Source organism: Mercenaria mercenaria, chromosome 12 (genome assembly GCF_021730395.1).
Source record: "Mercenaria mercenaria strain notata chromosome 12, MADL_Memer_1, whole genome shotgun sequence".
Classification (NCBI taxonomy): Eukaryota; Metazoa; Mollusca; class Bivalvia; order Venerida; family Veneridae; genus Mercenaria; species Mercenaria mercenaria.
In genome coordinates, this window is record NC_069372.1 from 37,327,243 (window position 1) to 37,388,190 (window position 60,948).

At 34.6% G+C, this 60,948-nt stretch overlaps 2 protein-coding genes across 2 annotated transcripts; both read right to left on the bottom strand.

Annotated features, from left to right (window-relative positions):
• Positions 1-1,026: 1,026 nt before the first annotated feature.
• On the bottom strand, positions 1,027-40,935 carry LOC123533695 (uncharacterized). The gene is made up of 10 exons (XM_045315476.2): positions 39,435-40,935; positions 34,907-35,068; positions 31,541-31,601; positions 31,158-31,215; positions 27,192-27,269; positions 24,933-25,028; positions 22,528-22,662; positions 22,032-22,067; positions 20,657-20,690; positions 1,027-5,125 (listed from the first exon to the last, which is right to left on the bottom strand). The coding sequence occupies exons 1-10, from the start codon at positions 40,933-40,935 to the stop codon at positions 2,748-2,750; spliced, it is 4,539 nt and encodes a 1,512-aa protein (XP_045171411.2). The 3' UTR covers positions 1,027-2,747.
• A 13-nt stretch (positions 40,936-40,948) lies between these two features.
• LOC123533689 (uncharacterized) lies at positions 40,949-51,937 on the bottom strand. Its single transcript, XM_053519724.1, has 8 exons — positions 51,830-51,937; positions 49,140-49,402; positions 47,742-47,802; positions 46,355-46,415; positions 44,581-44,658; positions 43,173-43,259; positions 42,242-42,358; positions 40,949-41,851 (listed from the first exon to the last, which is right to left on the bottom strand). Exons 2-8 carry the CDS (start codon positions 49,291-49,293, stop codon positions 40,949-40,951), a joined length of 1,461 nt encoding a protein of 486 aa, XP_053375699.1. The 5' UTR covers positions 49,294-49,402; positions 51,830-51,937.
• Positions 51,938-60,948: the final 9,011 nt, after the last annotated feature.

Sequence of the window (60,948 nt, forward strand, 5' to 3'; positions counted from 1 at the left end):
GGCGAAGGTTGAAATCTCAAACTCTCTAGTATCTCCAGTTTTCCTTGTTTCCCCTCACATTTTACAATAACGAAGCAGTTATTTTTAATCTACGTTTTGCTAAATAAATATTTATCTTCACTTCTTAGAAGTCATAGAGCCAGCTCCTTCTTCTCATTTGTGTTTTACTCTCCTTAAGCATACATATTCCAACTATAACAACAATAAAGCTCGACCGAAAACATTTTGTACCCTAGTCAGAGTGTTTAGTGCTCAGAATGACTGATACTGCTGAGGCAAAATTTGTTATAGGGAACGGTAGGATTTCTCTTAAACCTATTCTGGGGATATATCAAGTATACATTATAACACTAAGTGAAGCGGAGCTGTGGTTTAGTGGTTATGGTGTCGTCCGCTCAATCCAGGGGTCGTGGGTTCGAGCCCCACTGGGGTCACAACCATAACTTCTCATATGACACCAGTACTAGGTTTCCCAGGAAGCGGACTCGAGAGTGGTTCAAATAAGCTTAAAGCTTTCATTACAATCGAGCTAAAATAAATTAGTATAAACTTACACTAAGTGATGTCATAATATATACATATCTCTGTGTGTATATGCCGGAGCATTAACACTTATCATAAGTTTAAGTTAGTAGACTTGTTGTGAAACATACCCGCTCGCTCGCTTGTACTGCTTGGCCGTAATTAGTCTGGTATATTTAAGAAATAATAAGTTCCCAAGCGTGGTTTATCGTAGAATAACCCGTGTTTTGAGTTCTTATGCGTAAGAATATATCACGAAGACCGACATACTAGTATCAACAGTGTTTAAAAAATGGTGACTTCTTTTTACGACATGAACTACATTTCGTGCTACGCATCAGGATCATTCTAAACATAGAGGATGACGTCACTACTTTGCACGCGCATGGATTATCGCAAAATAACCGTTGATTGATTTTCTCCTATGTATATAAAGGTTATTTGCTGGTCGTGTTAGACTTTTATACTCAATACGGCGTTAATTATTACAGGGAAATAAATACACAACAAATGCACACGCGAGAATAGGTTCAGCTTAATTCTTATTTTTCGTTTATAATCACAGTCTTTTTAGCAAATTTTAAATGTGTGGCAATTATCTCGTACAGTTCAGGTAAACGTATTAGTTAAAATAAGATGCAAATTCTGCAGTTTCCTTTACTTTAAACAGAGTCAACATTGTCAGAATGTTATGGCTCTTTCCTGGACAATTTAACAAAAGCAACATTTAGTGTAAAAAGCTTAACACAAAGCTCTAGTCCTATTTTCTTGTACAACAAGACTTTCTGAAATTATGACGTATTTAATCAAAAGTATTATCTAATGCAGCAACAAAAAAAAAACGTAGTGGCTTTATCTAATCACAAGCACTAAATCTGCTATCTGATTTGTCAATGACATTTTTCCAAATGTTCAAAAAAATGTATTTCCATTGAAATAATATCATTACAAATAATTGCATGAACAAACATTTTAATGAAAAATGATACATCTAAAAGGTACATTTCAAACTACAAATGACGGTTTTAAAGTATTTTTTTTTATAAATTTTCCAGGTAATTATATAAATTCTATCAACATTATGAATGAATATCACTGGCTTGCTCAAGGGCTAGGGAAACAAAAACAAAGGGGTAGTTTGCATGATAATGAATGTCATGCTCTTACGTTTTCCATAAATGGTAGAGCATTTTACTTACAATATACTTAAAAAGAAACATTTATTACACACTGCCGTATAACTGGTTATTTTTACTGCTGTTAGAGTTTACGGATTTCGAATAAAACACATGATTTTACTTTATACGATTCTAAATATACGAAGTCACAGGATCTACCAGTTTACTCGACTTTATGTGACAAATTTGTACGAGGCCAATATTTACGAAGCTGATTTGGTCGTAAAAAAGTAAAAAATAGCAGCAGGTAAATAATACCCGTTAAAAGATATATTGAATTAAACAGCTTTGTATATGTATTATGGTAACTTGGCTCCAAGTTGAAGGAATAAGACAGTTTGTGTATATGTATTAACAATAAACTGATGTTATTGATATTTTCAAAGGGTTATTGCCAGTAGATAAAGTGTGTGTTATCAGGAAAAGCATTGTTTTATATTTGCATTCTATGGAGAAACGCAAACGACGTTGATCGACATAAATTCGTACACATGTAGCTTCTAACATGTTTTATACCTGTGAACACGCTGGTACACTCGCCCTGAAAGACTTTGGAAGAATTCAGTCCCGTCGTTTCTAGCAGATGTTATAACACGAAACGCATGTGATATCCCTATATTGCCTGTTATTGTTCATTTTAATTATACACTTAACGACCTGCCAATTATTATCAGGTTAAAATTTTCATTCTAGTCCTTGTACTTAGCCATTGTCTCATTAATGTCAATTGAATCATTATTACCAATCAAAGTAATATTGGCCAGAGTTTCTCACAGTGCCTTTAACGAAAACACCACAAAAAGTATTTACACGACTGAAATTTGTACGAGCTGTTTCACAACCAGTTTCACTTTTTACTTAACGTCTCCCATTTTCTTCATACTCTCCATTTCTGTGCTAACTTTAACAATCTCAGATTATCTGTTTAGTTCTACTTTAACTTCTTTGCATTTAAAGTGACTTTGATTTAACGAACTTAATGCAGTATTTTCATATAAGGAAATCGCGTTTACCATGTCTTAACTTGAAATTTATATATTGAATATTCTACTTAATGTCATCCACAATGTTTCTGATCGCATCCCACTCAATACTCACATTTGGGCATTTTTGCATTTTCTGTACTAATACAATCATATTTGCTGAACCAGCCATTTGACAACACCATGATTTCAACATGTAATATATCTTCATTGCTGTACTGTGCGGATGATCCTCAGATATTTGCTCTATCTGTACCTGTCCAACGCCAAGTTCCAACCCAAGAATCTGCCAGTTATGTCCTATACACCGTGATATTTTACTCAAAATCTTTTCATTCAGCTCCGTTTTTGAAATTACTATTTTTTCAGTACGATCTTGAAACCATTCCAGTCTCACTTTCCAAATATCTATTACATGCGAGAATAAATCTGGACATGGAATCTGGGTTATGTCGTTTTGTTTGTCAATGTCTATAGTGTTGATACTTCCGCTCCCATTGTGTCCCTCGTCATTACATCTGTACCTCGTTTTGTAAGGTTTAGTATGATTATGACACTTCCTTTCCAACTTCGAAAATTCACAATTGATAACCGCTTCCGAAAATCGTCTGAAAATATCTGCTTGCCTAGTTTGAACGATCGAAGAAGGACAAAGACTGACAACCGTCAGTTCGATTGTATCAGGCCCCATTTCCGCTATTCCAGCATGATCTATGTTCAGTCGGACAACACACTTATCTTTGGAGATAAGAACAGTTGTGCCAAATTGTGCAACTGGCCATTTGCCGATAAGAGCTGCCATTGTACGATGATATATCGTTGGAACTATGGTTGAATTATCAAATAACATCACGAAACGGACATTGGTTTGCTTCTTATCTTTCAGGAACTGCTGAAATTGAAACTGTGGAAGTCGTGCTTTCAACAAGCTTGGAACAACAAACCAACCAAGTCGTAAGGATTGTTGTGTAGCGTCGTCATATCGTGTTGCCTCAGAAATGATGTGGTGTTTGATGAGAAAGGAAATCAATATTTCTTTGTGTTGCGTGAACATTTTTTCAACATCTTTTCCCCACTGTTTGTCAATCAAATCTTCTTCTAGCCTACCCTCTTTGTGTAATATTTTCCAAAGAGGTCTAATATCTGGATCGTTTGTACAAAAACGCTCAGTTGTGATAATACATTTGAAGGCGTCTATAAGATACTGAGGATCAAGAACAATGTGCTCCGAAAGGGGTTCCTCGTCAAAGTAGATGATCCTTCCTTTACTATGGTGATATCGCAGAAACAACTTTACTTGTTCTGGATCGCCGATAGGAAAAACATTTTCCTCATCAATGGCAAGGGCTATTTCAAATGGAATCAGTTTGAGATGTATCCGTGTTCTAAGTGACATTTCCATCTGAATCCATTTTGCTGGTATTTCTATTGTTCTTGACTGTTCATCTCCTAGACGTATTATTGTTTCACGCAGTGCTACCACTTCTTCATCATTCGCAATAGTGTTGTCAACTGCAAAATCCTCGGTATGTATATGATTTAACAATTTAGTTCCATCAAACAATGCTCTTATTTGATTGAAATATTGTTTAATGTGTTGGTGTTTGACTTTTGCATTTCCTTTTACTTTGTCTTTGTGGGTACCTACGAGAATAACTTTGGGTATAGAACCATCCTCTGTGCCAACAAATGAATGAATGGAATTCATCCAAAAACGAAGGAAATACGCCATATCTTTATCCTCAGACTCCTCTTGAAAATCTTCATTAACAATCACGTTCTTTAAGTCCAACGACAGATCAAATACCAACAAATAAATTGCATTTTTACTGTGAAATAACGTATGGGTGGCGTAGAAAACATGCTGTCCGCCGAAATCCCAAATGTCAAATAATGTTTCGGTCTCCTTGGCTATGGTCTGTGACTTTCTTTGAGATAATTTTTTGGTAAACATTTCCGTCTCTTTTTCGGACAACACTCTCTTTTTTGATTTATTTTCAATACCTGCGGTGTCTTCAAAATCACTTGACAAACGGTAAGAGGGTAATCCTTTAATTTCCTGTCGATTGCTCTCTAGCATCTGCTGTACTTGATCACATTCATGTTCCATAACCTTTTGAGCGTAGTGCTGGTCATGTTTTGATGTCAAAGCAGCAGAAACCAGCCGTTCAACAACGTCAGATTCATCATTTTCTGTGACTTTGTTTAAAGAAAATTTCCCATCCACAGTACGGTGACATTTGTAATGAATGACATCTATACCATCTGTGCTTGAAACATCAGAGACTTTCCGTCCTAACAGTCTTCTCATCAGAGACGTTTTACCTTGTCTGTAATTACCGACGATGTTAATACGAATGGACCTGTCTTTCTCTATGCCATCTCTCAAAGCCCTCTCGTACAGATCTAAAGCGTACGGATCTTGTTGGATTTCTTCCGGAACTGTTGTATATGATAGCATTTCAGTTTATGTTACAACAATTAAGCTAAAGAACAGTATTGATAAGGTGGGATAACAAATATACAGTTGACAGTCAGGCACTGTAATCTTATGGCAAAATCAGACATTTCAAAATGATATTTAAGAAATCGAAGGTTCAACGCAAATAGGGTGTAACTACATTTTTGAAAATTTTACAAGAGAAGAAAAAAAAACTATATTGTTCTTTTCTGTGTTCAGTCACATACAAATTTACCTTATTTTTTTTATTTAAAATTAGACATTTTATATGAAACATTAAACAACATGAATGAAATTTGACAAAGTAAAAGTATATTTTAAGATGCAAGCCCCTATTCATCATTTTTCATGGAAATCTGGAGTAATTTTATATGCAAGATTGGCGTAAGTGGACTTGTGCCTCTATTGCAGGAAATTTTCTATTGAAGTTTGTAAAATTGTGTCATGCAACATGGTAGTTTGTACAACAAGAGCTCCGCCAAGCGGGTCAATATGCGCCAGAAGGGTTACATCAGAGGATGGGAGCAGATTTAAAGATTTTGACTGTTGAAGCCCAAAGGAGAGGAACAACAAAGGGAAGAAATTCCCAAAAATATCAAAGTCCATAAAAATCCTTACCAGGTACAGTTATATCAACATACACCTAAAAATTGAAGGTACCGTCCATTTTGTACGGTATCCACAGGAAAGTGGTCTTGTTTCAAAATAAGCTATTTATAGTAACATAAAAGGGAAATAATTCATTTTTTATTGTAAGTGAACAAAAAGGGATCTGCCCAATAAAACAAGAGCACTGCAATATACAAAGCAAAGTCATACATGACCTTTGACCCCTAAGTGTGACCTTGACCTTGAAGTGAGTCGTCCAGAACATATGCTCTGCACATCGTCTCAGTGTGGTGAACATTTGTACCAGGTTTCTTTGAAATCCTTCAAGCAGTTAAAAAGTAACAGGGCGTGCACGAAACATACTGATATGACCTTTGATCCCTAAGTGAGACCTTGACCTTGAAGCGAGATATCCAAAACATGCCCTCTGCACGTCGTCTTGGTGTGGTAAACATTTGTGTCAAGTTTCTTTGAAATCCTTCAAGGGGTTCAAGAGTAAAGAGCGGACACGAAATTGCTAACAGACGGACGGACGGACCGACCGACACTGGGGGTATAACATAAAACGTATAAAAAGTAAATACAATTTAAGCAATCTTGCACTTTTGTACTCATTTTAAATGAAACATGTAAGAATGTAATTGAAATTGAAGAATATAACAGTCTATTTTAAAGTATCAGACTTACAGTAATGTTTTTTTCATGTAAATCTAGACAGATTTTATATTTTAAAAAAATGGGCAAAAGCATTCTTTTGCAGTACAGTTTCAATTCAAGTTTCTGATGAATTTACCATTTTTCCCGTAAAATGGTATTATTAAACGGCAGAATACAATTATAAATAACTGATTTTAAACTGAATATTACAAAAGTAGGGAGTCTATCAAATATTAAATTGGACATATGAAATCTGTCAGTCGCTGTATTTCTGAAATTCCAGTCTTGCAACCTTTATCAAAGAGAAATAAAATTAATTGTTTATCTGTACAAATTGAAAACATCGTAAAATACAAGACATGACACAAAGGAGATGGCAGCAGTTACCACAGCACAGTAACAGCATCTTTGCTGTATGTTATACCATGCCAATGGTTCTTGCCTATCTAATTAATAAACTGAAACAAGGAGAGGTGGTCTAGTATATAAGGTGTCGACCGCTCAGTCTTGGGGTCGTGAGTTCGAGCCCCATTAGGGTCACGACCATGACCTCTCATATGACATCAGTATTGGTTTTTCCAGAAAGGGGATTCGAGACTAGTTCCAATAAGCTTGAAGCTTTCATCACAATCGAGCTAAAACAAATTAGTATAAACTAAACTAGTAAACTGAAAACTTGATATGTGTACAGATGACACTGGTGCCCCTACTTCCTGTCTCTGTACATCATGTTTTCATGACTCTGGGTGAAATATCTTAAGATACATGCAACACAATTAAATGTTTCATCACTTTAATGTATATTTTTCTCTAAGTCAAGGACCATAACTCTGGTCTGGCTGAATGAAATCCCCCAAAAACACACAAATGTACAAGTTCACATGCTATGAACAGTCCCCTGATGTTTTCTGACTCTAATTCAAATGCAACTTGAGATACAAGCAACATAACTTGTATGCCCTTTATGCATATGTTTGACTTAATGCCCATTACACTAGTATGACCAAAAGAAATCCTGAATCAAACTCCAGGTGCACAAGTGTACATGCTATATTATATTCTTATTATGTTTCATCCTCTTTGACCCATGGTCAAATACATTTTAAGATACATGTGACACAAACATTTATACTCTTTTTATGCCCCTTGCACATTTTTATTAAGTGAAGGGCCATAACTCTGGTCTGGATGAATACAATCACTAATAACCCCAGGCACAGAACTTCAAGGCTGAATAATAATCCGTAATGTTTCATAAATTTTAAGGTAATACTTTCTGAGTTACTGTGATGTGACACAGACTTAAAATAAATTGTTGGTCTGGCTGTGAGAGATACAAATTAAAATACCAGCTAGGTGCACAATTTCACTTGATGACAGTTTGTCAAATACCTTTTTTGAGATATGCACGACAAAAATTTGGACGAAAATACAAGGGCAACTCAAAGTGCCCTCCACCCCCACCCCCCACCCTTGCTCACAAACTTTTGAAAGGCTCAAAAATCTGATCACAGTGACTGTAACAATGTTAATACCAAAAGAATCTGTATAGGTGCAGATTTAGCATGCCTATAATTTGACACATTTCACCTGAGCACAATGCAAATACCAAGAATTGGTTCGTTAAGTATATGAGTAAATATTAGAAGATATAACTAAAACGCCCAGGAAATTTACTGAAAATGGCATAGAAAATATGTTGTAAGTACCGGTATACAAAACAAGAGCGGACGCTCATCTGATTATTTTGTCTTTGTATAATAGAAACATTGTCTTTAACCCATGATTTCTAAGTCAAAATGGGGCCACAATTCTTGCAAAATGCAATGTGAAGTTACGGTACTGTCTATGCAGAGTCACCTTTTAATGGCAAATAACTACACCAAGAGTTTTAGTAATAGCTTTCACCTTTAAGAAAAGGTGACCTAAACGCAAAACTTAACTAAGAAATCTGATATTTTCTAATCCAAAAGTGGCCATTATACTTGCAAAAAGCAGGATTGAGTTACGTTTCTTACTGTACAGAGCGATAGCTTTGATAGTTTAGGAGAAAATTTGACCTAAACATAAAACTTAACCAAGAAATTTGATATTTAAGTCCAAAAGGGGAATACTTCCTCCAAAATCAAAATGGAGTTATGTTTCTTGCTGTAGAGAGTCAGTTATTGATGGTGAACAAGTGTTGCACTGAGTTTTAAAGCAATAGCTTTGACAGTTTAGGAGAAAAGCTGACCAAAACGTCAGCTTACCCAGGCAAAGCCGCCACCGACGCCGATCAAGTGATGAAAATAACTCATCTTTTTTTTTCAAAAAGTGAGATGAGCTAAAAAGCTAACAATATTATCAAACTGGCTTTTATACTAATTCTAGTTCAGTAGAATGCTTCATGTATTATCATGCTACTTAACAATACAGTCACTCTTATGTTACTGAATAACACAGCCACTCTCACATTTTCAAAGACTGTATACTGTATGTCTTAGGCTGGGGTTGTTCACTGTAAACTATAGCCTGAAGTACTGGCTTTTGATGTATGATATCTTTTTTATTTTTATTTTATTAAAGTAACTAAATTTGAAATTAAATTGCACGTTTCTACTTTATTTTGAATGTTTTGTTTCTTTTGGTGCTATACAACATTAAATGGTCCAGATTATGGAGGAAATTTTCTTAGGCCAGTTTTATTGCGTTTCATTTCCAACTTTATGTTTCTAATGGAAGGAGAAGCTGGATTTCCCTTTTTTAAGTACATGGAGTTCCATCTAGAGTATTCGTGGACTATAATCCTATTGCAATACTGTCTCTTCCAGTTAGCAGACACGTGTAAAAATCTTCAAGTAAAATGGTAATACAATTTATTTGTTTTCAAGAAAATTATTTTCTTACCTCCCTTACAATTTTTAAGGGCATAAAAATATTTTTAAACCATGATGCATCTTAAAAAGCCTGAACAGATATAGAACATGGACTTATTTAAACCATGGTACACCTTTTAAAAAATCATTGAAAGAGAAATATTTCCTACCATGATACATCTTTAAATGTCTTTAAGAACGAAACACATTTAAAAATCTTTAAGAATACAGAACATGGACTTATTTCAATCATGATACACCTTCAGAAGTCTTCAACAATACCGAGTATAGCCTTTTTATAACCTAGCCCAGTTGATATTTTAAAACTGTTAATTCTGGATAACATGTTATATTCATTTTAATTTTCGATTATAGAAATCTTTCTATTTGACAATAATCATTGTGGGGCAAGTATGGCTTTCACTAAATGGAAATATTGGGCTATTAGTGCATTTTAAGTAGCAGTAATATGAATTGGGAGTCTATCATTTAGCTGTAGCTAAATATCAGGTTAACACATCCATATACATAGGATGAATAGTATCTTTTGTAAGTAATGCCTCTGATCAGCATAAAAAAACTTTTCTTGACTTCAATGTCATAAATGTGACAATACAACATTTACTTTAAGGGTCATGCATCAGGATAATGCCCTAATATTATCACAGAAGTTATCTGTTTACACAAGCCTGTATTGCAGGATAGATATTAAGACTACTGGATACATTTCTGCATGCAATATGGTAGTAAGTCACCTTACGTCCATATTGCAAGAAAAAATTGAGGCCATCTGAGATACGCCCTTATTGAAATATATTGCAAAATAATGATATAAATAACTGAAACATTTTGTTTAAGTTTTCACACTATAGAAAATAATTAAAAATAAAGTGAAAAATCAGAAAAAGTGACTTTTGGTAAAATATGTAGATACGCCCCTACTGCATTGAACCCTCGAAACAGTAACAGGTCTTGTTCTATGTGCTATTTTAATTAGCATCTATTCATTTAAAATGACATTTTTTATTAATATCCCACCGCTACCATTCTTGCATACCAGAGGTCTACCATGGTTCACTGGGCGTGATTTTGACGAACCTGTGATGAATGATGCAAAGTTTCTGTCAGAACAAGTAGTATTAGGTAAAGGTGGCATTTAATGCTTAACTAGTTTTACTATTTGGTTATATATTTTAATATATTGTGTTATCTTACTTAAATATATGTATATGATATAAAGTTGCAGACATTAAATTTAGTTTTCACAAAACAAATAACTTTCCACGGTACATTCTAAATTGCAAACAGGTACTGTTTCTCTTTATTGGCCATTTTTATCTAAAACAGTAACATATAAAAAACGAAATTCATCTTAAAATTCTTCTTATGTTTAAAAATATGGAGAGAAAAACTGAAATAAATCAAATGCTACTTATACGTCTGTGGAAAATACAAAAATAAACTTAGAAAGAGCAAGTTTTATTACGTTAATGAATTGCCCTAAAACTGTGTTTCACATTTCATAACCCCTCATAAACAGAATCCGTCGAATCGTATCTGTAACTATTTTACTTAGATGTGTTTTTGCTTTCAGTGGTGCATCTTAAAAATTTTGTTAACTGTTACAACCGTTTTTAAGTGCAGTATGGGACTAAATGATGTTAATTTTTCTGAGACTGGTCGTTTGTGACCATAGAGTGAATTAAATCTTTATGTATATCAGATTCGTAACTGTCAATTTTTCCCAGAGTAAGAACTATCCTATTGAATTTTACCATCCTAGTAAGTTTCTTTCCTTCATAGTATCTGTACACAAACAAGGCAGCAAAAATTGATTTTTATCCCTTCTTGGTAAGTTCCAATCCTTTTTTTTTGTTGTACACAAACAAGACCAGTTGGTTTCTTTCTCCCCTAGTTAATTCTTCCAACCGCCACCCTCTTAGTGTCTTTGTTTCACGAAAAGGGAGAAAAACTCAACAGTTGTTTTTCTATATCTTGAGTAGTGCTTCCCCTTTAGTTTTTGTACACAGCGGAGGAAAAACTTTTCTCCTTCCCTTGGTTAGTTTTTCTCTTTCACAAAGTATGTATTCCCCCATAGCATGTATATATCTACATAACAGAATGAGACTGTGAAGGGGAAAGAAACTGACTAGATGAACATGTGTGTGTCTACATACCACAAAAATAGACGCTGAGGTGGTGGGGGAGACATTGACAAGTTTCCATTTATATTATGTATCTACATAGTAATTACATAAATAATATATCTTGAAGGGGAGAAAAACTGACTAATTAACTTCCCTCCTCTAATATATATTCCCCTACCTCAACCGCCCCGTATACAGCCAAATGACGAGTTAAAATAAAAGAAATGAAAAGTAAACAATATATAAAGAAGAATTTATACTTTTAGTTTGTGGTGGTTCTTTAAAGCTTCAATATGCACTGTTCAAAACAGGTAATCAAGAAATGTAATACGAGTTAGTACACACAAGTTTGTGCTTCTTTTACATAACAAGAGGGCCATGATTGACCTATATCGCTCACCTAAGTTTAGTTGATTGCGCCCCCTCCGGGCGTGGCCAGTTTTAGCCCCAGGGGCATAATTTGAACAATCTTGGTAAAGGACTACTACACGATGCTACAAACTAACGAGACGCTTTTAGAGAAAAACGCATGTCTCCACTAATGCATATTAGTAATAGGAAAGAAGTCAATAGGGGACAGGAGCGCAAGTCAAAGAGACACTGATGGCTGGCTGCAGTATGGATCACCTACTCGGCATGTCCAATCATCCCACAAACATTTTGGGCCTATTGGTTCTCAGGTAATAGATTGGAAACGATTTTCCATGTTCTGGCCCCTGTGGCCTTGACCTTTGATCGAGTGATCCCAAAATAATAAGGGGTCATCTACTCTGCATCTCAAATCATCCTAAAAGTATGAAATTTCAACATTCTGGGTCAAGTGGTTCTCCAGTTATTTATGGGAAAGAGTTTTCCATTTTCAAGCCCCTGTGACCTTGACCTTAGCTTAAGTGGCTCCAAACACGATAAGGGTCATTTTCCCTCTAAGTCCTATCATCCCATGAAGTTTGAAGGTTCTGGGTCAAATGGTTCTCAAGTTAATGATCGGAAACCGTTTTCCATCTTCTGGCCCCTGTGATCTGGGTCTTTGATCAAGTGACCCAAAATCTCAATAGAGGTCATCTACTCTACATGTCCAATCATCCTATGAAGTTTTAACATTTTGGTTCAAGTGGTTATCAAGTTATTGATCAGAAACTGTTTTCCATGTTCAGTCCCCTGTGACCTCGACCTTTGATCTAGTAACTGTAACTCTAAAATAATCTAGGTCATCTACTCTGAAAGGCCTATCACACTATGAAGTTTGAAGGTTCTTGGTCAAATGGTTCTCCAGTTAATGATCAAAAATGAAGTGTGATGGACAGATGGTCCATGTGGCATTGGCCTTTTATCAGTTGATGGAGCGACTAAAAAATCAGCAAGAGTCATCATCTATGAAGTATGAAGGTACTAGGTCAAACGGTTCTCAAGTTACTGATTGGAAATGGATTTCCATGTTCTGGTCCCTGTGACCTTGACTTTTGATGAAGAGACCTCAAAATCAATAGGGATCATCTACTTTGCATGTTCAATCATCTTATGAAGTTCCAACATACTGAGTCAAGTGGTTCTCAAGTTAATGTTTGGCATGGTTTTCCTTACATAAGTCTAATAAATAAGGTGACCCCGAGGGTGGGGCCATATTTGACCCTAGGGGGAAAATTTGAAAAATCTTGGTTAAGGACCTACAGGTTGTTAGGAGATGTTGTTTAAAGTAAAGCGCGGACGTACGACGGACGGTGAGAGATCACAATAGCTCACTCTGAGCACTTTGTGCTCCGGTGAGCTAAAAAGTTAGATTTAAATAGATCAAACAAACTATATCTAATTGTTTAGTTGTTAAAAACAACTTTAAACATACACTCATAGACATTTATAAGCGGTCACCTATGATTTTTATATATTTCGTTAAGACTACGCTAAAAATAAAACAATAAAGTATACCAAGCATGGTTGATTTAAGCCATTTTTATGGAAAATTACCCTCACAAAATAAATAGCATATGGGAACAAAGGTGATCGAGAAAATTTCAGTCGTGTAGTTTAAATATTATCCAAGTTATCGCAATTACAACAGTGGCCGATTATAGAAGTCTATAAGTGTATACAAACAAAGGGTTGATTCTGTTATAATTATCTTTAAAATGCCATTACGATATGAGTAAAATATAAGACAAATCACTATATAGTAAACTTTTGAAACGGACCTGTATATATATATATATATATATATATATATATATATATATATATATATATATATATATATATATATATTTAAAAATGTCGTTATAAAAAAAGTTAAAAAAACAACAACAACAAAAAAAAAACAACAACAGAAAATACAATTAGTCTGTTCAGCATGAAAACTGAGGGAGGGAGTCTTGGGACGGGAATGTTAATCAGTCAATTGAATTAGTATGACCTAAGTTAATAATAGTGAAACGAAAAGAAACTAAAGGCATTACTCAATGGTTTCTGTAACAAAGTGAAAATATTGTACATTTTCAAAAGGGTCAAAATATCGTGTAAAAGATAAAAAGTAAGGGTAAATTTCCCGGAAGTACAGAGCACCCAAACACAGCCATAGAGTTATGCATCGCAAAGTGGGTCCACAACAAAAAAGAAGCTGTAACAGAAAAATATTGTAGACGGGTTGCTTCAAAAACCAAACAGATTTTAATTATATGCAAAATACAGAAAAACGTGGGGAGGGATAAGGGGTAGGTAAAAGGGTCGGGTGTTGGGGGAAGGGGAGAAAGAATGGATATTCAACAAGGAAAGCCACGTTCTTTAAACGCAGTCTCCCTACACCGTAAACCACAGCAGCGCACACACGCGGACACACACACACACACACACACACACACGCTCGCACGCAGGCACGCACTCACGCACACCAACTCACTCACGCACACTCACACACACGCAAGCAGCACACACGCGCGCACGCACACACACATACACAAGCAGGAAAAAATATCCACCGCCTAAGGACACACACACACACACACACACACACACACACACACACACAAGCAGGAAATACAACAGTTCGGCACCGCCTTATGACGGCCGGCGACCAAAATTATGGTGGGCACGATAACTAACTGATAGTAAAAGGAGAGGGGGCGCAAATTCAAAGGAGTGCAAACGCAAGGGGAAGGGATGGGGATAGGCAATGGTATTAGTGAGGAGAAAGTGGTGAGAAACGCTAACAACAAATAAGACAACATACGCAACACAAAATACGAGACGGACAGATAACAAGTTAAAAATTTAGGGCACCGCCTTGCAACGGCCATTAATCTATATAAAGGAAACTGTTTTTTTACGCATTTAGGGCTTGCCAATCTCGCACTTACCCTATTGTTAACAGGTTAGAAAAGAGAGTGAAAATAAATTAACTCCCGCTGAGCAAGGCTCTGACAAAATACCAGATCATATAAATGAAAACATAAAAATAGGGTCAATCGAAGGTATAATTACACCAACATACTCAACAATTAGTCTGAAAAAGATAATAGGTAAGGGTAGATTTCTCGGAAGCACAGAGCACCAAAAACACAGTCTCAGAGCCACGCAATTGCAAAGTGGGCCCACAACAAAAGAAGCAGTAACAGAAAAATATTACAGACGGGTTGCTTCAAAAATCCAAGAAGTACATTTAAATTGTATGCAAAGTATAGAAAGAGGGAGAGGAAAGGGGTAAGGGGTAGAAAGGCGGGTGGGGGAGGAGTTTGAAGGGGAAAGTAAAATAAGGATGAATATACAAAGGGAATGCTACGTTCCTCAATTACAGTTACACTACAACGTGCACCACAATAACGCAGACATTCATGTACCAAAGATCAACAAACACAACCACACATAACTTACTAACATACTATTAGATAAACAGACAAGTAAGATACAACAACACTGTAGGGCACCGCTTTCCGGCAACCAAAAGAAAGGGGGGGGGGGGGGGGGGGGAAGGGGGAGCGTTGCACGAAAACTAATTAATAGTAAAGGGGGAGGGATGCCGAAACAAGGGAGTGCAATTGCAAGGGGAAAACGGGGAGCGATAGGGGGAGTGAGGAGGAGGAAAATAAACGCTAACAACAAACAAGACAACATACGCAACACAAATTACAAGACAGACAGAAAACCAGTTGAAAATAGGGGCACCGCCTTGATACGGTCAGTAACCTATATAAAGGAAACTGGGGGTTTAAACGCGTTAAGGGCTTGTCAGCCTCGCACTTAACTTTTTTTCAACAAATTAGACAACACAATGTACATAAAATCCCCGCTGAGAAAGGCTCTACCTTTAGCGAAAAAATACCAGAGCATAGTAAGTAAAACATAAAATTAAGGTAAATCTAAAGTATAATTACACCAATGTACCCAACAACTTGTCTGAAGTCAGAGCACCAAGAGCCTAACTTTTAAGGGCACGACTAAGAAAGCTGCAAGATAAATTCCACTCCCTCCGTCCGTTTTACGTAGGATTTAGGCGAAAAGCATCATGGAGTCTTACACTTTCTTAGTTATCGCACCATCAAATAGGAAAGCGTAGCAATTAACTGTAGAGGGGTCAATCACTAAACATGCACTGTGCTTCACTAATCACTAAACATGCACTGATATCATAAAAAACTAACTATGGAAGAGACGAAAGGGGGACTAACTATGAGGGAAAAACTAACCAAGAAATGAAGTTAACCGGTTGTTTTATTTTTAAGAAGGGAAGGGGATAATTTGAGGCGAAAACACTAATACGTGGGGAGAAAATTCCAACTGGTTATTTTTTCTCATTTATTTGTGTACACAATCTATTAGGGGACTAACTAGGGGGAAGAAAAAGCATCTGGTAACTTTTTCTCTCGCTTTTATGTATTCTAAATGAAATAAGGGGGAAACTAACTACAGGTGGAGGAGGACCAACCGGTTGCCTTTTTCCGTTGAAACAATCAAATAGTTGGTTAACCCTCGGCAAAAAACTGATTGCGGGAGGACTGGGCTGTTACACCGCTGCTATGTTGCGTGAGGGGCTTTGCACTTTTCATTAGTTTTCATTGAACCTATTCTGCTATCATATTGCTTGGTTGTGTTACATATTTTCAAGCGATCTTTTTAATGGAATTATTTTGAATTTCATTTAACAGATGCAAAATTATTGTACGAAGAAAGCTTTGAAAAATTGATAAAGCTGAAATCATGGCTTTGCGCTTCCGCTCGTTCTCATCTTTCAATATATCATTCAGCTAATATAGAAATATAGCAGTAATTTTCTAACATCTAAAACAACAATTTTTGATGCCGTACGATCTGGAAGTCATGCCTTTAACGTATATTTTGGACAGGAACTTTGCAAGGACTGCAGGTTAATTTAAGAACATAATGATAGACGGATATATGAGAAAGTCAGAGCACAAAAACCTTAACTCTGTCTTGGATAATGAAGGACATTTACCTTTTTGTACTTATCTTTTCAATAGTTTATAAAAAAAATGAAATGAAATGCAGAGTGCAACCTTATCTTGAATAGTTTTGATTCAGAATTAAATACCCTTTTGTTAATAATACTCCTAATTTGTCTGTAGAAGTCTTTGAAACTTATTTACTTCCTGAACTTATGTTATGATCCCTGGAAACACATAAGAACTGATTAATTTTACCAATTTTACCATTAAAAATTGAAAATCGTTTGTAACCATTTTGTAACGAGTATTCCTCCGTGGTGTATTGGTAAAGAACGAAAAGTTTCATTGCCATATCGGCCTAGAGGCGATATTCCCGGCCCGGGCGTGCTTTTTTTCTTGATTTGGCGTCTTTAAGATAGAAACAAAACCTCATGTGTTCATGTTAATAATGTGATAATTGATCAAAATTCAATTCTAAAGAAAAATCCTTTGAAGTCAATGCCTTTAAGTACAATACGAGAAAGCGTTGAAAAAGTATTCAAGAAAAAGTGCTTTACTATCCCGCTTATTGTCATATTTTATAGTCATATTTTATTATGACAAGTTTTTTTTGACTTCCTTAAAAAATGCAAAATTCTTTTACTTACACAAACTGGAAAAAATAAGTACATGATAAGGCGATAGTTAAAAAAATATTCAAGATACAGTGATGGTGCTCATTTTGACTTGCATGCTGAATGGTTAATTAAATGAATGACAAATGAATATCTGTTTAACTACGCCACTCATTGGATAACTGAAGATAGTATTTTGTAGTTAAAGTGCCAACAGAAAATTATAATTTTACTATTGTCGTCTTGTCATAAAAATACCATTTTGTTGATGCGTTCGACGGAAAATGGACAATATATCAATACACTTTAGTCCAACGCAGCGGGTACAAACTTGATAATATTCTTGTTTTGACCAATTATGTAATCATTCTAAAGGTTCAGCAGAATGCCACGAAGCAACACAAAGAAAGATCTGTGTTTCACATAAAAATTAAACATCAGATACATTATGTCCACTATGCGAATAACGAATTGTCACCTTATTGACATATGCCTTAGAATCCCGCAAACAAACGCAGGAAGGGGATCACACTTCAGGTTAGTTAAAAGTTTTCAGTATGATACTATAGTCTACGAACTGTAAAGTGTGTACATTTTTATGTATCTGCAATAATGCCCGAGCCCCAGAATAGAAAAATGTTAGTTTTTCGTTGATCTAATTAGTTTGTCTATGAGGCCATTATATGCGAATTTTGACATAATGGCCATTTGTAATTAAATCTCATGGAAACAACTCATGTAATGAAATGAACACAACAACTTGTATGAATTTGACATGATTCATTCATAAAAATGTGAATATAAACGTTAATGAACTTCCCAAATTGTTTGTAAACGAACAACATCCTTACCAAAAATATACTTGTCCAATACATGTTCACAGTTGTTCCCCGTACTGTTCCGCAATACTGAACACTTGAAATACTTTTAAAACAAGATATAAAATAAACAATTTCAAAAATTGCTGAAAACGATGTTTAAACCTAGTTATGTAAAATTTCAGCACTTGGACATTACTGCAAATACATTAAAACGTAGATATGTAAATTTTCTTAAAAATAGTGTTTAAAAGGCGTTAAACTGTCCAGAACTGCCCCATCAGCATTTCTTGTTCAAACTGCGGAATTGTAGTCATATATCAGTAAACTAACAATCGTTTTGTAGAAAAACAAAAATGCTTTTCGATGGGTGTTCTATACATGTGTATACTTTGAAAAATGCTCTCAATTCGTCATGAATCTTCAAAAGTAAATAAAAGCGCTATATAATGTAGCTAGGGAATACTGAGTTGATTATGTCAAAATTATATTGTCTTTCGGTAAATAATAGGTAAATACAAGTCTCCATGGCAACGTCATGTGACGTTATCCGGCCTAATTTTGTCTCGTTCTATATTACATGCGCTAAAACATTACTTGCCACTTTTTCTAGCTATCTTTTCTTAAATTGGTTGAGTATTGATGCTAATTGTTAGCGTTACGCCAATAACGATAAATTGTAAACGTGACATCATTAAAATGTTCGGCAGGCAAATTGTGTTGGCAATTGCTTGAAAATCAGTGTTGAACGGAAACATGAGATAACATTTTGTAATTTGACTCAAAAAAACAAGGGAAGAGATGACTGCTAAAGGTTTAATGGAAAATGTCCTGAAGAAATCAAAATTCTGTAAGTGGAACGTGACGTTTAGAAGTGGTCAGGAGATAATGTTGACGACTCGCTGTGCAGACAAGAAAAATAACGTTCAGTCAGGTTTTCGTTTTATAATTACGAGAGCTCCTTGATACGGCATCACAGTTCAGTGTACAATTTTAACAATATATAAGGAATATCAGATGACCAGTATTTAATTATAATGTGAAAAAATGCATCTAATGGCGATAAACATTGAACCAATGGTAATCACGAGTTATGATTAATTGTGTACGATATGACGGCGTCATAATGACGCTGGGCCGCTTTTGATGTACTGACGTTGCCTAGGATGCGATCAAAAATATTCACGCATGTTCTGAAATTTGTAATTTAGTTATTCACATTCAATATGTTCTTATCCGTTATAAATTTTAGCAAAATGAGACCATGGGTACTTTTCCAGGTATTTATTGAACACCCCTCGTCTTTACCTTAAGCATTTTTTCTTTCTTGGTATGATCTGGTAATCACATTTCAAAATTTCAAATATCCTTCTTAATTCCAATATTTCTTAAAATCTTTATGCATATTTATCTGCTGGCTTTGTAAGCATATCAAGAAATTGTTTTTACATGTTGCCAAAAAAGCGATACTGAAAATATATCGGCTGCTTAACTTGGATTTTGATCTCATTTATATCAATATTTGTAAAACTCAAACTTTTATTCTTTTCAAATTTTGTCCGATGTTGGCAGGCCTTTAAAAGAACATGCGCAGATTCTTAGCTGCTTGTTGAACACGTTAAATAGTGTATAGTAGTTCATTTCATACATTGAACGTGTGTCTTCAAATAAGTGCATAGTTGTAAGGTAAACAACAATCATTCTAATATGCTTGTTTCTGTAAAACACGCTAACGTGCGATGACGTCGAAGTTTTAGTTGCGACCAAGAAAGAGCGCTAGTATATTTTATCTACAATTTTAGATTAAAGGTATGTAAGAATTGAAATAATGCATAGCATAATGATCGTATTTTACCTAAATTAATACACTCAAAATCGGCTATACGTCGGCGGAATAATTCACTCGGGCTACGCCCTCGTTAAATTATTCCGCGGACGTATAACCTCTTTCTGTGTATTAATAATGTTAAACACGTTTTTATACATTATTTCTTAAATTACGAAAAGAGATCATCCATCAGTTTTGTATTTAAAAAATAATTAAGGCCTTCGAGTGGTTTGTCGTCTAATTTATCGTGGTTCAGAGTTCAGATGCGTAGGAATTGAACCACGTTAGCGTTAGCCCGAGTGGTTTAATATCCAAGCATCCGAACGATGACCCATGGTAAATTAGGCGACAAACCATAAGAAGGCCTTGATTCTTTTCATTCATACATAGCCATTGTAATATTTTGATAAATTATGCTGGGCGTCAATTATCCGAGTGGTAATGAACCGGACGTTTTGCATCAATATGACGTCATAATTGACATTATAATGTTCTCTTACCGGTTGGGGCGTAAACCGTTGTTTACTTCAGAATACACATTGATTTGCAGAATGTAACACCAATGTCCATTCACTTTTCAGACATAAAACAACTTACCTGTTGTGGCTGTTTGTGCCTTTCCTCCAAGGTTCTGAAAATAAATCACTCCGTTAAAAGATTATTACACTTGCTTAATTGTTTTTTCAGGTGTAGCTATCATTTTGACTAAAGCATGTATGACCCAATGATGGTCTGTAGGATACAATTGGGAATAGAATAAAGTGTTCAGTTTTGAGTATGCTTTGACATTTTCTTTTTTCTATTGCAGACAAACACAATAGATGTCATTATGCTGAGCACGTAATATTATAATGTGAAGTTTAACTGATGTATGTCGAATAATTCCCCAGTAATTGATAGCTTTAAGGCTACTGTGGCCTTTCCTTTAAACTACTTATCCTAAAAGCAATAACAGCCTTCGCCTAACCAATACAATCTGTAAAAAGATCCCCTGAAAGCATAGAATGCAACCAAAAAAGAATAATAGTAACCTCGGTTTGACTGAGTCTGTTCATGAGAGGTAATAAAATGTGCAACACCTCTAACGCTCCCTGGCATCGGCTTAAGCGGAACTCTATAACACATCTATTGAATGGACTCCGTGATTCCAAAGAACCAGAAAACATAACAATATTGAATCAACATACATTACACTACATTACACTATGAAGCATGCCAACATAGGACCAAGTGTTCTAAAGTTATTGACTGGAAACACTTTGCTATCTGATGATCAACGGAACGACCCACAAACATGTCGACTGACATGAGCTAAACAATATACACCTCTTTTTCGAAGAGCAAAAATAAAACAGTTCCGTTGTTTTGCCATGAAATTTTAATTAGATAACAGTTTTGCTAAAATTATGGCAAATGACGTAATGGTAAAATGGCTATTTTGATGTAAAGCATCCCGCTCACTGAGTCGAACTTACAATGTTACCCATGAATGAATATTCCCCAAGAAAGAATTTCACGGGAAATCAATTTTCAAATCGAATTTATGTAGTACATATGTGAATATCTAATCATAAAGAATAACGTGACTGTCTGTTAAACAATCATGTTTGAACCAAAGTTCTGGCATGAAAATATCTACATAATCTTCACATGTAATGAATAAAATGAAGGTGATACAATACTCGCTTAATAGTTCACCCATATAACATAAACATGTTTTTATTCTGTTAATCTGACAGTCTGTCCTAAATGATAAGTAGTGTTAAGGTTATAGATAAATCCTTAAGCAAAGTGCAATTACTGGACTATTTATAGAGTGTTCCAGTGTCCAGGGGTTTGGGATATTTATATTACTAATGATACTAAATTTCAAATCTGTAAAACATCATGTTACGTTGAACAAGTTCGGTTTTATTTCAAATACTGGAAAATACAATACTACAATATTATTTGTATACTTAGAAAAACTTACCGGCTGGAAAATTCTTCTTAAAAAGGTCTTCTTATTCTGAAAAAAAAAAATCACAAACAAAAATGCAGAACAGTGTAATTACTAACAAATCAATTAGTACGGAAAAGAACACAGAAAAAAGGTAGTAAAATAAACAAACAATTAATCGAAGTATGTCATTTTACAATGAATTATAGATGCACGTTTAATTCTGTTGATTACTAATTTATTAAAACAATTAAAATAATATTCCCCTTTTTAGCTTTACTACACTACAAACTTACTGAACATGCTGAAGGCAATTGATGTGATTTGAGGAAATATCACCCAAAATACTTTTCCTATCAAACATCGATCTTATCGAACGTCCGAAAAATAAAGACGCGAAAAAATATTGATTATTTATTTTTCTTGCGGCCTATCCGGCATAATTTTTGTGCTCAAGATGGTTTCATGACTTTCACGCTCAAACCCTAATCAATTTTTCAACAGTATCACGAGCTAATGCCCTACTTACCAACGGATTTTCCATGTTAGCTAACTTTTCCGTGTGAGCTAACATATCCTCTGTTAAGGTAAGAAATGCTTTTCCTACATTGATACTTTCTTTAACACTTACTTCCATGAATTTAATGCCCAATGATGATGCAAGCTGAAAATAGCAGATTAGTCATTTAAATATTATACTGTTAATAGAGAAGTTATTAGCAAACTTCGTTAGATTCTTGGTCATGGAAATATTCCATTTGTATTTGGTTAAATTGTAAAACGATCCGTTCAGAGAGGACATAATCTAACTATTTTGAGACAACCGCATGTTTAGTTATCAGCCTTCAACAGTTAGAAGCTACAAGGTGGATTGTTGGTAAATATGCTGTTCGTTTATCTTTCAAGATATATCTATCGAGCATCATCAGGAATTTTAGGCAGAATGGCTTCTTCCTATCCTATAAGATATTTATATTTATCTGCAACGCATAAGTAATCCCCTTATGCCACTAGAAAATCTTGGCAATTTACAGTGGACACAGTGAAACAAGTGACAAATCCGTATACTGAGGCACGCATACAGATAAATGTCAGTCGTCATAAATGATAAAACGTTTTGTTTTACAATCAATGTTAGATAAAATGAAAACTTATTATATTTAAGTACTGCTTTTGTAACAGAAATTAAGTAAGCAGTGTATTATTGTGACCATCGCTGTTGTCCGTGCAAAAGAAGTCATGAGCACGGGAGTATAACGAAAGAAAATCTTAGCATGTAAAAACTGTCATACAGAGTCTGAAAATTGTAACTTGACTTTATCCTCTGTCATCAGTATATCCTCTTATATCATAAAAAAAACATGCATGATAATAGCCATATATCAATGAGGATGTAAAACAGATTTTTGACGAGTGTTAAAGTTACTGCTCGGATAAGCCTTGCCATACCCCCTCACCGTAGTGTAGTATTGATCTTTCAGATAGGGATCAGGTGTTTGCTCGCAGGGCAATCCATCTCTGTGAGGCAAGCATAAGGTGTGTAACTGATGTTCGCACGCACGCACACACGCACGATCGCATGCGTATTGCCCTCTATCTATATTCCATGAGCAATTCTTATACTTTAAGGTCGTGGGATGGGGAATATGGGGAAGGGCGACGGCGTTAAGAGTGAGCAACATTTTTTGGTAACACTTACAAATACTCCATCAGTATCAAACATTTTTTATCTTATATTTAAGTAATACGTTCATGTCATTCCGTAAGGCGGAAAGACGACGTTTCGTCGGGACGACGTTTCACTTGGCGACGTTTCGGACCAAATCAGATTCGTAAATATTGGCCTCGTATAAATTCGCCGCATAATGTCAAGCAAACCGGCAGACCTTGTGATTTCGTAAATTTTTAAATCATATATGATAAAATCATTTTTTTACCCCAAATCCGTAAACTTTTACAGCAGTAAATGTAACCCGTTATACGGTATTTAAAACATGTGTTGGGACACCCTAGAAAATGTGAACATACGTATGTCTCCTAAGTGCAGACGCAAACGATTAGATAAGGAAAAATGCTTTGTTTTTAATCAAATGTAATAATAAATCTGTCTTACTTATTTACTAAAACAATGTATAGTGTTCCACGAGAATGAATGATTGCTTGCTACGGCCTTGTATCCAGGCTATGAGAAAATCTCCGGTATATTATCGGCATACGACATCCAAGTCAGTATCTGCATAGGCTAAAATGCCTATTAAACATTCAACGGAGTCAGACTTTGATAGCATGATGTAAAATGTGTATATGGATAGGTGTAGAAGGAATATATATTTACACTGTACAACTGAACGAATTTCATATAAATCTATATTACAGAATATTTTGTATGCTCGATAATTTTAACAAAATTGTTGTTTCTATTCGTACCATTATGAAACTTCCTTTTTCAAATAGAGCTATCACAAAATCAAGCACACGGCACTTACGTTTTTTTTTGTCTGTCGAATTTTCTTAGCATATCCTGCATTCTTTAAGTTCCGGGTTTATTCAAAGTCAACGACGTATACCATTATAGATGCGAACCTGAAGTACCATCTGTTTGTTTGTTTGTTTGTTTTGGGTTTAACGCCATTTTTCAACAGTATTTTAGTCATGTAACGGCGGGCAGTTAACAAAACCAGTGTTATTGGAATATATGTACCAGTAAAGACCTGTTCTCCGAAAGTAACTGCCAATTTCCCCACATGAATCAGAGGTGGAGGACTAATGATTTCAGACACAATGTCGTTTATCAAATAGTCACGGAGAACATACGCCCAGCCCGAGGATCGAGCTCACGACCCCGCGATCCGTAGACCAACGCTCTACCTACTGAGCTAAGCGGGCGGGCTCAGAACCATCTGTAGGAATTCACTATAACAGATTAAAGTTTACCTTTACTCCTTTCTCCATGGGTACCTTTCGCATATGTTCCAAATCACAATTGTTCCCTATCAGAATGATTTGCAAGTCTTCTAAATCAATTCTATGCTGAAAAGTTTTACAAAAACATAAGTTTGTTTACTGCTACGTTTAATTCTGAAATTATTCATGCGTAAAAAAAGGGTAAACAATTTTGGTTGAATATCTCGATTTTCTTGTTTGTGATAAAGTCGATGCGACATATGAGGTCAATAAAAATGGTAAAATAATGTTTTAAAGGTGCAGACCTGGAAAAGTGGATATTTTTCATCTCAAGGCACATAGAGTGTGAACTTACAACAAAAAATTACAAATTTTGAGGTACCACGTTCTAAAGGGCTGTTTTGAATACATCTGCTGACACATTTTGTTAATTAGTAAAGTATTCGAAATTTAACTCTCATTTTTGTAGCTGATAACAAAACAGTCTTAGAAAAAATCTCTTTCAATGTTAATAAGCATGAGTTTAAATTGTTTTGATCTTAAATATTTTCAGTTGGCAATGAAAAATACAGGTAAATCACTCGCTACCAGCGAAACGTCTTATTCTAATACATTTTGTTCCACATATTGACTTACATTTTTTGCAGTGTGTGTCTTCTGAAGCGTATGATCAATCCTGCAAATGTCTAGCCTGTCTACATGAAGCACATTCTGTCTATTTTGCCACCCTACTCTTTCGCCGCAAGAATTCGACTTGATCTGAGACTTGCTTATTATCAAATCAAGCTTATTTTTGAGATTTAATGATATGTGTACAGTTTGAATGCACATGTATACATTTGCATGTAACCCGCCCGCTTTGCTCTGTAGGTAAAGCGTCGGTTTACGGATCGCGGGGTCGTGAGTTCGATCCTCGGGCTGGGCGTAAGTTCTCCGTGACTATTTAATAAACGACATTATGTCTGAAATCATTAGTCCTCCACCTCTGATCCATGTGGGGAAGTTGGCAGTTACTTGCGGAGAACAGGTTTATACTGGTACAGAATCCAGGAACACTGGTTAGGTTTACTGCCCGCCGTTACATGACTGAAATACTGTTAAAAACGGCGTTAAACCCAAACCAAACAAACAAACAAACATTTGCATGTTACATATTGCCATTAGGTGAGCTATTAACGTAGATGCGTTTTTTGAATATGCCTTTTTGGGTGAACCCTTGTTTCACAATTATTTAACTACGTTAGTGACGTACATGTGTTTGTATAAAATAAATATTCAAATATTAAAAACAAAAACTTGACTTGTGAGTAGAATGATTGAATACCATAAAACCAATACCTAATAAAGGCTGTTGTTTTTTTTTCAGTGTAAGATTGAAATACCTTTCACCAGTTAACACCAGATGCAATAACCACGAGTAAAAATGTAAGATAATTATGGTGTTCATGAGTGTCTTACAAACTTTTTTGTCATGTTCTTACCAGTAAAATTATACTTGATATTTTTCACTATGAAAACACCAGGTTTATTTCACCCTAATATTTAGATATTTCACGGAAAAAAATATACAATAAAGGGGTTTTGGAAACTTAAAACCTTGTGTATCTTCATTGAATACATATTTTATGATTTATATAAAAATCGAAGAAAATCAAATAAAACTTCATGTGAAGGGTGGAAGTATTTTGAAATACTTGCTTTCGTGTAAAATACAAACTATGGAAACTTATCAGTATATGAAATTAGTCCTCCGCTAAAAACCCCAAAAAGCTATGCATCTGTTTTCAAATATAAATGCGGATACGGAGTATACAGACTATTCACTATAAATTCTGTTGTATACCACTGCGTGATTATGACCTTGGACAGTGGAACAATTGTACCGAAGGACAGTAGAATCAGTAGAATCCATTAATGGATGGCAGAGGTGTTAACCTGATACAAAAAAGACAAAGTAAATATATAGCATCTGAATCTGGCATTGTCTTTAGGGCCCGAGTAACAAAGTCGTTCAAACAACTTGGAGTTTTGTTATTAGGAATGAATCTACTGCGTAATACAAAAATCTCTTGACAGAGGGCAGAATTACTGAAAAAAACATGACGAGCCGTTTGTACCGAAACAGAGGACATTGAAATATAATTGAAAAAAAAGGATAACCAGTGAATTGAAATAATATTTAAAAAGGGATGAACTAAAAGTTCGTTTGCTTGAACAAATTGAAAATGAGTTAGACAAACCTGAGACTAATGATTGAATGCGATGAAAGTATAATGTAATACAACTCACCCGTTTCACCTTGGCTAACCAATCAAGTATGTGTTTAAAGGTCTTTTTGTCTGTAATGTCGTACACCAACATCATGCCCTATAAGAATATGTTATATATTTTTCTATTTGAATGCAACTTACAACCATAGCTTCTCCAACAATTGAAGCATGGTATGTCTTAAATTCTATAGTTAAGAAATCAAAAGTAAAGATGTTGCTTTAAACCAAATAATTTATAAAAACGCTGTAAAATTTTATCAACATTAGCTTCTCGGACTTTGGTCATACTCGTGTACATGAATCAATAATCGTCGAAAGTTACTGATTAAATTTTTTGTCAAGTATTCGGCTAATGAGTCATCATTTTAAATAAAGGTACTTACATAGCAAAGAATGGGTTGAAACACAAGAAAAATGTCTGTGGACAAAGTGGGTATGTGAGTAGAGATAAAATTACAACAAATTACATAATAGTTACAATAAACCTTGCATTGTTACTAATGCTCTCAGCAGGGCAGGCTTAATCTGTTTACATTATATTTATTCATTTACGATGCATTAAGTGCCTCTTTCAGCTTTCGGGTGATCACGTGAGTTAAAATCTTCGCACGCTTTGAAAGTACACAGTGCATTTATTCCATTACATGTATACACTCTTATTATCCGATGTCATCCGCGCACAGTGATGTATCTAGCACAGTGATGTATCTAGCACAGTGTTACAAAATTAGTGTTAGTTTATGTGATGTTATTTTTCATTCCGACTTCTCTTGCATGAACACGTGTAATTTATGTCTAAATGTTAAATATATAAATAATCCATCACGCGGAGGAGTCAAAATACAGGATGCCGTTTACGAAAGCGGAAAATCCGCTGTAAAACATTGGTTTTAGCTGTTTATTTCGATTTTGATACCTAAAAGGTCGCGGGATTTGTAGTATGCACTGCTTATACCTACGTTTAAAAAAAGGTCTATTTTCAACGCCAGCGGATCATATACAAATCAAACCGTGTAGCGTAGTCCGCTTTTTTATGTACTTCACCCAGGTTCTTTTAATAAATAAACAAAGTCCGTTTCTTAAATGTATTGTTATTTATTTTCGCTACAAATATTTTCCAGTTTGTTTTCTCTCTCACCCAAAATAAATGTCAAATAAAAATGATTTATCTGCAAAGTTTCTTGTTGTTTCTTTTACTATAAATCTACTAGTTCGTAGATTTCCTGTTTTCTAATCCCCCTCATAATTATTAAATAATAATAATGTATTCAAAAACTTAAAATAAGTTCCAGGTTTTCAATAAGTTCTTGCACGCTTTGTACCATCGGATACAAGGTACCACCAGGTACCCTATTTCCTTAGACCCTACATTTCGTTCTACCACCAATTCTGCCCCTTCTGTCAGTTATGCCCCTAACACACGCAGAGAAGGCTGTATAAATACAAAATGTACTAGCTTTGTCTCATGAAATATTCAAAAAAGATATTCTGTAATACCGATGAGTATTATTTACGTAAGCACATTCCTAACATTGACGTAGACACAATCTTACAGAGGTCAGTGAGAGTAACCTAGCAACATAAGCGAGAACAAGCTCATCATGACATAAATGCATTAATTACTACGGTAACCACCACAAGTGGAAGTAAGTATCTAGGATACAGTATGGGTCCATGAGCCATATACAATTAAATATATTACCAATTATAATCTTTTCTGGGAAAAACATTGCCAAAAGGTCATTTTGTTTGTCATGTTTTTGTCCCTGTGACAATGAGCCATTAACAATGTCATAAACAGCACTTTGACATGCGCATTGCTTCCAGGCCCGCATCTTTTATGAAAAAGTATTACCTTATCAATGATTGACCGTTTTGTGTGCAACTGAAACACCTTTCAGAATTTTTTTATTTCAAGCTCAGTTGCAAACCGTTTACGCACAACGGCGTACGAAGCGGTAATTTTCTTTCTACCTGAGTAAATCTCACACACCTTTTGCACCTAATTCTTTCCCATAAAACACATCAAGTACACTTTGCCAATAAAAATAGCGTTACAAGCTGTCAACACAGGCTAAATGGAAACATCGGAATGTTTTGATATATGTCTGTGAGGGGAAATTATTGGTGGTCCCTAACCTATACAAGAACCGTAATATAATGGCCTTTGTGACAAAGTATGATAGCTAAGCTAGTTTGTATAGTCATGCAACGATAGTTAAGTGTGCAACAATGAATTTTTATAAACATGTAGCAGATTGTATGCAATGTCAGAGATTAATAGAAATACAACCTTAACTGATTATCCCTGTGATACAGTTGCGCTCAGCATTAAAAATCGCTCTTTAGTTAAGAAATAATTTATAGCAAAAGAGTGTTTTAACACTATATATGCACGATGGGCGGTTATACGTCGGGCGTAATAATTTCATGAGGGCGCAGCTCGAGTGAAATTATTTGTACGACGTATTACCGCCCGAGTGTATAAATAGTGTTAAAACACAGTTTTGTTATAAATTATTTCGATTCTAATATGCCCTTAATCTAAAACAGTAAATATAGAAGCGCTCTTTCTTGGTCGCAACAAAAACTTTGATGTCACCGCACGTTAACGTGACGTCATTCTAGCGTAAGAGTGTTTTAACAGAGACAAGCATATAAGAACAAACTTCCTGATCTTAAACGCTAAACAGACAGAATCGACGTTATAACAGAAATTTTCCTCCGTCGTAAAAAGCTTCCTGTGTTTTGACTCTAAATAGACAGCATTTGAAAAGCCCTCTGCGGTGAAGTTTATCATACGTGTACATACACGGATCATTTTTGAGGGCCAGAGTGTCGGTTCAGAATAACAGACAGACTTGAAACTTATGGCAAGATTATCTCCAGATGGTTGGATCGTTTGATGTGTCAGGTAAAAATGTTCATTTTTTTTGTAAATACTTTGAATTGGGCCGTTGAATATGGAATTACCGTCACTTTTGAATAACGTGCAATATAAATATTTTAATTGGATTTTTATTTCGCAAAGACAGCATATATGCTTAATTATAGATCTAATACGTTTTGACATTTACACGGTGCGTTCACTAGATTATCTGAATCGGAAGTCGAAATAAAAAATTACAGCTCTAAAAACTAACACTACTACTCAGCGTTATTGATTTTCTAACTCTGTGGTAGACACATCACACGGCGTGGAGGACATCGTGTAATAGGGTGTGGCATATATAAACATATATAAAAATATACATTTCTATTAAAAAATTACAGCTAAAAACCTGGCACTACTACACAGTGTTATTGATTTTGTAACTCTGTGGCAGACACATCACTCGGCGTGGAGGACATCGTGTAATAAGGTGTGATATATGTATGAAAACCATAATTATATTTCAATTTCTAAATTAAAAAACATATGGAAATTGTGCATTGTCTCATGACGTCAGAATGTCTTGATGTCACGATATCTTTGTCAAAAAATCAAATAATTATTATGCAGTTTCCAGATTGCGTTTACATTTTATAACGATGAGGAGTATATCTAAACATGTTCGTGTTCGTATTATAAACTGAAGTATATTTTGCAAAGAATTTCCGATTAGGCCTACTTATAATGTATATTTTTCCGCGTTCATGTGTAATTCCGTATAAGTGAAAAATAAAAATTGAAAAAAAAAATTCCTGCTTTGAAACAGTGAAAAGATCAATTTTATTTCACTGATCTCAATAGAATTTCACTGAAAAACATACATCAAGCTTCTATTTTCAGTTCTGGCCGCCACCCTTTCCTGTCAAGCGAAAACATTTTAAAATGGTCTGCGTAAAGATGAAGGATGACTCTGATCAAGATTTATAAATATCCACGGGTGATTAATGAGAAAAAATGGAAGGCTAAATTTGTTTTCGAATAAATGCACAGCTTGAAAATATTCTTTCTTCTAATTCTGCAGGTCACGTAACAAATAAAAGGTATGAATTTTACCATTGCGCATCTGCAATACTGTCCAAACATTACCGAATACTCTAGACCTGTGGTGTCCCTGTAAGTAAATTAGCAAAAATACATATAACATATTAAATTAGATTCGTATTGCTTTTTGGGGGTGCTCTTAAGATCAGTCATCCTTAATACCTGATAATTTCTTCAAATGCGATTTCTTCATCGCATAAACTAGATCAATCTTCAGCTGGACCGTTTTCAAAATCTCACGTATTTCCATACATTATGTCGTTTTATTAGATATGTACATCTTACCAGACGTTGTCCATGGAAAATGCGTATTGTGACGCGACGTAAGAACGAATGATATCATTTACAGCGTATTATTTGACGTATGATCGATCAATGTTAAGAAAAATCATTACCATATTTCTACATTGACTTTCTTTCCAGCTACTTCAATAGTTTTGACCATAAAATCACTACCTGAAACGAAGAAACAATGCCACTAGTGAGAGACTAAGCTTACATTGAATATTCAAAAAGTCTGCTGAAGATTTATCCGAACAAATACAAAAGGAGGCCCATACAAGGACGCTACAGACCAAATGTTATTGAACTGAGTCAAGATGTTTATGAGAAGCAGTCGTTTAAAGATTCTATTTAAGATTCCTGTCTGTGTTCAGTAGTGGAACAGACCTGTGTAAATATATCTAGCAAATGACAAATCAATTAAGCTACACGTCAACTTTGGTGAACTTTAATCAAGTGGTTCTTAAATCTTAATCTAAAATGCAGGTTAATCTTTTCAAATTGTTTTCAGCGAGAGGCTATAAACCTACCACCAGATAGTATAAAATAGAGGGCTCTGAGATATTCTGATACTTACTGGTACTTTTACGATCAAAACACTAAGGGACCCCTTTTGTCCGAAACGTATGATGACTTTTGCAATCATCAATGGCTTAGAAATGGAGGTTATTAGTTCAGACTCTACATAAAAGTTTCACGTGACTGAGATAGCTCCTTCTACAGTTGTAAGATCGAGGCTTGAAAAAGTTAGTGTAGCACAAATAAAGCTCGCAAGCCTCCAGTCGTTGGGAAGACATTGAGCAAGTGTTTATTAACATATGTCAAGCAATATGTCTTGATGAGACGAACATTTGATCCCTAAAGAAAATTTAAGCGGAAATCCTTTGTGGGTTTCCAGTGGAAATTCAAGCGGGATTGCCGGTATCTTTCGGTTGGATTCACAGTTTGAAACATTGATTTTCATGGCGAAATTCCACACGATTTTTCACTGGGATTCCCGGTTCTCCGGTCGGATTTCATGGAAATACTGTTTAAATATTTTCGTCTACCTTTTTTAATAATTGTGTAATTGTCATTTAATGTAAGTGTTAACATGCATGTACAAAACTAGTTAATAAAACTTATATTTAAATTATCTTTTTATTCCCGCTTTATTTGAACGAAATCAGACAACTCATTTATATTTCCAGCTCAAATATGGGTCAAGCATGTCATAGACGCCATGTACGTACTTTATTAGAGCTCCGTGTATAAACAAATATGGCTGCCATACTGATGGTTTGAACTACCGATCTCTCGAACTCGTTTTCACGGGCCCTTCGAGTTCGGGTTAACGAGAGTCGACAGTACTAAATAAACCGACATCTCTGATGTGCAATCAGCAATGTGAATTAATGGTCATACAAAATTTAGAATATATGTTGTATGTTAAATTCAATATTTCATTGCATTTTAATTTTTTGGTTATCTTTTTTTTCTACCGAGTCTTCAATATATTCGTATTTTGATTGATCGGATTTGCAGTCATAGTAGCACCACTTGCTCCTTAGAAATGAGGTCACAGCTTAAGATAAGGAGCAACTACCTTAAACCATTTGTGTCGGATTTTTTTTTATATTAAATGTATAAAATATAGTTATAACATATCTGGATATATTTTTTAGATATTAGCACTATATTATAATACCATAATTTTGATTTCAGTGTTTTAAATTTTGTCTACAAAATACTATCAATTAATATCATTCCAGAATATATGTCAAGATAATCAGTTTACTGGTTTATTAGATATGTTCAAGGACTAGAAATCCAAGTTTGAACAGATAATATGTGCCATTACTCCGTCCACAAAAGAAGACATAAGACACAAAAGTATTCACTCTGAAATTTATGCTAAACATAAATTATCATTGTTCAGAATACTATCAAGTCTATGGCTTTGGCAGCATGTATACCTAAACACTGCAGTCCACTTCAAAGCATCTTCTGTGTACTCCAGTATTATATTTGGAGCATTATGTCCTGCTTTTCTTTCAACATATCGAGCAAGGCACTTCTCTTGATGATTTATACGTAATGATTTATAACATCAAGTTGGATGCAATGGTTCTTTTACCATTTTACTTTATGAGGAATACGCTACACTACAGAAGAGCAAATTTAAGATTTAAAAAAATGGAAGGTAAAATAATAGAAAACTTTTAATTAGGGCATTAGTCTTTTTGCATCTGTCAAATTTTGTCATTAGTTTTCAAGATCTGTGAAAGTTGTTTTCATCTCTCCATTCTTTACAAGGATTTTTGTACAGATTTTATTATATATGTGCATTGCTTTTGCCAGTGTCTTGTGTGTACTATTACAATAAATTCCATAACAATTACTGCGCTATAACATATTCTGTTGAGTTTAATGAAGTCACATTATTATTATGCCCCCTTCAAAGAAGTTGGGGTATATTGTTTTGCAGATGTCAGTCGATCAGTATGTTGGTCGGTCGGTCCGTAGGCCAATGGGTTTCCGGATGATAACTCAAGAACACTTAAGCCTAGGATCTTGAACGATGATATGAGAGGTTGGTCATGACCAGCAGATGACCCCTACTTATGATTGGTCAATGACCCATAAGCTGGTCAGCTGGTTAAAGTTCAAGGTCACAGTTACCCGGAACAGTTAAACTGTTTCCGTATTATAACTCAAGAACGCTTAGGCCTAGGATCATAAAAGTTAATTGAAAGGTTAGTCATGACCAGTAAATGACCCCTATCACAGTGTTAAACAGTTTCCAAATAATAACTGAAAAACGCTTTAACTAAGAATCATGAAATTTTATAAGGAGGATGGTCATGGCCAGCTGATGAACCCTATTGATTTTGAGATCAGTCTGTCAAAGGTCAAGGGCACAGTGACCCGGAACAATTACACAGTTTCCGGAGTATAACTAGAGCATGTTTGGTCCTAGGATCACGAAACTTATAGGGATGTTGACCATGATCAGTAGATAGACCCTATAGATTTTGAGGGTTCAACATTACATTGACTCAGAACAGTAAAACGTTTTTGTGCCACATAACTGGAGAATGCTTCGGTCAAAGATCACATTTTCAACAAAGACGAGTTTACTTATGATTGGTCAATGACCCATAATTATTGATTTGAGCTCAGTATGTAAAACATTCAATGCAAAGTGTCCGAATAATTTCTGTGCCTTGTGCAATTACTGAATACATCAAGGGGAGCATTTCGTGTTCGACAAGCTCTTGTTTTTAATTGCTTTAGTTTATTGTTGTTAATAAGGATATCCAAACTAGAGCTTTAAGGCATGAAAATGGTTAATTTCTGATGGGTAAAGGAACAAATCATTTGAAATGTTAACAAGCTTGCTTTTGAAAACAACTGGAAACAATCAAATATTTCTTTTTGTAATTCACACAAAATTTAAACACAAAGCATAATTTTATATATAAAAGTTTTATACATACTCGTAATGTTAAATAATTTCCCTTTCGTAAATGAACAGGCCATCTCAAATTTTCCCACACTTGGATCACCGCACAGTAAAATCGTATAATCGTTAGATTTCGCCATTTCTTCATTTTCCGTTTTAACCGGAAACTTTACATGTATGTATTTAGTAATTCGCACTTAAACCAAGCGAACAATGATAACGTGATGTTTACAAATATGACTATAAATAGATTATAAAGTTTCCCATTGAAAAGGAATGGCTTGGCTAGTTAATTAATTAATTAATTAATTTATATATTGTAATCATATTATTGTTCATGAAAAAATCTCGAATTAATAATAGACCGTCATAAAACGCCAGTTGAACCGAAACATGAAAGTGGACCAATCGGTTGATCCTTTACATCCTGCCGCTTGAATTTATCCTGCTTCCCGGCTTTTTGTAGTAGACATGACTACATTTAGGGAGGCAAAATAACCGAAAGCAATATAGCTCCAAGCAAAAAATTTAAATGAAGCTCTTGGAATTCAACATTTTTGTAACTTGTCAAAATCTGTATATTTTCAGTTTTCGTACTTATAATAAATTAGCTCAAAGGTAAAGCGTATTGATTATGTGCCGTGTTGTTTAGAAATTTAGCGACGACAGTTACATATACCTGGTAAGTTTCTATAATGAAAAACAATCATTCCCTACCTATACCTGGTAAGTTTCTGTAATGAAAAACACTCATTCCCTACATATATCTGGTAAGTTTCTATAATGAAGAACAGTCATTCCCTACATATACCGGGTCAATTTCGGCAATACCAATTAAACTGGTTGGTGTTTGATATGTTTGCTTTATACCGTTTCGAGTAAAGATGTTTAGAAACGCCTCCTTCTGAGTACGAATTTAGACAACAGATCTTTAAGTTTGATATATGATATCAGAAACGACAATTGGATCTCTGTATATATCCGGATAAAACTTACCCGATTGTGAGCTTCATGGGCGATTGTGACGCTTCGCTTTACACAGACAAATTACCAACTTAATACCCTTATTTATTATACATGTTCACAAATAAATACATTTACGAAACTCTTCTTGGATCAATGTTTAAACATTTATAGATGAGGCTCTTTTAAAGTCCTTGAGGGTGCATCTAGCTTATGTTTAGTTATGTTATATAGTTACCCATAGTGCTGAATTGGCATTTTTGAAAGGGCCAGGACCAATGACATGATATCCGCTTTTGAAGAAGATACGTTTTCGTTTGTTTGTTGGGTCAAAACAAACGGCGTTCAAAGAATATTGGACAAGTTGAATTTATTTTTAACATTTTTGAAGCCTTCAGGCTTCTTGTAAATTCAATTATGTTTTCTTTCTTCAGCATTTTACCTGTAAATCAAATGAAAAAAATATACCGTTATGACGTACGTCTTAACTAAAAGCTGGAATATTGTCTGTAATATCTGTACTAAAAGTAAAATTAACTGATACGACATTATAAAATATAAAGGATAAAAAAATGGAGTTGTATTCTTTTACAAATTTTAGGAGTACACGTGACCATGAATGAGTGTGGTGTAAACGCGATCATTTTGTGAAACATATTTCAGAATCGACTACCAACTTTGAAAGACGGGATCAAATATACTCATGAGGCGAAACGTATTTCTTTCTCTGAACAGCCGTTAACTTTAGCAGCATTTCTCAACTAATTTCAAAATGTTCATACCAATCTAGCTAAAAGCCTATAAAAAGTGTTTAACTCATTCTACACGCGCGACGCATTGATGTTTCGGCCGATTGTTATCTGTATACCGCGTGCCGCTTTAAGCGGTGTTGTTATCTACATCTGGAAACCGCACGCCGCGTACACGCCGTCTTTACAGTAACAGCGCTGAATTCCGCGTGACGCTTTGAGTCGTCACATTTCATTGGCCTTAAATAAAATCTTTCAGTTCTTTCTAACAAATTGGACCAATCAATTTTTTGTTGCGTAACATTTTTAAAACATAATTAAAACATGATTTTGTGAAAAAATAAATGCTTTCGTTGAGTTGAAGAAAGCTGTAAAAGCGAGAGTCATTCGAGTTTTAATTTGTGACTTCTCGAAGCCCGAAAATTACGGATGATTCTTTATATGATCGAAACGTAACAAAATAAGTAAATAAATGAATAAGAAAAATATACTAACGAAGATTCATTGAGAAATGACAGTTTAAATAATGCAACCCAAAAGTAGAGCTATACTTTTTTGGTTGTCTCTATGCGGCAAATAATGCTATCTGCGGGATCAAACCATTTTACGGCTACATGAGTTTACTTCTGATTATGATCGTTCATACGTTTTATTACTATAAACTTATCATTAAACATTGTCCAAGAATTTCATTAATTCTGTCAAAATTTAACGGAGATAAAAAAGACCTAAGCTATATAGCTAGAAAAGGGGTTGAGTATATTCTGTATAAGTACGGTTCTAAATATTTGAGTGCGGAAAAAATTGTATGGTAAATAATTGGGTATTGTTATAAAAAATACTCTTCAATAAAGACAGACTTACATAATTACCGCACAAAAATAACGTGTACGCATATTTCCGAAATGCAAAACAACAACAACAACAACAACAAAAAACAACTAAAAAAAAAACAATCTCATAGATTTTTTTTACGTCTTCATACCGCGTGAACATTGTCACATCTTTAGGTCGTGACGATGCACACAACACTGCCTGGACAAAACTTGTAGAATTGTGGATTATATCATTGAAAAGAAAAAGAACTAAAGTATTTTCTTACATGTAAGATTAAACTTTCTTCCACTTATGCACACCAGACCTTTCATTTTTACCTATGCGATATGGCAATGCTCATGTGTGTATGAAAAAGTAAAATCATCTTCATGGGTATTTATTTATTTATTTATCTATTTATTTATTTTGTTGTTAAACTTCAAAATTTTATAGATTTATAGAACTAAGTGTTAATAATAACTCAATAATTCCGACAGCTTGAGTGTGATACTTTAGAAACTCTACAAAGTTGATTCAAAATTCAAATTTTTATAAAGTACTTCTTTTCTGAAAATGATTCCAAAATAATCTCATTTCCAGCACAATAGTTTCTGTCTAAAATAGTTAAAATATTTACTTATTTTCATTTTATTACATCTTTATACTAAATACATAGTTACACTATTTTTATGAGAAATAACTTTATTTTGATGCGTTTTGATTGTCTGGATGCGTATAACTGAGTAAAATCAGTGTTAGAAAATGAGTATAATATTTATTTATAATTTTATTATATTTAAGAATTATTCTTATTTCTATTTTAAATTTGTGTATGATAAAATTTAGCATTTTATAAATGTTGTCTAACCAAAACAAAATCTCATGAGAGAATACGGTCATTTGTTTTGTTTGTTTAATTCAAAAGTCTGTTGAAATGACTGTACTACACAGCTGCATGAAATTAACATTGTTGCGTAGTTTCTTCGATTTACTTACAAAGAGTGCAAATTCCATACCTATTAGCACATATTTGATGTCATATGTCACTAATTAACAACAATATCCCACGCAAAAAAACTACAAAATCGATGTTATCTCTCAAAACATCTATAGGTATTCAGGGGTAGATAAGCTTATCAGCCTCCTAGGTGGCTGAAAGAGAAATATCAGTAGAGTAGAAGTGGAGATAACGCTTTCGGGCAGAATGAGTTAAACTAACTAATAACTAGACAAAAACCATACTTTTGTTACACCCTATCCTTATGACATGTTTCATTTTCTAGGAAATTAATTAATATAAGTTTACGATGAAAGCTTGTTTTCAGATCCTTTATTTTGATTATATTTGATTTGATGGATCAATTCGTTAGAATATACACAAAATTAAGAATTAATAGACACGCATACATGATTATGCTCATGACTGCTATAAAAAGTAATCTGACGAGTACTGAAACAAATATTCGGACGCTTCCTTATCGACCTTACCACATTGCTTCTTTAAATACTCTTCAATAAATAAAACATTCACATATAAAAAGCTTTTATATATAGGTGTGTATGCATTCTACACTTTATTTAAAGAATGGGCCGAAACATGCGACCTTGGTATAATTCAACTAACAACTGTAACCTCCTGGGGCGCTAAATTTTTAATACTTGTCAAATCATTCAATTTGGGCAATATCATTTATAAATCGAATGGATATTCCCAGCAAATGTTCTACATATCGAACAGTACACACGTTTATCAGTCTGTACGAACTTCCAGCCTGAACTTGGTCAGAACTGGCCGCCAACATTTCAAACGTTAAAAGCAAAGCGAAATGTTAACACCTTCATGAAGTTGTCTCTTTAATAAAATAAACCTGTTAACATGTATTTCACATTCTTAGAATGAAAGTAAGTCAAATCTAAATATAATTTCAAGTTCGTCATAAACTGTGTTCACTTTTGGACCTTTCAAATTTACAATTTGTCCCCGTCATCTTATCTGTGATGTTCCATTGAATCAGTTCAATTGAACATTTTAACTTAGTTCATCTACAACGTTTCTCAGTCTGTCCCAATCAACGTGCACAAGCGTACACCGTTGCAGGGTTTCAACTAGTGTCTTTAGTGTTGCTTTATCTACATTTTCCTGAAACCGCTTTTGAAGCATGGCATATATCCTCATGAAAGCACTACGTGGATGGTCTTCAACAATATGATCTATCTGAACTTGCGTCAACCCAAGTTCGAGCCCCAGCAATTGCCAGTTTTCACCAATGCACTGCGACAATCTGCTAAGTAATTTGTTTGTCAACTGATTGTTTGGAATGACTGTTATATTTTGGTTCTCTTGAAACCACTCTTCCTTTGCCGTTACTATGTCGATGTCATGGGGTATCAAGTCTGGACATGGAACTACATTTCCTCTCCTCATGTCATCTATGGAAATTAGGTTTTCACTTCCACTTGCACCATGACTGTCGTTATTGCATCGGAACATAATTGTGTATGGTTTGTCATTGGTCTCTTCTGTACTTCTTAGCTTCTGAAATTCATGTGTTGTTACCGATTCCAAAAATCGTCGAAAACGGTCAGCTTGTTCACTTTTAACATCTGTCGCGTGACATAGACCAACGACTGTTACGTCAATACTGTCATGTCTAATCTCTATTATTCCCGCGTGGTCCACGTTCAGTCTGACAATACACATATCTTTAAATAGTAATGTTTTCTTACCAGCTTTTGCTACTGGCCACTTTCCTATTGCAGCTGATACTAAACGATGGTAGACTGTAGACACTATTGGCGAGGATTTGAAAAATAACACATAGCGAAGTTTTGTCAGTTTCCTTCCATTTAGAAATTCTGTTTTCTCTGTTCTCGATGAATGGTCTCTCAGCAGACTTGGAACCCAAAACCATCCTAGTCCTGTCGAGTGTTTAGCGTCTTCATCAAAAATCTTTGCTTCTGATATAATGTGATGTTTCACAAGAAATGAAAGAAGAATTTCTTTGTTTTGCATAAACATGTCGAGCTTATTATCAGGTTTTCCCCACTGGCGATCAATCAGCTGTTTTTCAAGTCTTCCGTCTGTCAGTAACATCTTCCAAAGTGGACGAATTTCAGGTTCATTTGTGCAGAATCTTTCGCTTGTGATTATACACTTGAATGCATCGATGAGATACTGAGGATCAAGCACAACATACTCTGATATTGGTTCTTCATCAAAATAAACAAGTGTGCCTTTGGCATGGTGATAACGAAGGAATAGTTTGATCTGTTCCATATCACCTAAAGGAAACTCATTTTCTGAATCAATCGCCACGACGATCTTAACTGAAATAAGTTTGAGGTGTTTTCTTTCCAGCAGAGACTTTTCCAATTGAATCCACTTCAGTGGTATTTCAACTGTTTCTGACAGTTCATCTCCAGTTCTAATGATCGCTTCACGCAGTGAATTTAGTGAAGGATCTTTAGAATCAGTATTATCAACTGCAAAGTCATCAGAATGAATGTGGTTAGACAAATCCGTTCCATCAAACATCTGTCTTATGTCTTCAAAGTATGTTTTGATATATCTTTCTTTTTCGTGTTTTTTTTCCGCTCAGTTTATCTTTGTGAGTTCCAACAAGAATAACCTTTGGCAATGAACCATCTGCTGATCCAACAAACGAGTGGATAGAACTCATCCAGAAATGTATAAAGTATTTCATGTCTCTATTTTCTGACTCATTTGGATATTGATCATCAGAAATACATGACCAGTTCAGATCTAAAGTCAAGTCAAACACCAAAAGATAAATTGCCCTTTTGCTGTGAAAGATTGTATGAGTTGCATAGAAAATGAACTGCCCACCAAAGTCCCAAATATCAAATTTGGTTTTTCCTTCTTGTTGCGGAGATGCCCGATTGGTCTTCACAGCTTCTGCAAACACCCCCTTTTCTTCCGGAGATAAAATTGAAATTTTATTAAAAGCTGTATCAACTGTTTCTTCTCCGTTTGATGAACCACTCTTTGTTACTGCATTCAAGTCGCTTTGTAAATCTCTGTCATCTTCATTAACAGAAGATTCTAAGACCTTGGGTTTCGTTTCGTGCAAAACGTTTGATTCTGTCAATGATTGTAATTCCTGCTCTTTGGATTGATTCTTTTCATTCACAACGACAGATACCAAGCGTTTAACATATTCTGATTTATCAATGTCGTCAGCTTTGGTATAGCGTAATTTCCCATCTCTGTCTTTTTCACATTTGTAATGTTCTACAACTATACCATTAGTACTTTTAATCCCTTTGATCTTTTGTACCAACAACCTTTTCATCAGTGTCGTCTTACCTTGTCTAAAGTTTCCAACTATATTAACACGAATTGACTTATCCTTCTCTTTTCCTGTTTGCAAAGCCTTTTCATACAAAAGTAATGCAAATGGATCCTGTCCGATTTCTTCAGGTACTACAGCCTATATAAGAAGTCAAGTATAGATACATTACGTATGTTATGTAAACCCAGGGACTGAAATGAAGCAGTAATTCACGAGAAACACTGTAACAGAACGTGAGATTTACATTTTTATTTTTTTAATATTCAAACGATAAATATGTCGTTTCTTTAATTCACAGTAGTGCAAAAAAGTAGCATATATAAATTTTGAATAAATTAATGATTAAAACAATCTAAGTAAACATGAAACTAAGATAAGATGCAAACTCGATATTTAAAAAATTAGATAACATGATACAGTTTGCACCGTATCTGTATACGGTTCATAGTGTATTTTGCTCTTCTGACGAGCTGGTTTGTATCTGTTGCGATAAAAGAATGTCATTATTATATGTTACAAAGTTGTTACCTTCTTTCCATCTTTCCTTGCTAATGCAGATTTTAGAAGTGTGTTAAGTGCCTCCTGGACATTAGCGTTGGTTTTAGCACTTACTTCGAAGAATTTTGCACTATTCTCGTAGGCAAGCTAAATCATATCAAAGAAAAAGAAGACAAAAATGTTTACTGGCAACAATGTTTCAAGGAAGATAATTTTTATATATAGCTATAATACCGATCAGTCTTTATTCCGATTCTTGGGCCTCCGTGGATGAGAGGTCAAGGTCGCTGACTTCAAATCACTGGCCCTTCATCGATATGGGTTCGAGCCTTACTCGGGGCGTTGAATTCTTCATGTGAGGAGGCCATCCAGCCGGCTTACGGAAGGTCAGTGGTTCTACCCAGGTGCCAGCTCGTGATGAAATAATGTACGGAGGGGCACCTGGGGTCTTCCTCCACCATCAAAGCTGGAAAGTCGCCATTTAATCTATAATTGTGTCGGTGCGACGTTAAACCCAACAAAATGAATAGATCATTCCGATTCTGTTGCTATAACTGCAAGAAATCAAAAACAAAATAACTACTGACTAATTTATTGTTATACTAAGTCATTGTTACTGCGCTCCCTTGATATATGCAGCATTATTTTCAGCTGACAAATAAATGGATCATGGCTCCTGAAAGGATGATAATTATATGAAAATTATATTCTCTAGCATCAGAGTGGTGGTTATTGGTTGTTTCTGAGCGCAGTGGTTTAAAACCGTTGGGAAGGTTTGTTATAACATAATGAATTTTTATGAAACTTGTGCCATATTACAGAGGAATTGCAAAATGGATCTCACGTCATGCCAAATTAGTATGTTTCCTTGTAAATGAAACGAAACGCAATGGAGGTAATAAATTTGGTTACTCGGTCAAGTAATCTGTAGGTTATAGAGCTTGCCAGTTTACATAGATACCTCATAACCCTTGAGCGTGCTCACTTCTCTTCTGTGTTCTAAATCACACTTATTCCCAACAACAATCACTTCACAGTCAGTCATTTTCTAAAATAAAGTTACATCTTAGTCACAGATGAAATAAAAGTGTTTTTGTTTGACAATGAAAAAATTACCAAAGATTTTCTACCCTTAATGTCTCATATTGTTAACTTACTTTTATAATAGTATCAAGATAGACTAGTGCCTACATGCAAAGAAATCTGTATTTGTCTATCATTTGTGAGATATATACAAGAACTCAGCCAAATAAAAAAAATGAAAAAGACACATTACGCAGAATTCAAGTTTCTTAGACAAATATCCAAAATGTATACACACAAGAAACGTAATTATAGACTAAAATTCAAATGAAAACGTACATTTGTTTGTTTGTTTTGGGTTTAACGCCGTTTTTCAACAGTATTTCAGTCATGTAACGGCGGGCAGTTAACCTAACCAGTGTTCCTGGATTCTGTACCAGTACAAACCTGTTCTACGCAAGTAACTGCCAACTTCCCCACATGAATCAGAGGTGGAGGACTAATAATTTCAGACACAATGTCGTTTATCAAATAGTCACGGAGAACATGCACCCCGCCCGAGGATCGAACTCGCGACCTCGCGATCCGTAGACCAATGCTCTTACCTACTGAGCTAAGTGGGCGGGCTGAAAAACAAAACAAAAAAACGTACAAAACATGTCATGTCCGACCATTACGCCAAATGAAAGAAAACAATCATAACACGTCATTTTACGCAGGTACCCCAACGAAAAACAGATGATGCCCGTCCGTGTATATTAACACGCATAATGATAAGGTACGAGAAAGCAAATACGCAGAACGTTAAACTATGGGACATGTCTTTTTTCAACTAAACGCCAAATGAAAAACACGTTAGTTTAAACAAGACATTTGAAATCACACGAGACATTACTTATTTGAAGATACTTTATATTTAACCTGCATGTATAATTAAGGAAAACGAAAACAAAAAGATAAAGATATAAAACACGATTTTCAAACTAATGCACCAAGTGAAAATCATACAAGACATCTCAACACCTCTTTGTAGATTTAAGATATGTTGATTCGGATCGGACAGGGCTCGTAAATAGTCTTTAAAAATGAGTCAGCATTTTTAAAACAGTGTCTTATAAACTGATCTAAGCCAGCTCATTTCCATCTTTCATAAGAGTTGTTGCGATTTCTTCAACTAGTGCCTTATACGCCAAATGTAGTAACATACAAGACAGATGAGTCTTTTTCTTTAGATATTTTCTGCCTTCAGAATTCGGCAAGAAAAGGCGCAGTAAAAGGTATGTACAATATGGTATACAAAGGCAGATCCGTTTATTATAAAAAGCAATAGCCGAAAATTTTCATACCGTTTTAAGCTTTTTCATAAATTCCTTTGCTTGAACGAAATTACAGTCGCTTGTTATGTCATACACAAATACAATACCCTATAAAGGAATATAATGTCTACTTTGAGATAATGATATACATAATAGCTGACAACAGTTCAATTAGTCTATTTACTCACAATTCATTTTCGTTCTGTTTTTGTTTTGTAAGGCCAGTCAAGTCAAGTTTCAATAATTGTTCAGTGTTCAGTATGCGACAAAGATTCGTAAAACTGCTAAAATACTTTTTTGGCCTTTTGTAACAATCTGATAATGTGTAAAATATATAAATAAATACATAAAACTAAGAAAAATAGAGGTAAACTAAACGACAAAATCCAGAATAACATGTCGACAGAGAGATGCTAAAATAATCAAGGTTTCAAATGTAGAAAAATATGCTCAATCATAAAATGTTAACATTTAACACTCTAAGGCTTTCTTGTGGAAGATAGGATGCGTGTAAAATAATTCTCAGAGGTGCACGTGCGGTTTTCATATGCCAAAGAATGCTGAAAAGTCGCCATCTGAACTTAGTTGTGTCGGTTTAACTTAAAATCAAGCAAGGCAACAACCATAGTTATTCTAATTACAATTGAACCTGCCTTAATAGTCACCTGTATTAAGCAGTCACTTGCCTCAATCAGTCACTTGCCTTAAGCAGTAACTTGCCTCAAGCAGTCACTTGTCTCAAGCAGTCACTTGCCTTAAGCAGTTAGTCAGCTAAATTCCCAGACTGAAGCATTCACTTGCCTTAAGCATTCACTTGCCTTAATCAGTCACTTGACTCAAGCAGTCACTTGCCTTAAGCAGACACATGCCTTAAGCAGTCACTTGCCTTAACAGTCACTTGTCTCAATCAGTCACTTGCCTCAAGCAGTTACTTGCCTTCAGCTAAATTCCCAGACTGAAGCAGTCACTTGCCTTAAGCAGTTACTTGCCTTAATCAGTCACGTGTCTCAAGCAGTTACTTGCTTTAAGCAGCTAATTGCCTGAAGAAGTCACTTGCCTTAAGCAGTCACTTGCCTCAAGCAGACACTTGCCTTAAGCAGTCACTTGTCTCAAGCAGTCACTTGTCTTAAGCAGTCACTTGCCTGAAGCAGACACTTGCCTAAACAGTTACCTGTATTAAGCAGTCACTTGCCTTAAGTAGTCACTTGCCTGAAGCAGACACTTGCCTAAACAGTTACCTGTATTAAGCAGTCACTTACCTTAAGCAGTCACTTGCCTCAAGCATTCACTTGCCTTAAGCAGTCACTTGCCTTAACAGTCACCTGTATTAAGCAGTGACTTGCCTTAACAGTCACCTTTGTTAAGCAGTCACTTGCCTCAAGCAGTCACTTGCCTTAAGCAGTCACTTGCCTCAAGCAGTCACTTGCCTTAAGCAGTCACTTGCCTCAAGCAGTCACTTGCCTTAACAGTCACCTGTATTAAGCAGTCTCTTGCCTCAAGCAGTCACTTGCCTTAAGCAGTCACTTGCCTCAAGCAGTCACTTGCCTTAAGCAGTTAGTCAGCTAAATTCCCAGACTGACATTTTTTCCTTATTTCAATTTGACGTAAGCACCCAGCTGCCTTAAGCAGCAAGATTATGTTGCTCCTTTCACTGGCTGTTTAATACAGGTTTGACAAGTAAACAAGAATCTTAAGTGTTGTGCAGTTTGGAATAATTGAACGGACAGTCATCAGTGAGCTATTTCTCGTCCCCACACCACTTTTACACTGTTTCTTCTAAACATGTACTTGAAATATCACTTACATGTCTTCCTCTCATATAAATTTCGTCTGTTGAGAAATATGTTTCGTGGTAAGGTATGTCCCTGAAAATAATTAACGAAAAATAAGAAATATTTTTTTGCCCTTTAAGGTATACTAGACCCAAAACTATTATCCGAAAATATGAATTATTTCTACATACAGGTTATGTAAACTGAAATGTAACAAGTTTATGTGTATTTACAATACTGTGCATAGGTTGAAAATAGTACAAACTTTATACATGTATAGTTAACACACATTAATGCGTACTACCTATAAAAGCTAGATTAGTTTTATATAACTGACTGTTACTGCATGACATTTATTCAGATACACAATAAATTATAAGAATAGTAAAATTAAATATATCTAAGGAGGATTTTCTACATTTTTGTAAATATATAATGATAAAATATTGTTTTTGTGAATGTTGGGCATTGAGATATCATTAAAAAGTACAGAAATCTATCTTGTCGGCTAAAATTTGCTTATACTCTATTGTTTTGTTTTCAGACGAATGTTCTAAAAACAAACAGACAGCTATTATTGCATTGTACTAAAATAAGGAAAAAATCCAATAGGGAAAGCCACATTCTGAAAGGCTATCCCACCACCATGCTCCCTCAAACCAAACTCCAACAGCAGTGCATTTCAAAAAAGAATACAGACATGATAAAACGCACAGACAGCGGGGATAAATAAGCCAGTAAATGAACAACAAAGGGACACCGCCGTGGAACAGTCAGTGGCAAAAATATATCATTTTGGAGTTGATTGATCCGCACTAAAATCCTAAAAACATCTAATGTAACCTCCATCTTGTTCCAAATATACAGAACAGCTGAAATAAAATTATCCCCGCCAGATGAATCTTTATTATACGTAATGGTAACAAAAGGTGTGAAATATAAAAACCACAGACATGTTCGTATAAATATATATTCTCCTATGCCCTTACAGAAGGAAAAACAACAACAGACACACAATAAGGTACCCGATGAAACATTTAAAAGCAATTCAGTCACAGTGTGGAGTCCATCGCCTAACTTGTCAGACACAATCAAAGAGAAAAGCACCTCCATTAGTGGGAGAAAGAATACAACGCAAAGGATATGGCTTGATAATTTAGATATTAAAGTCAATGCCGATGCAAGATCAGAGGAAAACAAAGAGAATTACCTTCTAAGATGTGCGATCTTTGCTGGAACTGTCGCTGTATTTGCAACTACAAACTATTTTTTGCATTTTAACTGATGTATTTAAATATTTAAATATTGATAAAAATAAGCACATGAATCAAATTGTAGAGTACCGACAAGTAAATATGTAAACAACCCTACTTACGTTTTCACATGTAACTTCAGTTTCTTTAAGACCGACAAACTTACCAAACACCAACAGATATTTCTTTCCCATCATGTCCAAAAGGTAATGCATTAAATGCTGCGCCTGAAAAATAATTCCAAAAATGAAATAATATTAATACAATAACTATTACGAAATTTTCATAGCAGGAACTTTTGTCCCAATTTGTGATTCTGATCAGGCCTTTTTGGTTCCAAAATGTACAAACAAATGTTAATGCGAATTTCTCAATAGGAAATATGACGGGAAAATCTTGGTACGCTATGTGATAAAATGAAAATGTCGAAGGTCATTCATTTCAATATACCTGAAAGTTACATCAGCTAGGTAGAAAACAAATTCAAATGTCTTTCCAAATTATTAGTATATTCATTTCAAAGATTACATTTGCTAACACCTAGATATAGGTCCTGGTATTAATAGAAGTGTTATATATTGGATATCTCTAAATACAACATTTTTTTCTTATCCTTAATTCGATTTAATGATATCCTAAATGCATTTTTTGATTTCTGAAAGCACATTTTGATTATATCAATCAATTAATTTAAGATATCTCAAAATGTGTGTAATTTAATGATATTCTTTAAACAATTTTTTGAGTTACGGATTCTGTCTTTTGTACGCAAAAGAATACTACACGATTTACTTTGATATCACAAAATCGATTTAAAGATATCTAAAATGGTATGTGTTTGGATATCTATCGTGCATTTAATGTTATCATAAAATTGAACTTAGATATCTAAAATCAATTTAATGAAATGTCATGAAATGGACTTTGTAACTATAGAAAGGATTTGTGATCAATAGTTGTGCTGGAAAACATGTTTTGTGGAGCTCACTTTAGTCGCGTGAGGATGCCTATTGTTTTAGTTTATTAATGGAAATAGGGATACCAGAACTTGACCTTAAAGGTGATTTATGAAATTTTGATAAAGTAATAGATTTGTCCGGAAGATAAAAGATTGTTTTTGTTCACTGTGATATATGTAAGATTTTTACTGGGCGAATTTTGAAAATCTGATTTTCCTAACCCAACCTTTTAATATGAATTGATACGTTAATTGTAAAAAGATATTTGTTCTTTAGAGGAATAATATTGCGCTCCTAAAGTCGCGCAATATTTCCATTGCAGAAAATAATCCTTTAAAAGCATAGAATGCAAACATGATAATAGCAGAATGTCTGATTTGATTTGACTCAGATTCGGTTTGACCGAGTCTGTTCATGAAAGTAAATGCATACTGCAACATTCCTCACGTCCCTGTGTACCTTGACTGTGTAGAATTCTCGATACAAAACTAATTACCTATAACTTTTGTCCAGATAATCAAATGCATCCTATCTAAAGAATGAGCATCTGGACTAAAATACTGAAATTGGTGGTATAATAGGACTCATATCATGACAAAACTTACCAATAGTTGCTGGGGAATTGCCCTTAAACTCATTTCCAGCAAACCTCCTGCATAACTCTGTTTTGCCAGAAGCGCCTGGACCAATGACAACAACGTTGATATCAATTTTACGAGGGTTTGCTCGTTTGCTCTTTTTGGCGAGGTTATCCTCCATATTTCCTGTGATCCCTTTCTAGTTAATTCTGCACTTGGTTCACCTGAGCCAGGTTGGATATGATTCAGAATGAGGTTCTCTTAGAAATCAGTAACCGGTTAAACTGTGCCTAAAAAATAAAAGATACTTTTTCGAATGTAAAATCTTTGAGAGCATTTCTGGAAGTTTTAACTGCTAAACCTTTGGTGCCATTGCCAAGCTGTTACTGAGTGATTCTCGTTTGGGTTTATGAGGTAAATAATTTTGACATCTGTTATGAAAACATGCAAAAATTGAAAGAATTGCAACTTAAACATATTTAGATATTTTACATTTTTTTGTGAATTTTGGCCTTTTTAGACTTAAAGAAGTTATTGCATTTCAATTTTTTTTTCTTCAGTGTAAAATATAAGAATATACTTAGAAAATTAGGCAAAATGAATAAATAAATAAATAAATAAAGATGCGTGCTTGATTTTTTGCTAAATATATTTCAAAAACAAGTTTTCATAATGGGATTCTATGGCAAAATTACAATTTTGCTGACGTTTTCGCGGATTTTTTTTACAATATAGATTTTGAAGAAGCTGCTAAGGATTATAAAGTAGCACATGGTCTACAACATAGAGAAATAAGATCTATAGGTCCAAGTGTCTGCTTTTAAGATATCTAACCATGATTACACAGTCGCACTTTTCGAGGTGATTAAGGCATTATTTAAAATTAACTAATGTTTCAAACGTTTTGATATCAAATTTTATCCCTAACAGATACTAACGTTGCCGTTCAATTCTTTTACTCATAGGTTGCCATTTACTCCTACAATTATTTCGTTTTGGTATGAAAATCCAGACTTTATTCCACTTTATCCGAAAAAATGAAGTTACGCATTTTTTATTTTAAGATATCAGTGAAACACTGAAAATTTTAAGTGAAATGAAATAAAAACTGTCACTATTTTAAACAGAGAAAACATCATTTTTATTTTTCACTGGTTCTGAACTAACTACTTGAATGTGGAAGAATATGAATAATAAATAATCGGAAATTCTTTGCAAAACAAACGTGAGTAAAGGTCTAGATGCAAAAGGTGGTGTCACGTTTTTGAATTTCCAGGGAATGACAAAAATGAATATTCTAAATATCATTACGTTTCGATTCAACCAAACATGTTTTCTTTATCCATCAGAAAGGAACATTTTTATATCTTAAGATCGAGTTTTGGTACCAGTATTACTGAGAATGAACTAGCATAATACAAATTCTTATGAGATTTTTGTTAACTAAGCAAAACAATTTTAAACATAAATTCTGATGTAAAATGTATAGTATGGTACACACTACAATATCCTACCACGATACTTACATAAACAATGCATTTACAGGATAGAGATATAAAATAGTTTTGACAGAGCGTGAAAACAAATGACAGAATTTGACAGTTGTATGATGACTCATGACCTATTTAAATGTTTGCTCTTATTTCTAGTTTCCAGTTTGATATTCGCAAAAAGGTTTTACTATACTGTAGCTAACTCATAAATGAAAGAACATACTGTAAACATACTGTCGCTTTGACTATTCAAGTCCCATAAGAATTCCTAATGTTTCAATCATCTATCACTAATTAACGCCATTCGCAGGGTTGCAATTAGACAAAACACATAACATATATATTGGAAATATAATTTTGATACCAATTGTGTATTACAATTATGCACAGGAACCTGAAATTCTATCCATAAGCCAACACAAGTCTATATAAGAAAGACCACCCTCTATATAAAAATACCAGAAATGCAACGCATTCACACCCCATATATATACAAGAAAATTTCGAAAAACAGAAGTGCGGAAGTGATTTTGTGGTTTAAATATCTAAAGGCAACGAAATTATACACGGAACTGTGCTTACTTGTCGCTGGCACCCTACAGACTAACACACAATCAACAGTTTCAATAATATTTCGTCATCGTCTAAGCAGTTGCGTGGCGTCACAGGTTAATATATATTTTTTTCTGCGAAGTTAATAAAATTGTTTTGTAAGGACCGTATACGGGATAAATTACAAAATTATGAACGCGTAACCATGTATTTCGTCACAGCCAACACATTTGATATCAGTAAAACTCATACCACATCGCTAGACATACCTGTCTGGCCAAGATAATATCAGTTACTCCCTGCTTGCCTCAATGGTCGAGTTACTTCCTTAGATAACTACACCACCCGATCACACTCACACAGTGACTTCTGTTTTTCGAAATCTTATTGTTTTCACGTAGTGGGTGGGGTGTGGATGCGTTGTATTCCTAGTGTTTATTTTATACAGAGATGGGTCTTTTTATATATACTTGTGTTGGCTTAAAGATAGAATTCCAGGTTTTTTTGAATAATGCTAAAACATCTCAGTCGTGACGTGTCCTTAAACGAAATAAGCGGACCGAAACAACATGAATCTTAATTCTAAGTTAATATTTGATTTAACTTGTTTATCAAACTATTTATACCTGTAAGATATTAAACAATATTCTGGTTTTAGATAATATGACATACCTGTAGAAGTAACATAAGTTTTTAGCCATCATAAGTTATCTAGTTCACATAAATCCTTGTTTTCATCTAAGGCTATGTAAGGTATTTTCAAATGCGTCGGTTGTTAACATAATTGTTTACTATATTTATCAGTATGATTTGCTTTACTTTATTTAGATCGAAACCTCTATCTATAGCCAATCAGAACGGCGTACTGGTTGCGCATCTAATGTCACAACGGCGGCTGGGGCTATATACTCAGGAGCGCTATCTTTAATGCTTAGCCTTACATTTTGAGACAAAAAAATCAAGCAACATCAAATCATAGAAAGAAAGGTTAATTCACAGGAAATTGTACAAAACAACATATGAAACACGTATATTACGCTTCAAGAAAACAATTTATATACAACAATATTACAATATATATACACTGGTTTCCAGAAAAGGACTGCGTGAAGGGGGCAAACTTTCAGAAAGTTCAAAGCCTTCAGAGACTCACCATTATCGAAGAACTGTCACATGTGTTCGTTTTGATGTATTTGCAATTATGTCCTAGTGCTGAAAGTTCACATATTAGCCAGGTGAAACTTAGTTTTTAGCAAATGATTTTTCTATATCTTTACAAATGGTATTCCTTTCAAAAGGGCGGCAACTTTTTCAGAAAACTTTAAGTATCCATTTTACGGGACAATGTGCCGAAAGGTAGATCGTTTGTAAAGATGTTATCAAGTATTTCTGTGTTTTCATGATATACTCCTAAACATAACGGTAGAATTTTGATGTATAATTATATTCTCGTCATAGTTTGGATCATATTTTGCAATTATATGTATGAATTTTCGTTATTATTATCCTGGTACATTGTTAAGTAGATGTCATGTCTTCAGAATGCTTCACCAGCAGTGTTATTGTATTCCTTAAGTCAAGGCCAAAAGTTACAATTACAAACATAGAGGCCTTTTTGAAGCAAAGTAGTAGAGTCAGTTGATAATTATTTTATTTGCAGGTCTATACAAGAATTGTTTGTGTGTTCTATTAAATATTTCAGACTAATATTTGAAAAAAACACATCAATACATCCGACAGATTTTAAATTAGATATTTTATTTTCCTATATTTTTCATAAGAAAATATGAATTCAAAAGTTCAGAAAGCGCTTCTTCAAGATGAAAATTCAATAGGAATGAAATACTGAACAAATACAGTAACGTTTTCGGATCACTAGGTACAAATGTTACGCGTATACTAACTTGCACTATCACGGCTATGAAGGCGACACAATGTGACAAATGTAATCATTATCTCCTATAAGCTGTACTGAATCACACTGATTTGTAACCATTACTTAAATGGCAGATTATTTCATTATCAAAAATTAGAAAAGATCGCAGGCCTCGAAAAAGAACTATACCTGAATGTGTAACAGTATAGACAAAACACTGGCACCAGACCAGACAGGAAAAAAAACTGTACATGTAATACTGTACCCCAAGTAGATATATTATAAGGACCATATAATGGTCATGAACGGGAAAATATACTTACCAATTTTAATCGATCATTTCTCACCTACAGCGCGTAAATATATATATTCAAGACGCGGTTATTTATCTTCCATCGTACTCCGCGTAGTTTATACTTCCACCAACGTTACAGAAAAATCTTTGACACGGCTATTAAGCTCTGGCTCACTCTCTTTTTGGAGGTGGATTGAGAACGAGCCACAGATATTTGCGAGGTGCCGTAAATGACTGGAATTAGATAGGAAATGTAATGGTAGAGGATGACTTGATGTTTTTTCTTTCTGTAGCAAATTGAAGACAATATTTTAAAAAGGGACGATGTATTTCCTCTCTTTTTATGTTTGCTGGTCGATATGCAGTGCGAAGGCATTTCTTTACGTGAGGACTTTTGAAAGATATGAACTAGTACTGGTTCTAACCAAACGTGTACATGCGTTAAAACTTTATACATTTCGCCTAAATTAAAGATCTATATAAAAGCTATCGTACCAATCCGACTGAAAGAATGTCTTATTACTGTATGAACTACGTGATTTTACGGGCTCAATCCTCCTATGTGCGTTTTTGACCAAGAGGAGGAGCCAGTGCTACAGAGGTGGCGCTAAGAACCAGAGACGGAGCCAATGCACATGTATTTTCTGGGTTTTCAACGGATTTAGGTTATCAACAAGCTATTCGTTTTCCCTAAACTGAGAGATATCAACGATTCGTTCCTCTATTGTAACATCTTTAATGACACACGAACATAGGGCCATATGTTGTATGTAATATTTTTGTAGTAAAGGGGATCTTCAATTAGACAACAATTTTTATGACTAGCGAACCTTTTAATTAATCTGAGTAGTATAAACTGTGTGCCAATCGATATGATGACAAGTTTTATATACACACAGACTGTCACTTTCAGTATTAATTTTGTTGTGATCAATAAGACTTTATGCACCAACTTTTAAGTTTAAAACATAACTGAACAAACAATAAAGTTGATATCAAAAATTAAAGAGTACTTTCAAATTTGTTAGGTTACATTATTAAGTCTTATTCCAAACATCGGTGTCCTTGAAAACTCTTGTCGGGTTGTAAATTCTCCTTACATTAAAACTATCGTATACTTTACAACTAATGGCCCTTTCCTCAAGTTCCATTCGGAATGTTACAATAGAGAAAATGATCGCAAATATTTCTTTATACAGTAACTTAAAAGCGTTAACAGCCCAGAAATTAAATGTGCATTGGCTCCGCCTATGGTTCTAAGCGCCGCCTATGCAGAACTGTCTCCTCCTTTTGGTCACCAATGCACATGGGAGGATAAAATCCGTGAAACAATTACGCGGGACATACAGTAATAAGACATTCTTTTTAAAACGATATCTACAATGGTTTTGGAATCTCTTATATTTGTAAATTAGGGTGAAATATATAGACATATGTCCACTTTTAGTTTGAAACAGTCGTATGTCACAAATTTTAAAAGTTCTCACATCAAAAAATACCTTCCCACAGCAAATTGATCTGCATACATAAAAGTATAACCATTTCTGAGTGGAACTACAACTTCAGGTTTTTTCTTTAAAATTTATAAAATGTCTTACATTTGTTACAGAAATGATAAAATATACTCGACCTCTTTCTTTGTCTACGTTCCCGGTAAAGTTCCGGTCATATGCGCCACCTCGGAAGTATGTGTGGCTCCTTTATCAACTCACCTCCTCAAAAGAGGGGAAGAAAGTGTTTTCAGGCCGTGTAAGATGAACTTCCCTTAATGTGTAGTTCCGGTTTAGGTTACACAATTATTCTGATTGGCTTATATATGGATATTTATGTTAATCGTCGTTTTACTGCACGAGTACGCATGCAGAATGAATGTGCAAATAAACAATACAAATATGTACCACAGTGTTATTTCAAATTCAAAATAATTTCTAAAATGACTTTCATTCATCATTTGTTCTGAGTTTTACTTTACAACTGTGGATATTTAACATTCTGTTTTTGTTTGTTACATTTCGCTTAATATGTGCACACGGCCGTGTCGTCTAGACAGGAAGTTCATTTGGGAAGTTTATCCAAGTATTTTTTCTATAACGTCGTCGGCGAAAGCATAAAATATGCGGAGTATCTCTGCGATTTAATACTGAGACAATCTAACTGGTGCACTGGAAGATAGATTTCCACTTGTTCAATACCCATGTACTGAACTGAGAGATATCTACGATTTTAGGTGATTGAATTTGGTTACTGGTAGTACCGTTCGTGACCGTGGTTCTTGCAGTATACCTTGGGGGTAGGATATTACATGTACAAGTAGTCAAACGCTCGCCAAAACATTTAAATCAGAACGAACTTTTGACGCAACAACAAACTTTTGTGGTTTATTTGACGCCTGGCTAATAGATCCTATTCCCGTACTATACTGTACCTGTATTTATCTAGCAAAACAGGTATTGCATATTTCTGAGAAATTATTGTTTAAATAAAATTAAACAAAACATTTTTCCAATGTGTCCACCAACCTGGATCCAATGGTACAAATCACACTTGTTTCCTACATTGTAATTTGTGTTATGTTCTACAGAATACTGGTTAAACAAAAATAAGAAAGCGGTAATACTTCGTATCACAGTGGACATATACTATTTATCACAGAGGCATGATCTGACGTACCACATCGGCCTAATGCTACGTATCACAGCGGTCAGATGTTACGTTAGACAGTGGCCTGATGTTACGTATCGGAGCGACCTTAACTTATCTAATGAACAGAACATTGCGTGTTTCTCTTTTGTTACAGTACCAGTCCACCAGGTCTTTGTATAACTTTTCTAATCCAAACATTAATATACTGAGCTGCAATGAGTTAAGTTTGTAGAAAATGAATATAAATTGGAAGAATAGTCAAGCATGTGCTTCATGAATAATCGTGTTGTAAATAAATTCGTTAAAACTAAGTAGAAAGCAGTTTATGTATAAAAATCGATTTTCAGAACAAAATGGTGAATCAGGCCCGTTCAAAATGAAAGCTGACATTGGCTTTGCATTCCACCCCGATTTCACGGAAATAGTTCCAGTCTGTTTCAGAAGCATACTATGTTACAAGATAAGGTGTATGGTTTTCTGACGGTTTTCACTCATTTGAACGGATTTGTACAAAAAGGCATTGAGCCAATGCATGCCACTGAGGTGGCGCTAACAACCAGGGTTGGGGCTAAATCACATGTAATATCATGAGACTGGATCCATAGATGCCATCAACTGAAGTTGTGTTTGTTGCAAATACGGTAAAATATTACTAAGTACGTATTTACCTAAACATTTAATTATTCAAGGATGAAGTAAAATCTCAGACATACTTTCTACAATATAAATTAAGATTATCCGACTTAGTAAACTAAAGATTCTTCAAACTGGATGACTGCATATTTTGCAACCTAAGCCTTTGAAAATAGGATACAGGATTAGGATCATATAAGCACAAATCAGCTGTTGTCATACCATAAAACTGAGATGTTATATGTTTTAACCTATTTCTTTGATATATAATGTAAAAAAACAATTGAATTTCGTCGAAATCCGGCCAGCTGTTTGACTTATAAAGCTTTTAGGCTGGATAAGATATTTTACTATTTTTTACTATTTTTATCTATTTTTATCTTTTGAGGCCATTTTGTGCAGCGACGCGGAATGTGCCGACGATATGCACAACTAGGCTTGGTACTGATCACTTCTGGGAAATTCCGTCGAAATCCGGTCAGCAGTTTGACCTAAGAAAGCCGGACAATCTTAATGCAGACGGACGGACGGACAGACGGCAAAGGCAAAAGCAATATGTCTCCTCAAACTATGGTGGAGACATAATTATGAAGCAGCTCATTAGCTTGGGTGAAGGACAGCTAGGACAATTTTTACATCCAACATAATGAATGAAAATTGTAAATGCACAACATTGTGATCATTCTGATTATATTTTAGACACACAAAAACAACCAACATACAGGAAAAACGTAAGTGATGACCTTTTATGGTGTATGCGATATAGTCATTAAAGCTCTAGAGATAGTAATTGTTGTAAAACAAACTACTGCTAGCTTTGTATAAATCGATGAGTCATCTTCGGCGCTGGAAATTCAAATCACGGAAGAGTTTCATGCGTGTTAATCGACACTCGGGTATATTTTTGCTATTTCGTGAAAACAAACGAGATAGCTAGGCGAAAATTCGATTTATATTCTGTAGTTCAGTAGGGCCTATTAAATTGAGAAATGCAAATAAAATGGACATTGTTCCTGCAACGGAATCATTGCAGGCTGTTGATGATTTTGGCATCTTATTTCTAATAGATAGGGTACAACTTTCGTTTCGATAACTTTCTTGTATGAGAGCCCTGATTTTGTCATTGATTAAAAGTATGAAACATGCACACAATTTATAGAATGGCTACCCTGATTCTACACATCAGGGAAGTGCATATAATTACCGCTCGCTACATGTAAGTCTGGCCGTGCCCAAAATGTTCGAATCTAAGTGTACCCTGCTTGCTAATATGTATATTCAAACAAGGCCATGTATTTTTTCGTTATGAATATTCTATATTTAACTTGATCCTTTATCTTTACTTTTAATAATAAGTTTAACTATAATGTTGTCGTTTTTTTTTTTCTCTTTTACTTTTATTTTACTTTTATTTAATTACAAAAGCTAAGAATGTAGCATACATGCTACATTGCCCGCAATCACTATTTTGGGACATATTTATCATTTTCCTACAATTTTACTAAAAAAAAATACTGCTAAATTCCAAATAAATCCACTTGATATAACCTTTTTGAGGCTCAAAACAAGGTCCCAAAATTGTAGAGGATTGGTAAAATAAGATAAAACGATCGACTGGGTCAATAACTCAGTTCCCTGCCAAAGTAAATAAAGATAACACTTTTCAAGCAGTAGGTTATCGTATTGATAACTACAATGATAATCAATATACGAGTATACTTAACGTCAAAAGTGCCGCTCTATTAACTGGTTTCATATATTTTCGCGGAAAAAGTATATCTACTGATAGCGTTAATGTTCATAACTTGTGACTGATATTAGTGGAAAAACAAAAGAATGAATAACACAAAATCCAAGCCAAGATCTAACAATTTTCAATTTGCTTTGGTAAACAGACTAAATTTAGGGTAAATTACAAATATTGTCCCATTACCTACCTTAAAGTTTACAAAACAAATTTGGATGATGTACTATGACCATTAAATGGCATATGATTATACAAAGCTTTCTGAAAAATAATGGGCCAGGAAGATCTATTTGCTATGGTTATGCAGGGAAACCGATATTTATAAACGTTACATTCGTTGGTTTTGTGTAAACTGATTTGTATAATGGCGGATTACATGTCTTATTTAATTTACAGTTATTTGTAAATAAATAACTTAAAATTGTTTTCATTTAAAGACAAGTTGTTTTTTTTTTGTAGATTTAATCTTAATGTCATTCTTGAAATTCAGCTTCCTGAATTTGTCCTGTGAAGATACATGTACGAAGAAACGTTTCAACGGTTTACTAACAGCATAATTATACAGTCAGAAACCGTTATTTCGACTTCGGTTATTTCGATATCTAGAGTGGATTTTCCCGGTCCCGATTTTTCCTTTCTTCTTTCATATACATGTAAATCAACTACGGATATCTCGATTTGGATATTTCGATCTTTTCGAAATCTCGACTAAAGTTTCAATCCCCGACATTGAAATTTACTCTGTTGTGACATCGGTTATCTCGAGTGGACATTAATCGTCTGCCAAACGTAGGTGCGAAAAGGCGTACGCACTTGTATTCGCTCAGTTGTCGTCTGTCGCCGTAGGTGCGTACAACACACGCACTTATTCACTCAATGGTTCTGCTTACGATCCGCTACAGTAAATTAATTTTGAAAATCAGTATATAATGTTGATAGCTATCAACTGCTGTGAGATAAATTTATGCGACAAACATAACTGTCTTCTTCGTTAACAAAATGAATATAGTACAGTTTTATAGACGATTTCGCAGGATTTGCAGGTACGTTATTTTACCTAATTTATTTCTAAAATCAAAATTAATTTGTAATCAAGCATCCATTCATCCGTCCAAAGCTTCGGAATCGGAACTTAGTTGTTTCAGTGCTAAATACTAAAGTAAAATATGTTTAGATATGAGATTGAGGTCAGAGACATACGAGTATAAAGATCTCCTGCTACTTGATATGATATATTAATCCATCGGAGTCAGTGCTTATTCAGCTGAAATTCAAAACTGCTGGTTGGCCGTTTTCGCTCATCTATTAAGGCCTAATTTTGTAAATCTCTAGCGTTTGTATAATACATGTAGTCCAGGTTGCAATACGCATTCAACAGGAGAAATTGCTTTGGTACATATCAATGTTTGCTGTCATACAAATTGGTGTCATGATTTTGACAAATGAAATTCTACATCGAGTACAATGCATTTATCTTAATGAATCTGAACCCGATAAATGATGCAATGTTATGTACTACATTCGTTAAGTAACATTTTGTATTTTGACATGATATGTTCATGTTTAAGTGAATTTAGTTTATTTATCTGTATTTAGGATGTTAGTTGTGGCACCGTTAATTGTCGCAATTACAAAAGAAAAAAGAAACACATTAAAACTAAAACATATTTAAAAAAATCAGTTGTGTATTATTTTTTGTGTAATAGACTTGAATCTTCAATAGTAAAATAATTGGTTTTGCCTTTAAGCTGTGTACTTATTCGAGGACAGCAGACTCAACATGACATTGTTATTTTTATTATAATAATATATATACTAGTAATCATCTTTATACTAATTGCTGATAAATATAGAAACATATAGATGGATTTCTGGCCCTAGCTTGCTCACATGAATTTCACAGCTTGTTTAAACAATTTGACAAGGGTCACACAAGAAAAATATTTATAAAAAATATTATAAGATAGCACCAGAAAGTTTTTTAAGTTTCTACTACATAATAACGGGCTGGTAATAACACATTTTTGGGTAGTGGTAGGGCTCTTGGTGAATCATGATACAGGAATCTAAGAAATAAATGGTAAAACAATCATTTTGTGGGAGGTGGAGGGGAGGGTGAGGGGGGTGGATAAATGTGTTGGGATGGGAAGGAACACTAAGGGGATATTGTGGGTAGGGATGATGATGATGATTTTTTACTATGACCTTAACTGTAAAATTTCACAAAAGAAATACACCACATGACATGACAAGTTAATAGGAAATCATTCGTTCTTTACTGTTGCACGATACGAAAACATAGGAACACTGTTTAGGTTAATTAGATGCTGGCATGACATGAACATGTTAAAGTATTGCGTTTGAAAAGGCGTTATCAAGATCGGTGCAGTTCGCATTACTCACATGTGAATCAATTTTTGATTGATTGTTTTTAAACATATTGGAGTTTGATCCTTCGGTGGCAATGCTTTTTATGTCGCATATGTCATACATTTACATTCTGTAACAAAAATATATTTTGTAGCAGCTTTTATTGAAATCAGTAAGACTGGACTGGGCTGGGCTAGACTGGGATTGACTAGTTTGCCTACAATTTT

Coding starts and splice junctions, on each gene's coding strand:
- LOC123533695 (XM_045315476.2), bottom strand. CDS start 40,935: ATGTTTGATGGAACGGATTTGTCTAACCACATTCATTCTGATGACTTT. Junction 31,216..31,540: donor AAAGTCAATGTAGAAATATG/GTAATGATTTTT, acceptor ATTTACTTACAG/GGACACCACAGGTCTAGAGT. Junction 27,270..31,157: donor AGTATTGCAGATGCGCAATG/GTAAAATTCATA, acceptor ATATTCTTATAG/GGCATGATGTTGGTGTACGA.
- LOC123533689 (XM_053519724.1), bottom strand. CDS start 49,293: ATGGAGGATAACCTCGCCAAAAAGAGCAAACGAGCAAACCCTCGTAAA. Junction 46,416..47,741: donor GAAATATCTGTTGGTGTTTG/GTAAGTTTGTCG, acceptor AATTATTTTCAG/GGACATACCTTACCACGAAA. Junction 41,852..42,241: donor CAAGGAAAGATGGAAAGAAG/GTAACAACTTTG, acceptor CTTCTTATATAG/GCTGTAGTACCTGAAGAAAT.